Here is a 72089-nt window from a genome sequence, read left to right as displayed (position 1 = left end):
TTCCAAATGCTTGATATCGTTTTTTTATAGATTGAAAGTTGCAACAGTTTCAAATTTTAGCAGCTTTTAGACAATAAAATTAATAGTATTTTTCTTAAGGATGAGGTGGTGGTGGAAAGTCTATTTCTTGACCTCCACCTCCTCCAAAGTAATCGCCACCCAAATCTCTTATTTTCTTAATAAGTTATTAATAACAAATCGTTAAATCCAACTTTATATTAATACTCTATTGTTTTTTTCCTTTTTTTGTTCGTTTTCATGTTTACAAAACTTCTACATCCTTGAAAATAGGAAGCTGAAATTTCATATTTGCAGCTTATAGACACTATTAAATAGTAAATTTTACACAATTCCGCCTCTCGATATTTGTAGAATTTGAATTTTCGACACCATATGTTTCCGAACTTGCAAGCTTTTCCAAATTTCTAGAAATACTGAAAGCTATTAAAAAATATAACTATTTTTTTTAATACACGCAATGAACCCTAGAATTTGATTTTGATGTTAACACCTATTTGAACTTTTTTTTAGTCTTTAAAATTTTTTGTATAATATATTTTTACTTAGACAAGATGCATACTTTTTGTATAAACATCTTAAAAAAACTACTTAAGGCAACAAAAACCTAAAAAACGCTTTCAATTCTTTGAATCTAATTTTTTTACATTATTTTCCATAATGACTGCGATCATGAATTTTGTAAATCTCGGATTACTTTTGCGTGTTTCGTTGCAAAATACCTTAAAAATATAATCAATTTTACAAAACCACAGTTTTTATTTAGATTCTATTTGAACCATATAATTAGCAAGAATTATATTTGAACCACGTAGCTATATTTTTTCATAGTATGCATTCGCACATGCACATACACAGAGATATGTAAACTGAATATATAAATTCTATTGAATAATTTTAAGATACAAAATTTTATATAAAAGAAAAAAAAGGATATTGGATTTAAACTATTATTCGATTAAAAACAGAATAACAAAAAGTAAATCCAAAGAAAATGTTGAATTTTCAAAATGACTCTAGAGATCGATTTGCTTGAAGAAAGAATAAAAGAATAAAAGGATAAGATGATAAATGAAATAAAAGGACAACATTTTATTGAAATTTATGTATGTAATTTTATAAACATACACACAAATAAAAATACCTATATATGTATATATATAAATGAATATGCAGGTTCAATATACATGTATAAATAATTGAATGAAAAGTTTCATATACAAATATCAGAACATATTCAATTGACTTTAGGCTATATTATGTTTGTTGTAAATTTTCATTTTACTTTTATGTACATAATTTTATTCTTTTAAACGTTTTTAAAAAAGCATTTGAAATCTTTAATTCAATTACACCATTCAGGACTTTCATTTGTAAGTATACATATACATAAATAATTTGTGCACAATAATATTATGATATATGTATATATTTCAATGAAAGTAAAATTTCAATGTTTCTTATTTCGTAGTCTTAAATAATTTTTATTCAAAATGGAAATACTATGCATTTAATATGTGCAGACTATTTGGTTGTTGAAAGCATAAGGAAAGCGAAACTGTCGCATTGTATATTCAAGGCATTAATAACTAAACTATACTGCTGATATTGATCTTGAATTGGAAAATCCTTTCTTAGCTTATAGAATATGTTCACTACATTTTAATATGTTTAATGTAATTATACATCTAATGTATGTATGTATGTGGAAATGACTACTTCTTATTTCATATTCAGCTGCATTTATTTGTATATTTCATAACTGTTTTCATTTTTACTCTCTAAATTTGGTAAAATGTCATTTAAATTTAAAATTGAATTTTTTACTTTTGGAGTAAGTCAAAACGTGGACGTAATATTGTAAAGTCGGAATAGCAAAACAATTAATTATATTTTAACATTTTTTTTTTATGATTACATATCTAAATTTTCAATCGAATTTAAGAAAAATTTATTTATTGTAAAAAGATATTGAATTAAATAATATTATTATTAAAAAAACATTGAATTAAATAATATTATAAAACCATTTCGTTTAGTCTTTTTATTTCAAATCCCACATGTATATTGAATGTCTATCAAAAAGATTATATTATAAAAATCTTTTAACAAAATCTAGTAAAAACTTTATATGTGATGAAATTTTATAATGTGCTATAAATATACATATATTTGAGTTACTTTAAATTTGAAGTAACATAAATACAATTATAATAATATATATTAAAAATAATATACCAATATTCCATTATTCCACATAATATTTTAAACTTTCTACTTTTTGGATGTTTTTATTAACATTAGGTACTTATAAATATTACTAATGAAACCACCATTTTCGTTATTATCGCATGTATACATTTTAGTTAAAATGGAAAACTAAAAAAGAAAATTCGGAAGAGAAGTAATATACGAATTTTCATTAAAATTATTTTACTTTCCTTCTTTACTTTTTAAAAGATAATCCAAAAAATCCTCTAAGCTTACTATTTATTTACATAATATATTATACATAACTATATAAAATACTAAAGTAAGTAAAAATATAAGCAGAATAATGGTCTTGCAATATATAGATATTAAAGTATTATAATATTTAAATAAAAATAAATATATAAGCAAAATATAATATATAAGAAAAAATATATCGAGTAAAGGAAGAACAAAAGGATAATATAAATTCAAACTTTTTAGATTAACGGCTTTTTCTCATTTATACTCGTAAACGTAAAAATCTCTAAATATCATCGTCAAAGTTTTGAACAACCAAAAAGTTAAAAAAAAAATATTTATTTTTATTTATTTATTTATTTATTTTAAACAGAGATTTTAAGCCTCATAAATTACTGGACTGCAGACCGATTAGAATAAATACTAGTAAATAAAGTAGATTTTGTTTTTATTTTAAGGAAAAGAAAAGTAAGGAAAATACATAAAAACTATTGTGTGGAAATTAAATTAATTTTTGGAAAAAGTTCACATAAAATTTTCAAAACAGAAAACCTTTTGAGTAGATATTTTAATGAAATTAAATTCTTTAATAAAAGTTCGGCTCACATTAATAATTCTGTAAAATAAAATGTTATAAAATCAAACTTACTATAAAAATCATTTCATAGCCTATCTTGTACGAATAGAAATTAATTTTTCCACATTTCAAAATCAACAAAAATCAACACAATCTATGTATAAAAATTTGTAATATTGACTACAATCCTTATACAATACAAAAGATATACAAGAAAAAATATTAATATAAAAAAACAAAATTGAATTCTTAAGAATATTCAGAAAAAACCATATGTTGCCAAAATTTAAAAGCATTTAGAAAAAAAACACAAAATGAAAAAAAAAGTCAGAAATCTCAAAATGTCTTTTTTATATTTTTGAAATAAGTACAATAAAAGAAAATGTCGTTTAAGTTAACTTTAAACTACGGGCATATTGCCGATTTCTTCGAAATAACATTTTTAAAATTGGTATGATCAAATTGGCATTTGATATCGAAAAATAATCTAATACTAGAAAAAAGCGACGGCGGGCATGCGAGGATATTTTTTCTGTAATATGGAACATATATTACGTCTCCAACCTTGCAGAAGCATTAGCTAAATATTAACCATAGAAACGTATAATATATGTATATAAGTACATCACTATAAAGATTACATAAACATATTTAATTTATTCTAAAAAAAAAAAATAAAAGTTTTCTTAGGCTATTTTTCAGCACTTGAATAGAAATGAAAATAGTAAATTTTACGAATTACTTTCTAAGGAATAATTATATTTTGCATGTAATTGCTATATGAGTATTAAGTGTTTTTCATGAAGTTAACTGTTTAGTTTGCTTTAAAATTAATAGTATAGTTTCAAAAAGACCTTTAATAAAAACCGAGAAGAAAAAAGTCAACTCTGTGATATCCGTTCGAATTTGCTATCCTATGTGCGAATAAATATGTCATAGCTGACTATGGGACAGACTATAACTTTAAGTTACCATATTAATTTATGCAAAATTTCGGTACTGGGTTTTCTAAAATATGGCCAAACTACTATTGAAGTTGTATGGCATTTACCAAAAGGAGTCAAGCAATTTCAATGACTTTTATCGGACACATTGGCCCTACTAATATATTCGTTTGTGTGAAATTTCAATACCACAGCTTTTATAGTTTCTGAGACATAGCCAATTAAATTTTGAAGTTGTATGGCAGCTACCCGAACCAGTATCCCGATCATGTTCAATTTAAATAGGGTTCTGGGAATTATTACAATAAGTCATTTGTGAAAATTTGGTGAACTTAGTTCAATTAGTTTTTGAGTTATCGCTGGGACGAACGGACGGACCAATAGACAAAGAATCGACTCAGAATTCGACGCTGATCAAAAACATACACTTGAATCTATATCTAAGACCGTTATTTCTTAGCGTTACAAACGGTAAGGCAAATTTAGTATTAACATACGTTCGTACGGGTATAATAATTTTTAGGCTTATTACACTCCAAAAAACAAATGTTCGAACCACATAAAATATTTGTCACTCCATTTGTAACACTAAGAAATAGACGCCTTAATTATAGACGCAATTATTAATAGGTTTAGCTATGTCGATTAGCTTGTTCCTACGATAACTCAAAAACCTATTAAACCAGGCTATCTAAATGCTTTATTTAATTTGGATTTTACCAAAATATTCGTCCGGGTAGCTACCATACCACTCTAAGAATAATCTGGTCAAATTTTGAGAACTGAAAAATTAATATAATTTTAAAATTCCGCATTGATGTAATATGCATTGATAGCATATATTGAAGTTTGGTTGTGTTTGTATATAAATTCATATAATAGCAGCCATATAAGTCTCGAAATATTTTTGAGATATTTCGGAAAGTTCACCCGGTAATACGAGTAGTTAATTTTTTTGTGAATTATCACATAACTTTTGAAAAAAATAACTCATTAATATTTTTATATTTCAAAATTATGCATAACATGCCGGGCTATTTTTCGTAATATGGTATTGTCTAAATGAATTAAATTTATTAAATGAAGAGTAAGAAAGAAAGCTTCATTTTCTTTCTGGAGAAAATGAAATGAAAAAAATTTAAAAAAATAAAGAATTTTAAAAATCAATCCGTTGAAAGGAACCTGGTTCTTCGAACTTTTTATAATACATAATTAATAAATGTGATAATATTGAGTTTAATATGAAACCAGATTTCTATATATACTCAAAATACAAGAATATTTGAGTACAATTCTATTACGCAAATAAACACGCACGTACAGTACACGTCAATCTTATATATATATACTCGGATATATGTATGTACATTAAAAATCCAAGTCCTGCGTTCATTTTATTTAATTTTTTATTTTTGCACATTGATGTACAACACGAATAGAAATGTGCAGCATTATTTTTCGTTTTAATATTTAAATAAAGAAATTTTTTCAATAAGTACAGTAAATATAAAAATTACATACTTTTGGGATATAATTTCTTTGAATTGTCATAAACGACCAAACAAGATAATAAAATCGAACACGATTTTTAGAATTTTATATTATGCACGAATACTCGTATTAAATGAAAATAATAATTTGTTATTCCCTTGCATCCTTTATATTAAAATTTGGACAATATGCGTCTACAATTAATTGATATTACTAGAGTGTCATCCAAATAAGGATAATTTTTTTACGTTTTAAGATATTTTAAATACGAGCTCCTTTGTTTTTTATTTTTTAAAATTAAATATTGAGAAATTACAATAAATTATACAATGAATTTGACAAAATGCTTACTGATTCGATGATTTTTGGGTTTAATGTTAAAGTCCTTTGTTTTTTTTTTTTTAAATCGAATATTCAATGAAGGTTTAAGTGAAGTGATTCCAGCAAATAAAACATTTTAAATAATTTACGATTGTTATAATTTGTGACTCCGTAGGATGTGTGTCGGTTTGGTATGTGTACACAATAGGGAATGAAGAAGTTCTTTGGGTCTACCAGAGAATTTGTAAACAGGCAGTCGAACAGAGTGAAACTAAAAATTACTTTTTTTTAATTTTTTTTTGAAAAATTCCTAAAAGTAGGAAATAAAATATTACAAAAATTGAGAAGACATGTTGTTATCTTTTGATTTAAGAAACATGATTATGCCATAAAATTAGATAGAAAAATTTTATAATAATGTGGAATTTAACACATTTTATAGTAAGTTTATACTAGCATAATATTAAATTTCAAAAAGAGAAAATAATTTTTTTAAAAATTACAATCTACAGCTATAAAAGATTTGCTAATTTTATGGAAATATTATTCATTACTAAATAAGAATTTTTGTACAAAGAAGCTACTTGGAGACCTTTATTAAAAACATCTTAGTATATTTTACACACTCCGGAAAGTAATGAAAAAAAACCCTACACATAATAGGTTCAATTAAAAGACAAACAGAGTATTAACTCTCAATTAGATCTACTATTAGTTAAGTTTTTCTTACTGACATAGCTTAAGTGTATAGAGGCAATACATTTTAAAATACAGAGGCTTTCAAAAATTAACTTGGTATTCAAAATTGTAATAAAACTTTCATATATTTTTGGCTTTCATATATTTCTTTTTACCGACCGTATTGTGTAAACAATAGGTAGGTTATGTGATGGCAACAAATTTTTTACCGACCGTATTGTGTAAACAATAGGTAGGTTATGTGATGGCAACAAATTTTGCATATCGAGTTGTCGGTGGGAACGTACTTCTCCATAGTAGGGAAGTGTAAATAAACTATTTTTAGCAACCTGTCGGTCTGTCGGTCTGTCGGTCTGTCGGTCTGTCGGTCTGTCCGTCTGTCGGTCTGTGTGTGCACGCGTGTATCTCAAGTTCGGCTGAACCGATTTTGATGAAATTTTATATGTAAGTTTGTTTCCACCATAGCACGGATCGATCAACTTTTGGTATATATCAGGCCTCGGGAACTGCACTTTTTAGCGGGCCTGTTTTACATTTTTGAACATTTTAAAGAAAATATTTAACCGATTTACTTGAAATTTTACATATGAGCTTTGCTCGATCATACGCAAAAATTCCTAACTTTTGGAAGAAATCAGGCATCAGCAACTGGGCGTTTACTACGGGCCAAATATACATTTTTGTGTATATAAAGAGAAATAATCAACCGATTTCATTGAAATTTAATATATGAATTCCTCATATTAAAGCAATGAACATATAACTTTTTTGGAAAGATCAGGGCTTGAGAACTGATTTGCGGGCCGATTTTACATTTTTCACCATATCCACAGAACAAATTGATAGAATTTCTTGAAATTTGATATTTTAGTTCTGGTTGTTACCGAAACTAACTGGCGAGCATTTCAGGGAATTCGGGTAGCACAAAGCGAAACTCTACTAAGAGCCAAATTTACATTTTTCTAGTATGTTAACTATTATGTTCTAGTAAGCTTACTAATGTCCTAAAAATTGGAAAGAAGTATTTAACAGACATTTTTATAATATTCTGTAACACTTTCATTTAACTAGACAATACACAATGCGGTCGGTTATGTGCTGACCACATCAGATTTTTTTATTTGTTAGCAAATTCATCAATAAGTTGCACGCGTGATAATTGAAATTTCTTGTGGTAATGCAGGCTACATAAAGCAATAAACAATAACGTTTTTAAAAATTTTTTCATCGAAATAAAAATTAATTTTTTTTTTAATCACATTGTCATTTGCTTTTGACAATCGCGGAAAGTTATAAATAGAAGTGAAATTTTTAATTATTTAATTTAAAAGAAAATATAGAAGAGAGAAGACCATTTTTATTTTATCTAGAGAAAAGTTGAAGAAATCGAAGGACGAAAAATATAAAAATATACAATTCTTTTTAGTTTTCAATTGAATAACATTAAAATATTTTTGAAATCCTTAGGAAATTTAAATAGAAACTAAAAATGGAACAAAAACAAATAATAATTGTATTCGGAATTTTAATTTTCTTCTTTGGATTAATTATTTTGTATTATTGTTTTTGTAAATACAAAAAATATTGGAAAACTCGAAATCAATATTATAAGTTGAGGAATGTTGAAATTGATTTGTGTGATTCTATAGGTGAATGTAGTTTACGAACAAATGATTCGGTTCAAAATTCTTGTAAAACATATTCAATTAGTAGTTTGAAATCTCATAAGAGTCAGGAGAGTAATAAAAGTCTAGATAGCGATAGAAAAATTGTTTTTTTGTATAAATATGAAAAGGATTTGGTTTCAACTGATTCGGAAAATGAAGGTTTTTATAAAAACAATTTTAATTTTCAAAACTCCAATGAAACATTTGTAGTATCGGGAAAATCAAATGAAACATTTGTTGTGTCAAATGAAACTTTTATAATTTATGATTAATTTTCGGAAGTAAATTTTGAAAATTCGGTTAGTTATTTTGAAAGAAGAAAAAAATGTTTGAATAGTTTTGTGACAAATGAATTAACTTTTGTAGGAAAGTCAAAATTTGATTGAAATTCATTGTGCAGCAGATATTGATTTTAATTTCTATTTTTTTTGTTTTTAAATATATCAGTGTGTTTATTAAATTTATTATTAGTTGAAATTATATTCTTAAATATCTTTTATTAATTTAGAATAACTATGAAATTTATTAATTTTTTTCTTTTTGGATTATATCGAAAAAATCATACTTTTTAATTAAATTCTAACTTTTATTTGTTGATTATATGTTCGATTATTGTTTTGCAATTTTTTTGCGTAAACAATGAAAGATATTGCGAGATCGGCAAAAGTTAAACCTCAGGTTTACCTTTTGTTGTCGGTGCAGAATACGAACAAAATTGTTATCACATTTAAAGTTAGAATTACGATAAAAAGTATGATTTTTTTTGGTATAGTTTAAAAGAGAAAAATTAAGTAAAATTTAAAGAAAGTTATTTATTAATAAAATTGATGGTTAAAATGTATTAAGGAATATAATTTTGGTTGATAATATTAAAAATCCATTGATATATTTCGAATAGTGAAAAAATGGAAGCAAAAATCAATATCTGCTGCGCACACAATTTTATTTGAAGCACGGAACATAGCCAAATAAAATTGTTGATCATTTAATCCGTTTTATAAAATATTTCCAGTTTATTAGAAAAATTTTTCTGTATATTTTTCCTATATTTTTCGTCCTTCGATTTCTTCAACTTTTCTCTAGATAAAATAAAAATGGTCTTCTCTCTTCTATATTTTCTTTTAAATTAAATAATTAAAAATTTCACCTCTATTTATAACTTTTCGCGATTGTCAAAAGCAAATGACAATGTGATTAAAAAAAAATTAATTTTTATTTCGATGAAAAAATTTTTAAAAACGTTATTGTTTATTGAAATAAAAATTTTAAATTGTAAAAATTTATTAGAAATATGACGTGCGTTGCTTTATGTAGCCTGCATTACCACAAGAAATTTCAATTATCACGCGTGCAACTTATTGATGAATTTGTTAACAAATAAAAAAATCTGATGTGGTCAGCACATAACCGACCGCATTGTGTATTGTCTAGTTAAATGAAAGTGTTACAGAATATTATAAAAATGTCTGTTAAATACTTCTTTCCAATTTTTAGGACATTAGTAAGCTTATAGTTAACATACTAGAAAAATGTAAATTTGGCTCTTAGTAGAGTTTCGCTTTGTGCTACCCGAATTCCCTGAAATGCTCGCCAGTTAGTTTCGGTAACAACCAGAACTAAAATATCAAATTTCAAGAAATTCTATCAATTTGTTCTGTGGATATGGTGAAAAATGTAAAATCGGCCCGCAAATCCGTTTTCGAGCCCTGATCTTTCCAAAAAATTTATATGTTCATTGCTTTAATACAAGGAGTTCATATATTAAATTTCAATGAAATCGGTTGATTACTTCTCTTTATATACACAAAAATGTATATTTGGCCCGTAGTAAACGTCTAGTTGCCGATGCCTGATTTCTTCCAAAACATACGAATTTTTGCGGACGGTCGAGCTGAGCTCATATGTAAAATTTCAAGTAAATCGGTTGAATATTTTCTTTAAAATGTTCAAAAATGTAAAACAGGCCCGCTAAAAAGTGCAGTTCCCGAGGCCTGATATATACCAAAAGTTGATCGATCCGTGCTATGGTGGAAACAAACTTACATATAAAATTTCATCAAAATCGGTTCAGCCGAACTTGAGATACACGCGTGCACACACAGACCGACAGACGGACAGACCGACAGACCGACAGACCGACAGACCGACAGACCGACAGACCTACAGACCGACAGACCGACAGGTTGCTAAAAATAGTTTATTTACACTTCCCTACTATGGAGAAGTACGTTCCCACCGACAACTCGATATGCAAAATTTGTTGCCATCACATAACCTACCTATTGTTTACACAATACGGTCGGTAAAAAATTTGTTGCCATCACATAACCTACCTATTGTTTACACAATACGGTCGGTAAAAAGAAATATATGAAAGCCAAAAATATATGAAAGTTTTATTACAATTTTGAATACCAAGTTAATTTTTGAAAGCCTCTATATTTTAAAATGTATTGCCTCTATACACTTAAGCTATGTCAGTAAGAAAAGCTTAACTAATAGTAGATCTAATTGAGAGTTAATACTCTGTTTGTCTTTTAATTGAACCTATTATGTGTAGGGTGTTTTTTCATTACTTTCCGGAGTGTGTAAAATATACTAAGATGTTTTTAATAAAGGTCTCCAAGTAGCTTCTTTGTGCAAAAATTCTTATTTAGTAATGAATAATATTTCCATAAAATTAGCAAATCTTTTATAGCTGTAGATTGTAATTTTTAAAAAAATTATTTTCTCTTTTTGAAATTTAATATTATGCTAGTATAAACTTACTATAAAATGTGTTAAATTCCACATTATTACGAGTATAAAATTTTTCTATCTAATTTTATGGCATAATCATGTTTCTGAAACCAAGAGATAACAACATATCTTCTCAATTTTTGTAATATTTTATTTTCTACTTTTAGCAATTTTTAAAAGTAGAATTTTTAAAAATTAAAAAAAAGTGGATTTTAGTTTTACTCTGTTTAGAAAACTCTGTTTAGTTTGTCTGTTTAAAAAGCTTTTAGTTTAAAATTGATCTTTAATAAATTTCAGGAGTCTGAAATTTTAGCCGCTTTTAGACAATAGTAAATAATTTGTTTGGGTATAGGAAAAGGTTTTTCTTCCGCCTCCCTTTGTTTCCAAGTTATAACCTTTCCAAATTTCAAAATTTTGAATTTTTTTCGCTTTATATTTTGGTGCCGAAACTACAAACTTTTCGAAAATTTCTATAAAATGAATAGATAACGGTAAATGCTTTATCATAAAGAAATATAATTTTTTTTCCTTAACTCACGGACTTAACCCAATTCAATCATAATATTAACGCTTCTCACAAATTTTTTTTCATTTTCTCATCAGAAATATAAGCAAAAAATCGATATATTTTGGTATAAAATATAATGTCGTAGATTATTTTTAAAATGATTATTTTCGCTCGTTCAAGGGAAAAGTGCTTTACTGAATTACTAATAAAATAGTGCTTCTTTTCAAAGCATTGGTTTGACTAAATTTTTAAAATAAAAATATAATAAAGATGCATCGTGAAACTTCAGTAAAAAAAAACTAGCCACCATCTATGATATATTTCCTTATTCTTCTTTTGAAGAGACCAAGATTTTCTACCTCTTTAAGGTCCTGCGGCAACACATCATAAATTTTTAGGCAATTGTAAAGACAATTATTCTTCTGACAATTAGATCTAAACAAACTCAAGTTCGACCTATTTCTGGTGTCATGTGAATCTCAAAATTTCTACTTAGAATAAAATTATGTTTGATAGATTTATTTATCAACCTGAAAGCTAGTACATATAGCTCCTTTTTATATAAGTTATCTAAACTTAAATATCGCTCGTCATATAGTCTATCACTGAGATACCTAACATGAAGCCGCTTTATAATTTTAATTGCTTTCTTATAAACCACATTTAATTTAGCTAAAACAGTTTGGGATGCCCTACTCCATAAAGGGTTTAAGTAAACTATATTCGACAAAATAACATATACGAACAAAAAATTTAAAACAATAAATCAACAGAGAAGTATTTTCGATGTCGCCTAAGGATAAAGACGTATGGTGAAATTTTCTTGATAATATGTTCCACATGACCTACCCATTTTTGCGCACTATCAAGGACTAAACCTAAGTAATTGAATGTTTTCACCACCCCTACAGCAACACCACCATATTGAACAGAAATCTCTGTAGTTCTTCTATTACCAAACACCATCATTTTTGTTTCCTCAATATTTAACAAAAGACGATGTTTCTTGCGCCAGTTACCAACCATTAGGAGATCTTCTTCAATTGCATCCTTCAAATTTGCCTCGTTGGTTACTGCATACTTTAAAACCGCGTCGCCTGCATAAAGTTGAATAGATCCTTTCAAGTTCAATTTAGCTATATCATTTGTATATATTTTAAACAAATCGGGGCCCAAAATAGATCCCTGAGGAACTCCTTTTCTCACAACCGTCGGTACGCTACAACTTTCTCCGATTCGCACAATTTGCTGACGATCCAACAAGTAAGAGCGAAAGAATTAAATCCGACCTCTAATTCATTAAATGAAGTAAAATTAGTAAAATTCATTAAATGAAGCTTTTGGAGCAGTATTTCATGATTGATGCAATCAAAAGCTTTCTGCAAATCCAAAACGACGCAAACAACGCACCTACTACTATCCGAGTTTTTTTATATAAAATCTGTCAGACTGAGATATGCCGCAGTAGTGTTGGAGTTTGTTTCAAAGCAATATTGTTCCCCATGAAGAACATCATTGTTTCTCAAGAAATATGTTAGACGGTTTTCCACGATAATTTCAAAAATTTTCGATAGTGCAGGTAATACCGAGATTGGTCTATAGTTCGAACAAGCATTTCTTGCACCACCCTTGTGAACTGGAGTTACTATGGCCCTCTTCAGTGATTCTGGGAAACAAGATGTCTAAAAAGACCTATTTATAAATTTTACCAGCATTTCACTCAAAGGTCCGCAAAATTTCTTGATTAACTTTGCCGAAATTCCATCACATCCAGTTGCTGCTGCCGATTAAGGTGAAAGAATCACATTTTTCACCTCTTCCGCATGAGTAGGCCACATATAAAAACTAGAAAAAATTGTTGGCTTAAAGTTGTTCATATACTCGTGATCGACCGAATCTGCTGAAATATCAATTCTTTTCGTAACATGCACAAACTAATCATTAAAACATTCTGCAATTTCGCTTTGCTCGGAAACAGTGTGGTTATCAAATATTAACGGCCCGAAAGTGGAATTGTTCGTCCCTGCATTATTGTTAGTATTAAACATAGTCCTTTTATAAATACCCCAGAGAGTTCTAGTTCTACTATTATTAGGATCCCTTGAAAGTTCTTCTGAATAAAACTTTGCTTTTGAATCGTCAACCAGCTTTCTAACAGTAATTTTACATCCTCGTACAAAGCTCGAACGTGTGGATCATCCTGATATTTTTTGAAATACTTAAAATATGAATCACGAATATTTATTGCTTGTACAATCTCAATAGTTACCCATTCATGTCTCTTTTTATTTCTAACAGGTATATTTCTAGTATAACTTTCAATTATCTGTTTTAGCCACTCCACAAAAAAATGTCAAAGTTATCAAAAGATGCAAGACCTGTCCAGATGTCAGGATCCGCCAGTTTCTCATAGTCTATTATCCTCCTGTAGCATTTTTTATTCTTTATATTTGGTCTAATATCCACGCTTACAAATAACAATTGATGATCTGACATGCACGTTCCGAAACATGAAAATTGTACAAATACTTATTTAAATGCACCTTAATTGTACACATATAAAGTAAAATCGCCTTACTGCGAAAAATATTAAGTATTATTTTGTTTTTGTTGCCTTGTTGCCTTTTTTTATTAGCTCATTTAATTTAATGAAAAAATTTAATAATAATAATAAAACAAATTTTAAGTTTTAAGTTTATCATCTTAAAAAAATTTTGAACGCCCATAATATTTTTGTGTATCCTATAAACAAAAAATTAAAGGATATATGGACAAAACTTGAAAAAAAAAAATCTCCTGCTGAGTGATAAATTTAAAAATTTTTTTGTATTGAAAAATATTTCGCTTTAACAAGAAATGACTTAAATCTTAAGTTGCAATTTAAGACCCATCATATTATTATTGGAAATACATAATAACAGAAAATTACGAGTATACAACTCGACTATAGAGTCTTGTTAATACAATAGAGGAAAAATTTTAAGTTTTCATTTGTTTTTAAATTAAAATAAAATATTTTCAAGTCGCATTTTTATTAATATATAATTAATTAATTGCTCTTTAATTTGTAGGTCATTTACATATACATATGTACACGTATTTATTTACATAGAATCATAGAAAATTGAAAACCTTAAGAATTTAATATTAGTTTTTTTTTTTGTTTTCATTTTGAAAGCAATATGGCATTAGAAATACATGCAATAGGTTTGATATAATCCTAAATCGTATACACAGGGTGTTTCGCACAAGTTGGCAAATAATTTTTTGGGATGATTCTTTGATAAATTTCCAGCAAAAATTGTATGATTTGGAGGGAGGGGAAAGAGAGCTGATAGACTTGTTTTCGAGATACAAAAAGCTACTTTGCCAAGCTTTATCTCAAAAACTGTTGCTCAAATGAAATTAATTGTAAGATTGAAAACTAAGAGCAATCCATCATCTTTGAAACCACGCACCGATGGTTACTCTATTTCGATAGTTCTGCAGTTATAAGCATTTAGTTATATGCAATAAAATCTGGTACCTTTTTTTTGAATTCAACGTTGAATAAGGTTTTGTAACGTAATTATTCCATTTTTTTTTTGAAAAATGGAATTGCTTACTTTTGACTGTCACCTATACAAATAAAAAAAAGTCTGATGTGCTCAGCACATAACCGACCACAATATGTATTGTCTCGTTAAGTGAAAGTGTTACAGAATATTATAAAAATGTCTGTTAAATACTTCTTTTCCAATTTTTAGGACATACCTACAAAAATGTAAATTTGGCTTTTAGTAGAGTTTCGCTTTATGCTACCCGAATTCCCTGAAATGCTCGCCAGTTCGTTTCGGTAACAACAAGAACTCAAATATCAAATTTCAAGAAATTCCATCAATTCGTTCCGTAGAAATGGTAAATGTAAAATCGGCCCGCAGATTAGTTTTCGAGACCTGATCTTGCCAAAAAATTTATATGTTCATTTTTTTAATACGAAGAATTTAAATATTAAATTTCAATTAAATCGGTCGATTATTTCTCTTTATATACGCAAAAATGTATATTTGGCCCGTAGTAAACGTGCAGTTGCTGATACCTGATTTCTTCCAAAAGCTAGGAGGTTACGCGGACGGTTCGGCTGAGCTTATGTATGAAATTTCAAGTAAATCGGTTGAATACTTTCTTCAAAATGTTCAAAAATGTAAAACAGGCCCGATAAAAAGTGCAGTTCCCGAGGCCTAATATATCCCAAAAGCTGATCAATCCCAGCCATGCTGGAAATAAACTTACATATAAAATTTAACATTTTAAAAACAGACCGACGGACCGACAGGTTGATAAAAACAGTTTATTTACACCGAAGTTTATTTACAATAGTTTATTTACTTCTCTACTATGGAGAAGTGCATTCCCACCGAAAACTCGATATGCAAAATTTGTTTCCATCACATAACCTACCTATTGTTTACACAACACGGTCGGTTATTATACAAATACAGAATTAAATTTGTTAAACGAAATTTTTTGCAGTGTCAGAATTATTGCACAAGTATTACTCGCGCAAGAATTACATTAACTTACTCTCTACAAATTATTAAGAAGAAGTTACTTTGTACAAACTACAAAATTTAAATTTTGACTTTTATTAGCTAATATTTTAAATTTTGGATAAAACAAATTTTTCGATTTAAACAGTTTTAACGGCAGAAATAAAAAAAGTCCCTTTATGTAATAAATTCTTTAACATTTGAATTTAAGATTTTATTTTTTATACCCTTACGAACGTATGTTCGAAGGGTGTACTAAATTTGCCTCACCGTTTGTAGCGCTGTGAAATAATGGTCTCAGATATAGACTCAAGTGTATATTTTTGATCAGCGTCGAATTCTGAGTTAATTTAGCTTTGTCTGTCCTTCCTTCCGTCCGTCCGTCTGTCCGTCCTTCCAAACAATAACTCAAAAATTAATTGAGCTAAGTTCACCAAATTTTCACAAATGATTAATTGTAGTAAGTGCCAGAACCCTTTTTAAATTGGACATGATCGGGGTACCGGTTCGAGTAGCTGCCATTGCCATACAACTTCAATAGTAGTTTTGCACACACAGTATTTTGAAGAACACATTACTGAAATTTTGCATACATTAAAATGGTAATACAGCAACTTAAAGTCATAGTTTGTCCCATAGTCAGTTATGGCATCTTTATTTGCACATAGGATAACAAATTCGTACGGGTATCACAGAGTTGACAAGGTCAACTCTATTTTTTCTCGTTTTAAATAGGAGTCCATATTTTTGCTCAAACATTTAACAGGGGTTGAATGTGTGCCATTTTGCTCCATAATGTAGTAATAAAGGTATTTTAATTCTATTTAGAAATTCATGATAAAACTGAATTCAATAATTTATTTTCAGGTTGGATCAGATTTACAAATCATTTTACTGCAATGTGGAACTGAAAATTACCTTTAAGAATGTAAAATTTGCTTGATTCTGTTAGCTAGAAATTTTTGTGTCTAAGTCCTAATTCAATTAAAGTTGAAATACTTGATTTCAAGTATGTATGTATTTAGAATATTTTTTTTATATATGCATATACCTGTAGGTATGCAAATTTTCCTCATATAACAAAATATGTACATGTGAAAGTATATGATATACCACAGCGATAGTTTTACACATGTTGCTGCAAATTCGTAAAATTTTTATATTTTAAATTTTAAAAATGGTAGTAGAAATTGAAAAGTAATAATTTTTATTTTTTTTAAATTAATATTTTTTTATTACTTCTCTTCTTGTACGATAAATAATATTGTAAAAAAGAAAATAAAAAGAAAAGTTTTTCAACTTCAATTCTTACATAAATGTACGCATGTACTTACGTTCATGCATGTATTTATATACATACATACGATACGAGTTCATTACATTATTATCTTATTTTTAACATCTAAGAGTACACTAAAAAATATGATTACAGGTATGCATTTATGATTTTTGGGTTAAATCTCTTAAATCTGACGAATCTAAAAGTGTAAAAGACGTTTTGATATATGTTCAGTAAAAAGTTTTCAACATATTTGAATTAACACATTGTATGAAAATCATTTTATTTTGCAGTTGTTCTAATCAATACTTCTTCATTTCCTACCTCAATTCACTAAATTTTATAAAATGAATAAATAGGGCCTTAGCTTTTAATTTACTGAAATGATGACCTCTTTTTTGAATATCGTCAAAAGCTCTCTATTTTTAAATATAAATGTTGCCTTGAATTTAAACCTTCGGTTCTGGAAACCCTAATTTTATACAGGACAATTTTTTTTCATAATTTTGTTAAATACACCAAAGTATTTTCCTTCATTTAAACAATGAAATATTATGCTAATTATTCTTGTAATTGTTTTACCAATTAATATTTAATTTGATTTTCGTAACTTCTTTCTTTTTTTACGAAAAAAAGAGGCAAATTCATTTCAATAAAGATAATTCCGTATTTTCTTATCCTAGTACAATCTGAAAAGTTTATATACTCAAAATAATTTGAAAAGGAAGACATATTGTTTGTGTTTTGAAAAACACAAAACAGTTTTGTGGAAATACAATAATAATAAAAATGGATATTGATCTTTTTTGTTCTCTACTTTTCTTCTTTTACCAAATTTTTCCAAATTTGTTTTCTATTTTTCATTTCGATTTTCCCACATAGAAGTACAGAAGTATTGTAAATGTGTGCCTAATAAATTTATATTTCCACCGACCACATAAGGAAAGTTTTGTGAAGGTATGAATTTTCCCATGTCGAGTATTCTGTGAAACCCATTTCTCCGTGGTAGGAAAATCTAAAATATTTTTCCTGTCTGTCTCTCTGGGCTGGTATAGATCTCAAATTCGGTTGAACTGATTTTCACAAAAATTTATATCTGAATTTACTTCGGTCAATTTGACGATTTGGTTGACTTTTAGGATATCTCTGTCTTGTCTCAAGAACTGAAACTTGAGCATGGGGTGTTTTTATTTGTTTAAAAATTTTTAAGAAAATATTCAAAAGATGGATTTGAAATTTTATATATAAGCTCTGTTAACAGTGCGAGAAGCCACCTAAGCTTTGATAGAAATCAGATGTCGACAACATGATTTTTACTTCAAGCCAAATTTCCATTTTTGCCCATATGGAGAGGTTTAACAAAATTTTTTGAAATTTAATATTTAAGCTCTGTTTCCTAACTAGCTAACGGACTGACTTTTCAGGGAATTCGGATTCCATAAATTGTATCTCTACTAAAAGCCAAATTTATATTTTTCTAAGTATGTTAAGTAAAGCTTACTAGCGCTCTTAAAATTTGAAAAAAGTTTTTAAAACTTATTTTCATAACCATATGCAATATTTTTGTTAAACTTGACAATACTTTGCGGTCGTTTAGTTGCTGATCACATCAGATTTCTATAGAATTTCAATATTCTTTGACTGTATTTATTATTTCATTTAAATAAATCTAATTGAACCCCAGTCGTTTTTCTTGATTTCAATCCAATATTGTTTTCACTTACTGTACAATAATTACTGATGAATAATATACAAATGTACGTGTGTATATATAGTATATACTATTCTTCTTTTTAATTTCTACACAAACATTATGAAGAGCGATGCATTCAATAATTATACAGGGTCTTGTATAAAAACACTGTATGTACTTGTTGCTTCTTTGGTATGGTTACAATTTTACAAGGGCGAAATTTGATTACATTTAAATAATATAATTTGGGTCTGTTATCTTTGAGAACGTGCATTTAAAAATATTAACTGTTGAAAAAGACATAACACATATATGTTGCATTTTATTACAACCTCTATAAGTTTTTTTAAGTAAGTCCATGCAACATATTTTAACATACATTTAAAAGTTGAAATGAAAATTTTAAATTATCTGAAAAGCACCCTATAATTTTATCATCCCAACAGATAAATAGTAAAGGGGCATCAATAGCTAAACTACTAAAAAGACACAAGGATACTAATGTGAATTTTTATTCTAAATATTCCTTCATTTTTCATTATCCCATTTGTAAAGATATATATGTAGGTACTATACAGGGTGTCTCGTTACTTAATAACTTTAGTGCTGTATAAATTTATATAGCCCAACATCAGTCGGTAAAAGTTTGGTATTGGGACAATGTTCTCAGTTATACGGGTTTTGATATGCGGGAGCGTAAATTCAATCTTGAACGTTTTTTTAGTCTTACATATTTTTTGGGTGTAACCCCGTTCTTGTGCGGTAGACTAAGTATGATTTGGAAAGTTCAAAACAACAGATTTCTCATCAATATTTGCAACTCATGCCCAGCATTGCAGAACCTTTTAAGCTGTGACCCTATAAAGATAACATATGTATCATATTTAGCAGTGCACTAAGAAACAAAACACTCTGTATATAGAAAAAAAAGGAATTGTGTGTTATCTTGTTTCAATTTTTCCTATTTTATATATTTATGAATCAAAATATAAACTCAACAAGAAGAGTTTCCAATAGATATTTTCGTTTGTAGATATTCATAGATAAAAAAGTTGCCATTTATACCTATACAAAAGGTATTAACGTTTAGATGTAAAAATATATAGAGGGAACTTTATTTATAACAGAATGTTTATTATATTCGCATTGCGTTCAATGGAAATTCAATTAATTTTTCTTTCAATTTGCCCTAATTTTATGCTAAAGTATTTCAAGCAACACGTCCTGAAATGAAACTTTATTTTTCTACCTTTTATAATTAATTATATTTAATGGCAATTGCTTCTGTGAAATATATTAATTTTTTTATTAGTCATTCTTATTATTTGTTTTTGTTATTTCAAATTTAACATGGTATGTTATGGATATACAAATATATATAGATAGAGTAAATCTTCTAATACATCTTCTGAGGTACATCTAACCTTTAAAGTCAAAAGCCCCATTATATACCTCACTTGTTTAATGGTTAAAAACAAATTAATTAAATTTTTTTTTGTTAAATGTCTATCGGTCTGTAGACTTGCATCTAAACCTAATCTGTTTGTCCGCATGGTTTTTTTTTCCGCATGGTAGATTAACTTTTAGGTTAAATTTTCGACTATTTTTCGGATACAGGCAACTAAACCTTCATTGTATATATAGTCCGATTGTTTAGTTCGATTTTCTGTTGTGCAATTTTTTTGGTAGTAACGAAACAGCTGATCTTAGTCTTATTTTGACTCACTTTTATGGTTTGTAAAGTTAGCGCTTGTAAACTTTATTTGTTTATGTATATTTATTTATTTATACGTTTAGCGCAAACATTTTACAAAAGCTAAATTAAGAACACATACACTATGTTTATTTTTTTAAATTAATAACAAATGATTAAATGTTAATTTTAAAAATCATACAATATAAAAACTTATTACCATTTAACTCTATTGAATAAAATAAACAATGACAAACAAAAACAAGAATTAAAAGGAGCAATACTTGACGAATAATTTTTTATTCGTCAGTGATAAATCAAGCCTGTTTATAAAAAGACCAGGGGTACTAGACTTAGTAAAAATTTTAATTAAAATATCGGTAGAGACTGAAGTGAGTTTTCAAGCTGAAAAATTAATAACACACCCGCGGTATCACATTTTTTGCCCAGTTTGGGTAAGTCAATTGATTTGAGTTGCGTTTATAACTCGCAAGCTGGAAGAATGATGGGGTGGGATGAATGAAGGACGAAAGCGTAGTTTAAGAGGCCTCAAAAAATTTGTTTGAATAGACCCAAACCTGTTAATACGTATGTTATTATATGGTGACCATACTTGCAAAGCATACTCAAGGCACGCATAGAGGGAGATAAGGCACGCGTAAAGGGATTTCAAGTTATCAGGATCATTAAACTCGAAGCAAACACCCAGGTTCGTAATTGAACCGACACTACTAAGAACCCGGCCATTTAAACTGTAGTTTGTTAAAAATAAGACGGTCTAGTTTTGCCTAGAGTAACATATTTGTGCACATTTATTTAGATTGATTTTGGATCATTACTTGAACACCACCTGTAAATGGGAACAAGATCATCTTAAAGCGAGTAGAGTGGAAGCTCGGCACAACATGGAATTTTAAAAAAACTGCCACGACATATAAAGTGCATGTTATATGTCTTGGCAATATTTTACATGAAAATTCTTTAAGTAGCAATTTTATATACAGGCTTTGTTACTGTATTTACATATAAAGTAGAACATATAGATTTTTGTCCGTTTATAGGAGATAATCAACGGATTTCATTGAAATTTTTTGTTTTAGATTTAATTTGCAATAGAGCGAACAAAGAAATTCCTTAGGGCAACCAGGTCTATGAAACTAGATCCTTAATAGGAGATGTATACGTAATTTTGCATTTTTGAATACGTCTATAAGGAAAATATTACAGAGTGCCTTTTGAGTGAAATTTAATATTTTGATATTACTTCTCAGTGAAACGTTTCAGGACAATTCAACCCTAGAAAGTTGAATAAGATTGATCTAGATAAAATGATATAGAAAAAAAAATGTTTATAAAAAGCGCCGTTTTCTGGCGGAAGAAAATCATTTTTTTAGTCTAATTTGCATTAGACTATATATATTAGATACTTAAACATGCAAATATTCCTTATCATCATAAGTTAAATATTTTAAATAGAAATTGAAAACTTCGTTCACGTTTTGATGGAAAATATATTTTATTTCAATCGATTTATATAGTTTTTAAGTTTTCTATGTAATTTAATTATTAGAAGTGCTCTCCTTTAAACCGAGATCTTTCCAATGGTACTTGACCATCAAAATCTTCTTAAGAATTATTTTAGAGCTCGTACCCAAGCAGTTTTAAAATCAGACTTTTTCATGTAAAACCTATAAAAATATCAAAATCTAAAAATATCCATTCATAATATTATACAAATCAAAATATAGCTCTTAAATGTTTTTCTTGGATGGTACGCAATCATACGAACATATATGATTTTCCTAATTTTTAGAGACCTGATTTGTATTAGACTAAAACAAATCAATATTGAAACCTATAATAGTTTTTCAAAAATAAAACGTAATTTCTTTTCATTTTTAATTTTCCATTGAAATATTACTTTAATCGTGTAAAGGAAAAATTAAAAATTTAAAATAAATAGGTGAGAAAAATGGTTATCAATGCACAGTACATTGTTAAATCCTTTATTCCATCTTACCCCTTTTCTGCAAAAAAAACTCTGATAACAAGTAAAATTTAAAAAAATAAGTAAATAAATTTCCAGAACGTCAACTAAACTAAGGACAATGATAGCAACGCTTATATTGTATACATATAATTTAAACAGGTCCATATACATTAATTTCTAAAACGAATATTTTTATCTTGATCCAAATATGATACCCTTGGTCTCTATGTTAAAAGTCAATTGTGTTATATACTCTGCGGTATAAAAATAATTATACCAATGAAAAATGTTTATTCCATTAAATTGTTTGCTTATTTTTGTTTAAACTGTAAAAGTAATGATATGATGTGCATACGAAAGCACTTGAAAACAAAAGACTGAAGAACAATATTTCGTCTAACACTTTCAGTTAAGTTTATTAAATGTTACACAATATAGCTCATTACTTCTCATAGACCACTCATATTGTGCTTGTTCATACTAAAATATGCAAAAAAAATAAACAAATTATTGAGAGAAAGGATGAAATTTTCGTTTTATATTCGTAAAATTATTTTTATGAGTATAAACGATTGTAGAAGCAGAATATAAAAGTTAAGCTGTTTGAAAACGCGTATAAATTTTCCCGTTCTTTTCTATCAAAATATGAATTAGTCTCATAAATTCCATATTTAAGTTAAAATTCGTACCTTACACATACGACCTTTATTCATCCTAGTAATTGAACCTTCAAAAATTTGGAATTTTTATGCATTACGCTATTATCAAAATTAAGCATTTATCCATTTAAAAATGTTTCATTCAAACTAAACAGTGATCAAATTCAAAAAAAGAACTGATTGTGTTCTTTATCTAATGGGACAATTATAAAGTAGAGGAATAGTACCATATAATTTGACGTACAATTATTTCAAAGGACATGTAATTTCAATAAAATGTAAAATAATAAAAGCAATCTATATTTGTTGACTTTTTATTTTTCTATTGGTACATGGTTTTCTTTTTATTCAAATTTACATGTCAAGAAAACTTTCTTTATCGCTTATACTTTTTATATAAAAAATGTCAAACAAATATTTTTCGCAAAGATTATCTTTTAAAGAAGTTCAACTCTAAATTATATAAAATGTATAAAAAATTTAATGCCAATTGTTTACAGTGCACACTTTTTCTTATTTCTATTATGTCTTTATATTTTTATTGTTTATCATTTAATGCTGATGAAAATTCTGGCAATTGCTTTTTATCTAATGGAAGAGAGAGCATTGTGCAAACAATGATAAAAAATTATTTTTTGTTATCACAATTTTTGTTACTGTTATATTTTACTATTCAGCAAAAAAAAAAACGACAATAGTTAAACCGGAATCCTTTTTCTTATATGCTTTTACGTATTATATGACAAAAATGGTTAGAAAGTTTGTTTTTTAGATTTAGAGTATTTTTTTAATTAAACAAAAGGCAATAAGAGTATAAAAATAAAAAATTAAGTAAAAATGCAGAAATATACATCACATCACAAATAAATTTTAAGCAAAATAAGTGTGTTTAGCTATATGAGAATATAGATTACAAGTTATTTAAGTTTGTGATAAAAAATTTTTATTTTGTCTTATAAATATTTTTAGTGTTCTCTATTAAGAATACTTATTTTGTATTATGTTCCGTTTTCGTATTCGAATGTTCTTCTAATTAGGTTCAAAAATTATATATTTGCAAGTACATATGTATGTAAGAAAGCATATAAGAAAATAAAATGTTAGTAAAAAAAAATAACTTAAGCTGTTAGTAAAAACATATCATAAAAACTACTGCAATTCTCAAAGTAAAATAAAGTTTGATCACAAACATTTTTTCACATTTCATGAAGCATTTATTTTGCCTTTACACATTAGACAAAATAGAGGCTTGACTTAGAACTTGAACAAAAATTCATTGAAAACTTTATTTGAATTCATTCAAATCAATCTTATTTTCTAATATAAATATAATTAGCAATATTTAATATATTACTAACAATCTGTAATCCTTCCTTCTTGACTTTTAATCTGAGGAAAAAAAATATTATTAAAACAAAAAGGAACCAATAACATGATATCTATTAAACCACCAAATTTAGAGAGTAACTAAAAAATAATTTTCAAATTTGTGCGAAAATCATAAGGGTTATTGGAACTTATTTTTGTGAAGGAAATTGAAATCTGCTGACTCTATATTTGAATAATTAATATTTTAATTTAAAAAAAAACACCGTTGGCAAGTTTGCTGGAAAAATACATTTGAATCAAAAATTAATCAAAAATTTGAACGCATTTCACCCTTGTTGTCTTTGAAGTGGAAGGTTAGTGAATAATGGTGTTAAAAAATTTACTACTCGTTACCTACTAAGGTTCGAAGTAATGATTTCCATTTGGAAAAATTTATTCCTTGGTGAATGCTGATATGCACCACTGTTTCTTTTTCCTTTCGTCCTATGTATACGGAAATTCCTACAAATAATATCAGTCATTATCATAAATACTATTATGATTTTCTATATAAAATCAAATTATAAGTATGTATACATTATTATTTTCACTTTCATTTCAATTATGTTATTATATAAATTGTTATATTTTTATTTTCTTTACGAAATTGTAAGAAGTAACGAGTAACGGATCTGAAAATTTACAGCCCCAGCTCTGAATTAAAAAAATTTTAAGTCTTTTTACTAAACATACTTTAAAAACTCAGAACACTAACAAAAAAAGAAATAACAACTTAGAGAAAACAACTCAATAGTTAAAAAAAAAGATATACGTACAGATGTATATAAATGTATGTATGTATATCGATCGGAATAATAGATTCTCAATAATTCAGTTCTAACTTAGTAGATTTTAACATCTGCAAAAATAAATTAGAACCAAACTACAAAATATGCAAAAAATAGCACGTTATATTAATTCCTGCAACAAAACAAGCTTGTTTAGAAATTTATTTCGCTTATAGAAAGAAGAAATAATAAAGTTGGGTTAAACCAATGGTTTGTATTGCAGCACTTTTCTCTTCCACAAGTGAAAATACTGTTTTGAAATGCAGTCTATGTACACCTAGCACACTATTAAAATTATTTTCATTTATATACGAAACTATTTCTAGGATTGCATATATTTAGGATGACCGGTTTTTGAAATAAAGCAAAAATTAATTTTAAGAGAGGTTGACGTAATGCTCGATTTTAAGGGTAAATTGCGTGATTTAAGAAAACTAATTATATTTTTTAATGTTATGGAATTCACCGATAGCTTTTAGCGTTTTCAGAAATTTGGAAAAGCTTGTGGTTCCGGAAATATAAAGCGTCAAAAATTCAAATTTTAAAAATTTCAAGAGGCGATAACTTGAGAGGGGTTGGAGATGGAAATAAATTTTCTTGTAACAAAATGAACTATTTGTTAGTGTCTAAGAGCTGGTAAAATTCCCAAAACCTGGGGTTTAGAAGAAAAACCAGATAAAACAGATTTTATATAACAGTAAATTTTAACGGCCATTTTGTTTTTTTTTTTAGTTTAACTATAGTATAACGCGCTAGGGGAAACAAGCCACTGTCTTTTTGCGTTTGCAAAATTTCAAAAATGTTTATGGTTTCACTGCAATAAATAGTTAAAAAATGGAATTTTTAGGGTTTTGGGGTGATATGATTCCTGTTATGATGTGATAAAGGGGGGAGATAGATAATAATTTGGTTCTACGGAAATAAGTTTCTAGTAAAGATCTATGTACATATTAAATTTCAGCTTTCTATCTTTAAGGTTGTAGAAGTTTTTTAAACATGTCCACGGGCGGACGGACGGACATGACGGACAGTGCTAAAAACCAAAAATTTAGTTTACAGATGTTAATGAGAAAATTTTATGCTCTTCTCTTTTGACAAAAAGGTGTTTCAACTTGGAAACGTGCAATTTTACCTACTATGCAAATTTAAATAAAAGAGAATCAAAGTTTGTTCGTATGTATATTATCGCTGCATTCCGAAAAAATTGTAAAAACTCAAATTTCGTTAATTTCAAAAATAACGATTCAAAGTTTTTTTTTTAGTTTCTTTTCATTATAATGCACAAAGAAAATTAACATCAGGTGTAATTCAAAGTAATCCTATATTCTACAAATGAAAAGCCTTATAATATAATTAACAGCTTTAAACTACTAGATGTGTCGCATATCACATTTTAATAGCAATATTGAGCAATTTTATAATTCCAATGTAAAAGTTAATGGAAAATTAATTTTCTATTAATTATATTCTTCATGACTTTTACCTATGCTTTTACCAAAAACCAAAAAAACTTCGAAGACATCTTTCTTTCTCTAGTTTACTACGTTATTTACACTTTTTTCATTTCGCGTTTAGTACAATACCAAAAAAAATGTGACACTCATAAATCCAACGCGTCTAGTAGAAAAAGGCTAAAAAAAACCTAATTTTTCAGAAAGATGAACTCTGTATTAACGAGATTGAAAAGTAATATTTTATTAAATATCGAACTCAAATATTTTTTCCATTTATTTTACGTACATAATTCGGCGAAAAACAAGGTAAATATTACATTCATTATATTAATATCCTTACTGAAAAAATACAGTTAAAAAAATTACCATTATATAGAAAAACAAATTAAAACTTTTTAAAAACAAAGCAAATGAGATAATTTCAAAATATTTTGCTTCACTTTGATAGTTTTTGACAATAACCGACTATTTGCAATATTAAAAGTTTTAACATAGGGTATTCCTAAAAGATGTGTATATTTTTTTTACTTGCAGTTTTTTGAAGAAACATTCAAAAAAACCCTTTTATATGTTACACAACGACATTTTGAAATAATCTTTCAGTGTCATTTGTACTACATGCATACATTTGTACATGCCTACTACCTTTCTTCTTTAGTTTCTTTATAGTCAAATTCAAATAATATTTTATATAAAACTGATTTAGAAAGTATGTAGCATTTTAGAGGGTGAATATTTTGTCACATTTCAATTCTACATATGTATATAAAAATGTAGAAAAAAACTAAGGCAATCATAAAAAAACAAAACTAACAAAACAAGTGATAAATGAGTCGGAAAATCTAATCAGACTTTTCGCATATGAACGATAAAATAAGAACAAAATTTTGTTAAGAGAACGAAAAAATTTTTAAACTGCCTTACTCCAAGGTGTCTAATGTAGAAAAGATTTACGCTAATATAGTTTATTATTTTTTAATGAAATCTTGAAATTGAAGTTAAATTCAAATTGCTCAATTTATATATACAATATACATATATGTATGTATATACACGTACATGCATTTCAAATACCTCGTTAAAAAGTATTGATTATCTTCAAGGCAGGAAAACTTTCTTTATTAAGTAGATGGTGGGATGACATTGTAAATTTTGCTTATGAAAACGCATTTATTCCCTTTTGTATATATCCGCTTTATTCGAATGCAGTTGCTGGTTGATTTAATTTTACTTTTTTAATTTTCAAGTGTTATAAAATTATTCCAAAATTTGTATGTTATATAAATTAGAATTGTAACATGATATTTATAACAGAATATTGTAAAATATTTAAATCTTTGTGGCCTTGCTAGGGAACGGAGAGCATAAATTCAAATCTATTTCGTAATTAAATTTTTTAATTTTGAAATAAAAACGAGAATTAATTTTGAATAATTTTCATATCTAAAACAATTATTTTTAGTTGATCATTTTTCAATTACTGACTATCAGTAATCGTATAGTTTATAATTTCAAAAATCAGAGTTTTAGATTTGTTAATTCAAATTATAAACCCTGCTTTTTCCTTATGATACCAAACCATTTGAAATTATTAACTGTGAGTAAAAAAAATATTTCAACATTCTCCTTTATATCAAATAGATTCTTGGAAAACACACTTTTTTTTTGTATTTTTCCATTTTTGTAAAAATTTTATATTATTTTTGCGTTTTTTTTCGGTTTTAGGAATGCTAAATGGGATTTTGTTTGTCACATTATTGTGACATGTCATTCAGTTTTTTGGATGTGTTTTCTTTTTGTTTTGTATAGTGCCATAGTGCTAGGTAATTTTGATTGACAATATGACGTGCTTTTTTATATGTATGTGCATAAAAACATATGTAGCTACATATTATATAACATCCTGAAAAAGCCAGAAATTTCATTGTCTCAAATGAAAGTAAAAACATAAAAAAAGGTTAAAATGGAAAATTCAGATTTAACGAAAATGTATCACTTTAATAATATATATGTAGTATTGCAGAATAGTCACCTACATTTTTTTAAATATTTATCGTGTAAAACTGTAATACACTACAATGACATAAATCATATACTATGTATTTTATAATATACATAAATAGATAATTTTGAAGCATTTATTACATTCATCAAGGGTGTTTGTTTTGCTTAGATTGTTCGACAAATATATTTGCCTAATATAAAGGTACACATATTATGTATGTGTACCTTTAATAATTATTTATTTTTAGAGTTAGTGTCACTCTGCCGGTCCAACCCTCCGTCTCCCATTGTCTAAGTGAAATTATTATCCAAAACCAGTTTGTTTTTCCAAATTTTTGATATCGTTTTCCTAACATCGTAAGTTGAAGAAGTATGAAATTTTGGCAACTCTTAGACACAATTATTAATTTATTTTATTGGAAAAAAATTGTGCGCCTCCATTTCCTCCGAAGTTATTTCCTTCTTTTTCCAAATTTCTATGAAATTATAAAGTTAGCAGCAAATTTCGTGACATCAAATATCATAATTTATTTTAATTCACTTACTCTACAGTCAAAATCTACCATTCTGTTAACGGTTCTTTTTTATCCTAAATGCTTGCAATAATATATTTTTGCATATGCATTAATAAAAGTAATTTAAATGATTGAAGGTCACTTCCCGCAAAAATATGATTCAGCCGTTTAATTTTAATGGGCTGAATAATAACCAAAATATCATTCAGTCTTCAAAATTAAATACCAGAATCATATTTTGCGGTTAATGACCGTCAACCGAAAAAATTGTTGACGGTCCGCAAAAACATCACTCAGCCAGGGCTGTCGTTTGGCTTCGATCGGAGCCATTTGGCTCCGATTTGAAAATTTATGTCCCAGGCTCCTCCTTTTGGATTTTACCTACGATTTTGTTTTTTCTTTAGTCAGACCCAAAAACAATGTTCTTGAAAAAAATTTTCAGTTGAAAAATATAATTCCTGAATAAAAAAAAAACTTTTACATTATTTAAAAATTTTTTGACAAACCTTGGCTTACGAAATAATTTACATATACCGCTTTCTGCTAATTCAAAAGCCGCCACCTATTTTTTGTGGTCAAGTTAATCAATTAGGCAGTTAAAGTTTCAAATAATAAAACTTGGGAAAATTCGTCGACGTCAGCAGATAAAATATGTTTGTACAAAATTTTTTCAATAGATGATGATATTCCAGTTTTGAAATTTTAATTGAAGTCGAACAAGTATAATAACCGTCAACCATAAAACCGTTCAACTTAATTCTAGAAACGTACTCTAAGATCCTGTAGTGACAAGTACGAGTACACATCTTGTTATAATCATGTCTGCTTGACTCCGGGTTCTTGATGCTTTATTATACAGCTTTAAGTGATTCATCATTAATCAATATGTATATAACTGATCACAATTCTTGATCGATAACGTATGTACGTTTTTTTGATCATAATTAGATTATTACGAACCTATAAAGAAATCATCAAAAAACTTGTATTTTTGATCAGTAAGTCATAAACGAAAAAAAATTTTGATGATCCTAAAATTTGTATACATAATTGATTAGTGTATGACATTATTACATTATTTGAACAATTAATAGCTGGTACACTGTTTTTTGAGAAAGCTTTTTAAGTGCAAGTTCTACTTTACAAATGGTAGGTTTGGTTTCATTTAAATGTTTTTTTTTTTTTGTAATAATATCCACATTCTCTCAGGACTTAGACGAACTACTTGAGATGGACTTTTTTAAAACTTTGTCTAAAACAAATTTGTCACAGCTACATGTGAACGCATTTCATAAATTCATTTCAATCTCTCTTTTACAATAACGTTATAAACAATAACAGTTGTAAACAAAAACATAGCTCAGTTCCATTTCATTTAAATTAATTTTAATTTCCATTTCAAAAATAGTTTGCTTAAATACTATGGTTATTCAGAAATAAAGTTTTGCATTTTAGCAACTTTTACACAAATATCACCTTAAAATAACTAATTTTTGTTCATAACCTTATTAGTTTGAGCTAATGGTCTGTTTCCCTGCGACGACGCCCTATTTCCACCAATACCGGGCGTTCTATTGTTGAAATTACGATTTCCTTGCCGACTTCTTTGGTTAGGATTTCCAGTATTTCCACCTCCAGAACGATTGGTTTTCATATCCGTTCGATTTCTTGATTTTACTTGAGCATCCTCTTTTACCATATCAATAACTTCATCTGGTATACGAAGATACTTAATAGTGCTACCTCGAATATAACATTCTGGCATACGCCAAAATCTATCACCGTCCTAAAAAAAAATTAAGAAACATTCCAGATCTTTCCATTCCAAAATTAAAACTTCTTACTTTTGATGTACAAATTACGTCACGCAAATTGATATTCATCCATGTATCGCAACTTACTAAATGCCCATTATAAGTTTCTCCATTTTTTAATTCAACTAACTAAAATGTAAACAAAACGAACACTAAACTTTTAATAAAACAAAACTTTCTATATTTACCATCGGATGACTTTGTGCCGTTTTGAGCAAGGATAACGGAAGCTAAAAAATAAATGCTTTTTAAATAGCCCTTTTTGGAAGTCTTTAAACTCACCATTTTTATTTAATTTCTGAAATAAATACAGATCCAAATTGTTTTAAATTCTGCCCTCACTTATTTATTTACTATAAAATTATTAAAAAAACGTTTGCAAACTGACATTTTCCTGTTACTTAAATGACAAGGCCAGTGCTGCCATAATAGTGTTTTACAGAACCAAAGGTTTCTATCCAAGGGTTTATATGTGCAAGGTTAGTTTTAATTGTAGCAGTTTTTTCTGTTAAGAATATTAGAACAACAAAAAAGCTTGACACTAACCCAAAGATAATAATTATAAAATAAATTTTATTGTTTTTTTTTTGTTTGTAATTTTATTTCTAAACTTTTTTAGTTATTTACGCACTTTAAAAATATGGGCGCAAACTATGATATTTATTATACGATACAAAATTACTTTTCGTATAATAAATATATACATAAATTTAATTTTATTATCAACATAATTACATAACATTATGTATGTTTAAATTACAATTTTTATTTTGGTTTCTACTTTACTATTGCTTTACTATACTCGGCTTAAAAGTGCTTAAAAGTTTTGTAATTTTAATATTTTTAGTCTTGAAAGGTTTAAAAAATAAAGAAAATGTTCTCAAGTAGATAAATTTTTTATTTCATATTTTGTGGCAAAATAACTGATTTATTTTTCAATTAAGTTATTTTGAAATATTACCTAGGTTAATAATTTTTTAATGGAAAAACATTAAAAAATAATTGAAACATATGAACGGAATATGGAACGAAAGATGATTTGATTGGCAGGAATTAAAACACCTGTCTCATATAAAAAAGAGAAAAAAAAACTTTAAAAATAGAAAACAGTGAGGTAATTTCTCAAAATAAAATTTCTTATATCAAACAGACGGAAACTTTTAAAAACTTTATAGAAGAGGTGATAAACGTCAAATTTAAAAAAGTTTTGAAAAAAAATTATTGTTGAAAAAAAATTTTTTTTTGAAAAATAAAACCTTCTAATCTAACATAACCAAGAAAACATACATATGTTTTGAGAGCTTTAAGATTTTGAAAGTTTTTGAAACACTCTATTTTATTTAAATTGAGAAAATGAAAAAGTCATCTTTTTCTACCGTTTTTGTTCAAAAAATATTATACCGGAAACGCATACAAAAACTTTATAAAGTTTTTTCCAAGTTTTATAAAGTTTTTAAAAACTTTCTTATACAACACAGACCTAAAATATAATTAAGTTATTTATTTATTCAGTGAAAGCGGGGTTTTAATTATTATCACAAAGCGCATAACTCACAAGTAGCATTTTGGTATTATTATGATTTGATAGTGACAAAAATCAACTTTTAACAAATGCACAATGGCAGCACTGTTTTCAGAATGTCATTAATTTGGCTGGCGCTTGGCAAACACAAAAATAAAAAATAAAAAAAAGCCAAGTGAAACGTCACCTGTGTCTAAATAAAAATATTTTTTATTTTAAAATAAAATATTTTTGCCATATTTTGCAATTTGTACAACATTTATTGCGGTTTTCACGAGTATTTGAGAAATACAATTCCTATTCATAATGGCCAGCACATCAAGGTAAATTAATATTTGCTACATTTGCTAAAAAACTGCGTCTATTATACTTGGTGTGTGCATTTTGCATTATGAAATAATGGATGAAATATCGGAAAAGAACTTAAAACAAATTATATTTTATTGACTTACAGGCCAGACATGTCAAATAAAGTAGTTTGCTATGCTCACCCAGAGGCACCCCTTATAGAGGACTACAGGTAAAAAAATTCTCATTTTAAAGAACTAAAGTAATAGAATAAAAAATTCAAGAGCTGGTGATATGATTTGTTCTGAATGTGGCTTAGTTGTCGGTGATCGAGTGATTGACGTAGGCTCAGAATGGCGTACGTTCAGTAATGAAAAGAGTGGCGTCGACCCCAGTCGTGTTGGTGGACCTGAAAATCCTCTGTTAAGCGGAGGAGATTTATCGACTATGATTGGTCCAGGGACTGGTGCTGCATCTTTTGATTCTTTCGGAACTCCAAAGTACCAGAACCGTCGTACAATGAATAGTTCAGATCGAGCTTTGATTTCAGCTTTTAAAGAGATATCTATGATGGCTGATAGAATTAACCTTCCAAAGACAATTGTTGATCGAGCTAATAATTTATTTAAACAGGTAACGCAAAGTTACATAATTGCAATCTTACCTTCCATGCTTAATTTAAGGTTCACGATGGCAAAAATTTGAAAGGTAGATCAAACGATGCAAAAGCTTCTGCATGTCTATATATTGCATGCCGGCAGGAAGGAGTTCCAAGAACTTTTAAAGAAATATGTGCAGTTAGCAAAATTAGCAAAAAAGAAATTGGTCGATGTTTCAAACTCACACTTAAAGCATTAGAAACTAGCGTGGATCTTATTACAACCGCTGATTTCATGTCACGTTTTTGCGCTAATTTAGGTACGTACAACAGTTTCGCTTTTGGCCAATGGATATTTTTTGTTAATATTAAAGATTTAATATTTTCAAAACAATTTATAATATTTCAGGTCTTCCTAATATGGTTCAAAGAGCCGCAACGCATATAGCTAAAAAAGCAGTTGAAATGGATATTGTACCTGGACGTTCTCCTATTTCGGTAGCAGCTGCCGCCATATATATGGCATCTCAGGTATTTTAAATCAGTTTCATAAATTTTTTAAGTCTTACACTTTATTTGTAGGCGTCAGAACACAAAAGAAGCCAGAAAGAAATTGGTGACATTGCTGGTGTGGCTGATGTTACAATTCGTCAATCGTATAAATTGATGTACCCGCATGCAAATAAATTATTTCCAGAAGATTTTGTTTTCACTACATCGATTGAAGACCTTCCTCAGATGTAATATATATTTAATTATAATTTTCTTTTTTTAATATTAAGACTGTAGATTTACATACATATATTAATTTGTTTATAAAATCTTTGATGCTAATTTTTTCATTGAAACTTTTAATAAAAGTAAAAAAGTTAATATTAAAATTAATAGTATGACTTTTTAAATTACCAACATTCTAATCAATAGTTTACGGTAACAACATTAGTAATTTCTAGTACTTTTTCAATTACTACATTATTAAGCTGAATGTATTTATGTCTGAAGCTTTTTTATTCCCAAATCTGATGTTCTATTTTATCTTATTTTTCGGAACTGTTTTTTACAAGTTTTAATGCGAACACTGTCATGTTTAAAGGCGAAAGGAAAGTACATACCAAAGCTTAATTTTGATATCACAAATTTAACAATATTAAAGAATTTCGTTTCTTTTAACACCTTGACGAAAATTCTAATATTTTTGGTTAAGGAAACAAATTTCAATTACGGTCATTAATATTTAATTTATTTTATTGTATATTATTTTTTAATATAAATTTTTCAATTTTATAATAATATATGATTTATAATAATAAAACAAAAATTTATTGTATAATTTATTATCATTTTGATATACATGCGTTAATACCTCCATATTTTATAAATACATAATGATAATAATAATAGTAATAATTAAGGAGATTACGTAAAAGTTTTGTCACTTAAAATATACTGTATAATAGAATTTGTTAGTATTCACTTTTAATTTTTTTTTTAAATTATATTTCTACAATTAGAATTAGTTTCTATTTTTTCATAGTTTAAATTTTGCAATTTTGATATTTTATTTTTGATTTTTTCCAAATTGATATTTTGCTTAAAATATAAAATAAATATTTTTTAAAGAATTGAAAATTTCATCGCAAATTATGTATAAATCCTAAGTTTAAAAATTGTTTCGCTAGTAAAAATTGTATAAAAATGTAAAATTGTTGCTTGTTTTTTCTGGGCAGTTCTCGCAAGTTTCGTTTGTATAAAATTTTTATTTTTATTAAAAAGAGTTTAACCAAGAACTTATAAAGTTTGATGATAATTAAAAATATAATTGTTTTATATTCGAAAAAATATAAAAAAAAATTAAAAATTATTTGAGAAAAAACTTAAAATTTGCAACGTTGGAATTATTCGATCTTGACATTACAACAATGTAATAATATTAAATTTATGAAAACCCAAGTGCTAAATCAATTTTAAAGAACTTAGAATGCAATAGAACTGTAATGCAAAATATAAACTTCGTGTCATCTAATAACTATAATAATGACGTCGATAATATGAATAATAAATTAAATCGAAAACTTAATTTCGAATATACACACGTAATGTGAAAACTTTTTACAACAAGATATGATTTTTTATTTAAATTATACGAATAATTTCTAAAAAACGAGTTAATTAATTTATTCATGTAAATACAATCTAAATTTAAAATAAATAAAAGCTCAACAGTTATACATAGCTAAAATTTGCTAACATAGTAAAATGGTAATACAAAAAAAAATTTTTTTTACAACCTTTGATAAAATGACTAGATAGTCTGTATAGGAAATTCATCAAAAATAATCTTTTTAAAAAAATAGATTACATTTAGCACTATTTTTACAATACAAAATTAAGTTTTCCTTCTTAACCCGCATTCCCAATTATTTCTGTTTTACAAAACTTATCAGCCATTATTCCTATAACATGCTCTAATTTAGAGTGACGTTCCTCAGATGAAACTAATGCACCTTTGCTGCCCCAAAGAAATTTAATATGAAATTCGGTCCTGAAAATATTTTGATCATGTGAAAAAAAATTTATGTACATATTATGTACTTTAAAAAATGGAGAAGCATATAATACCTAAACGCATCACTTAATAAATCATCAAGACGACTTTTTGCACTTTCTAAGACTATTTGAGCATTTCTTCGGTATAACGAAATATTTTTAGTAAAATTTCGAGCTGCATCTAAGTGAGAAAATAGTATTGAAATACCAAAATCATCAGCATTTGACTCCCAGTTTGTAACACATGGAATTACAAGAGACGATTTTTGTTGCGGTGACTTCATCGTTTGGGTATTTGACGCTGTTTTCGAGTTTGTTGTTGTTGCCATTAAAATGTCATCAACGGTCCTGTCCCGCAATAATATATATGGTAGTAAATGAGGAACAGTTGTGTTAGGTGCTTGAGGGTTTGAGCAGTCATTCATGCTCTTTAATGTTGGTCGTAATTTCGCTTCGAATGTAAACGCACTGTCTGTAAATTTTTGTCTTAGTATATGCCAAGTTTGCTCAAGTTTTTGTATCTGAAAGTATTTGAAATTGTCGAGATTTGCATTCGATGTTTTAAAAACACACAAAACTACTTACTTGTGGCATGCAAAGTCCTAACATTATTGCACAGAAACCAAATAAGTTTCCAAGGGCCGTCTTTGTTTCGATAGCTATTTGAATCCATTTATCTAATATTTCAGCTCTTTCTAAATCATTTTGGCAAGTCATTATGGTAATTGCAACTAATAGCTTAATGCATTGAGTTCTTTCAATTAAATCGTTCCTAAAAGTCTCTCCGTGGGGAAGTGTAATTAATTCAATGCCACTGCAGTTAAATAAAATATTGTCTTTTTCGCTGGATGTAAACTCTGAAGTGCAAATGTCATCCCCAGAAGTAAATGATTTTAAGTCATCGAATTCACCTAAAATCAAAAGCACGTCTATGCGTGTTAAATGTTGGGCTATTATCCTTGGTCCCGTCTCAGATAGCATGATTCGAAATGTGTTTAAAGCATCACTGTCTAAAGGGTTATTTTCAACAGCCGGTAACAAGAGTGTATTAAAGTTTTCTAAATCAAATTTTGATAACTGAAAATAAAGCAAATAAATTTTTTGAAATATTTAAATAATAAAACCGAATTGATATAATTTGTTTTACTTGCTGATATATAGGAATATCCATGCTAGCCAGTTCTTGTTCAGCAGCTATAATGTCAAATTCATTAAAGCTTTTTAAAGTCATTGATGATAACGAGTTAGTCATGAATCGAGGATTTTTAATTATAACACCCCGGTGTGGCACATGACCTTCAACAAGAAGATCTCCTGGGGCTGAACTCTGAGCCGAATCACCAGACCCATTGCCAGAATCTGACCCACTAGCATGATAAGAAGCGACACGATTTAATGGATTTTGTTGTTCTAATGGTAGTTCTTTTATAGATTCACGTTTTTCCCTTTGAGTCGGAGTAATTTGGCTATTGTTTATATTATTGATGCTTGTACCAATTGGCCTTGTCGGCTTTGGAGGAGGACTAGGGGCTTTTTCATCCTTGTGCTTATTTTGCTCTGCGCAGGGAGTTAATGAAGAGTTACTTGTTTCACGATTTAAACTAGATGTCCTCGAACTATTCATTTTTAATCTACTTGAGGTCATTGGTCTAGGTAAAGAATGTGAGTGAGCTCTTTGGCCGTTACAATGTCTAATAACACCATCTGCGCTGGAAGATTTTTCATTAGTTGATTTTTGAATATTGCTGACGACCGTTCCATTAGTTTGAATTATCCCGTCTGCGCTAGAACTTCTTTCATTTTGTGATGCTATTTTTTTAATTTCTGTATTCAACTGCCCTTGTTGCTGTTTATCTAGAGAAATACCATCGACGCTGCAATATTTGTCGCCATTTTGAGAATGGATTGATTGTAGTGGAGTTAAAGACTGAGATCTTTGTTTTTTTGATGGCAGACGTGGTGGTGTATCTCGTTTTGTTCTTGGTGGAGAGGACATTGGACTGCGGTGAGTTGATACGGTATTGTTATAGCTGCCTTGCTGATTATATGGATTAAAACGAAGATTTGCGATTGAAGGTGAATTAACTGGGCTTATTCCTCGTATACCTGTCAGAATTTGATTATGCAGTTGGTTACCTATAAACTTATTGCCGTAAAAGGATAATGGGTGACTTCGATTACAAGGATATTGAATTCTGGCTCCTGATGCTGCAGATATAGGTTTACCTAAGTCAGAGAAAAGAAAATATTTTCATTGCATAATGGTACAATAACAAGACAAAATACAATTACCTGATCCTACATAGAAAGTAATAAGATCTGGGACAGTATCATAAGCGTCTTCCTCGAATTGATATTGAACTCTTTCATACACAGTTTCCGGTTGAATTAAAATCTATACATATTTAAATAAACGGTGTTTTTCAATACTTATAAGAACAAAATTTCTTAATCTTTAATCCTATACCTTATGAATTACAAAATGTAAAGTGACTGATTTCGATTTACAAGTTAAAACATAATTTCCGGGCTGAGATGCACAATCTCTCACTAGAAAATCTCCATCTTTTTGTACAATTTCTTCGGATCTTTGACGTGGTATTGCGCCATGATACCATGCATGTGATCTTAAATCTCGTGAGTCTAAACTTAATTCCCATTCCAGTGCCTTCTTTAAAACCAAAGCTTCGTGACCGATTTCCAATGTTGGTGTTGTTGTTGTCGAATCCATGTCCACAAGATCTCCACAACTTTTACTCTGCTTAGTATTTTCTGGGTTTAAAATTTCATATCTTATACATTGGCATATTTTTTTCAAAAAAGAAAGAAAAAAAAAATAAAAATTATTAAAATTTAGTGTTTTTTTTTTATTAGAAAATTTATATAATATTTTGTATAAAAAAAAGTTTCAAATCAAAGTAATAGAAAAATCAAAAGCTCTATTGGTGATTATTAAACTCTTTCTGTATTTTTTTATTTTCCTTTTCTACTTTCATTCACTCATTTTTAAATTACTTTTTGAATAAAAAAACTTATTCTTTCACAAAGCCAATGTGCTTTCATAATGTACAAAAAATGCAATGAGATGAGCATGGAAATGTCATCATCACATAGTACACAAAAGAAATTGTAACCGATAAGGAGGAAAAATACGAAAAAAGAATGTGGATGGAACAAAAGTTTTTTAAACAGAATAAAATAAATATAAAACTTCCACAAGGATATAATGAAAAAGGCTTTAAAAAAATGTTATTTAAAAAACTTATTCATAAAATAATGGATGAACTCCAAAATATCACTTCAAAAAGTAATTTGTTGTTTAAGAGTCGTAGACACACTAAATATTTTGAGAAGAACAGTAGTGTCATACGATAATGTGTTTCAGTTTTTACTGCAATGGTTATACATAGTTCAAAAGCCTGTAACCACATTTAAATGATTTCAAAAGACAAAAATAAATACATATTTATTTTATAATTTGAGTTAATATTTTAAATAAAGGTTACAAGTAATTTGTTAAATTTAAAGAAATGATAGAATAACTTTACCGTTGATTAAATAAATTCCATCTACTTAAGCTAACATTAGTTTGGAAATATTTAGTCGTCTATTTATGGTATGTTTTCAATGTACCTACTACGAAGTACTAACGTAAATATGAAGTTGTACGAATACATGCATAGATACTTTATACTTTGAATGAACTAAACTGAACCCTATGAAAAAAATTTATGTTTGAATCTGCGTCTATATTTTTTGGGAGTGCAGTACAAATTCTTTACATGTTTTGTATTATTTACATTACACATAAAATATATACATATAAATTGTTAATTGAACCCGCATATTTTAAAAATTTTATATATGTACTTATACAACGCAAAGGTCGTTTTGACCTTTACTCACATCATATATACATACACTGGCTATAGTTCTTATTAAAAATTAATTATTCAATGAATAAATATGGAATTTCATTCTATGAAAACCTTTAGTAGATATATATACATATATATATATATATTTATATATATATATATTTATTCTAGGCTTATAATGCCTTATCAGCTTGATTTAATTACTTAACTTGTAAAAATTCTTTGTCCATACAAGAAAATTACTAAAACAATAACATGCTTACATTGTGCACTTAAAACTGCTTCATTTTTTTGTATCTTATACATGAAAAATTTATAATAATTTCTTGTTAATGAATGTCTATTAAAGTTATACGAAAACTGCTATGGCCATATAGTATATATGTATGTAACTATAAAATATCACTTGAATTAAAAATTTGATTCTCCTTTGCTTTGAGAAATAATAAAGAAAAACACTTTGCTCATTGCATTTTATTGTTTTTTGGGTTTTTTTTTTTTTTTTTTTGGTTTAAATAAAGGTTTATAGTCATAAAAGAGCTCAACTGGTGCCATTATTATTTCTTCATTATGTTTTTATTTTTTAAAAATATATTGAAGTTATGTATAACATGCGTGCGTACAATTTTATATAATATATAAGTGCTTACATGATATTATATAATAATTGTAATTCACCTGTACATTAGTCAAATAAACAAAAATAATAATAAAGTACAAAAGGTACATTTATGTATTGTTCTTATGTGTATGATATACATAGGTCCTTTATACCTTTTACATATTTTTAATGTTTTTGTTGTTTTATTAATATTCCGTTTTTATATAGGTATCCATACCTCCAACATAATTACATACACATAATAAGTTCAGAATTTAGGCAAGTATATATTTATAGCATAAATTACTGGAAAATTTCATGACGATAAGAAACTTTTAAGGTGCACCCAAATACAATATAAAATTTTTTCCTTTGAGTCATGTTTGTGTTGTTTTACATAAAATTATATTAAAGAATAATAACACTTAGTTTTTGCATATTAAACAAAACAAATTGAATTATTTGAGCTCCCAAATTGTGAAAAAACAAATAAATTAAGTATCTATATACTTGTACAAGGCAAAACTAAAGTAGAATAAAGTATATCTACAAAATATTATTAATATTTATTTGCAAAAAAATTTTGTCATTTTAAATTGTTCTGGTTTTTATGCTTTTTTTTCGAATATTTAAAAGCTATTTACCGTCTTACTATTACATATTATAAGAATATTTATTGAGCCACAAAATGTAGGAAATCATTTCTCATCGTTTACAAGGAGTTATAAAAGAAAAAAAGCACACTCTCTAAAAATCTTCCATTATCCTATGTATAAAAAAAAGATAATTTTGTAGCTGTTGTTTAAGGACTTTCTAATATTTAAAAAGATTTTTGATTTTTATTTGCTTTCATATAGAAAATAAGATAATAATATAAATTCTGCATTCTATGTACGATTTATAAGAGCCTTTATAATGTTATGGACGAATATATGTGTTTGTTTATATAATATAAACTGATACATAAATATATTATTCAGAGATATGTATTTAATATATTACTATACACTAATACTTACAAAAAATAACACTACCATAAAGAACAACAATAAAAACAAATAATAAATATTTGAAATGATAATGACAGGATGTAACAACATTAAAGTTATAACAAAATTAATATTATAGCAAAATAATGGCCCAGAATATAATTAACCGTACAATTTCCTTAGTTTCTTTTATCGTAGAGTTTCTTTAAATCTATCATTAAAGTTTAGCTTTTAACAAGGACCCAAAATTAAAACTGAGATATGATCATTTCTTTTAAGAATACTTCGATAAATTCGATAAACAACTAAATCCTATTCATTTTTGTATGGTAACGTATATATAAAAATTAAGTTGTTTACATTGAGTTTTGTCGTTGCACAGACAATATTTATAAGAGAGACGTAATTTATTTTAATTTTATTATAGTATTACTATACTTAATATGATTGTATAGTACACCCAAACATGACTTTATGTTGAATTTCACATACATATTAGTTTTTAATAAATTTTTGATAAGTTCTTTTGAGACATAAACATTTTTACATATTACAAATATTTGTTAGGGGGTACAAAATCTGTATTGATTTTACAGATTTTATTATATTGCATCTTGTTGAAAGTTTTTTCAAAATTATTACTTTTTTCTAAAATTAATGCATACTTCATATATATATGTAAAAATAAATGAAATGCGCAACATGTAATTGAATTACTTTCTTAACAATAATTAATTGTAACAGTGCCATTTTCAATAACTTTTTTTTAATTTCTATTTTAAAATGATTGCCAAACAAAAACCAAGAGCCATTGCATAATGACATGCTATGACATTACATTAAGGATTAATAAAGTATTTTATGATAAACGCTTCTATGTCATGGGTTTATTATAGATGATTGTTATTTATGGAAAATGTCTTATATTTAGATAACTTGTTCATTATTAGCTTTATTAATTTAAGTAATGTACAAGTACATATATTTTGCCTTTGTGCATAATTTTTTTAATGATTGCCAAAATAATTGAGTAACTTTTGTTCGTTATTATTTCAGTTGCACGAAAAATATCATACTTGTTTTTTTTTTTTTTTATTCATTAAAATTTAAATATTTATATAAGAATTTGTGAAAATTTAATTTTATACGTTGAATTTTATACGTTAAAATGAATAAGTTGGCTATGTCACTTTTATTAGCTTACACTCTAGCTAGACTGAAGCATCCATATTTACATTAAATTCATCTCATATACATAATATATATATGTAATTATTATAATATGTGTGTGGGTATATATAATGTTATGTTATTATTGTGGGGCATATATGTACATATATATTATTATAATATTATATTTTGTATTTATACATACCCATACTTGTAAAGAACTTATGAAACTTTTTGTTATTGTTCTCTAGTTAATATTATATTCGCGTAGAATCCTATATACATATATTGCTACACATTTATATACAAATGCATGCATATATACATACATATATACTTTTTGCATTTGCTTTATTCTACAATTTCTACGATATTTATTTTTACGCCCATTTTCATGCAATTATTATACCTGTAGTTAAAATATAGAATATAGATAAATCTGGGATTTCAAAATGATTTTTCATATATTCCAATTTCGTATAGGTACTTTTAAATAAAATTATATTACATTAATTAGATTTAATATGAATTATTTTATTGTTTTCTCAATGCTAATTTAATAAGCATTGATTAAGTATTAATTTCTCAATGCACATTAAATTTAATTGTGGATTTAAAAATTTTTTCTTTATATTTGAATATAAATTTTTCCAATACAAAAAAAGGAACCACCCGCTTTTACTTAGTTAAATATATGGAATATTTTACTTTTTTTTAAATAATAAATGAAGAAAAACATTTAGTTTTAATTTTTTAATCACTTTTTTCGGTATTAATTCTTTTTATGATAATTTGGAGGAAAAAATTATTCACATTTTTTATTTAAATATTCCCAATTAAATTAAGTATACACATTATAGATGAAACAGTATAGAGAGCGAAAGGGAGAGTATGAGTAAAAAAGGTACTAAAAAAAAACTTTGAAACGATATGCCGAAAAACTTCTTATTTCTATATGATGAATGGTGACTTTTCTACCAAACAAACCAACTCGAACTGAAAATCTTCAAATTTAATTGAGTATCGAACCCCTTTTTTCTCTGTTTGCCATTTTTTATTCACAGAATATAACAATAACAAAATATAAAAAATTTATGAAAAGGGACTAAAAACAAAAAAAAAAATTTTGTATACATATGTACGGATGTATGTATCTAAATGAAAATGAATATGTATTACCGGCTGATTTTACAGTTATAGAACCCTCTCTCTTTATAATAGAGTACGAAAAATAAGTATGCAAAAATTCACTGAGAAAATTTCCCCATGTTATTATCACATGGAAATAATTATGTTTCATTATTATTATAACGGTTTACGTTGTATAAAACATTAAATCATACGCATGCATATGCATGTATGTACATTTGTAAGTATATGTGATTGTAACATACACTTGTATTATAAATTTTTTTAACGTAATTATGCACGTGTATTTTTTTACGATACCATACGCAACAGAAAACAAAAATGTCGTTATATTACCACAAGGACAATTGTACGAGAGTTCTAGAAAATAGAGTTCTTGGTATAACGTGTGTGATATTTTTCTCTTATATTTTGTACCTATTTTTGATTAGAGGCCAGGGGTACTCACTATCTTAGGAAAGAAATATTATTTTATGTTTTAATTTTATATTTTTTTGCTATTTTAATTTTTTCTTTAAGTCTTCATTGCGTTAGCAACGAGTGGTTTTTTATGCGATATTATGTAATTACGATTAACATTGTAGAAAATAAAATAAATTATCTGTTTTTATAGATTTACGTTATAAAAAAAGTACGATATTAACGTAACATTGAACAAATTGTTCTATTAGTAAAGTATTGAAAATAGTTTAAAGGAAAAGGAGGAAATTATTAATGATTTGATAGTATGTTACAACAAAATAATATTATGATGGTATATTGATATTTATGTATGCATGTGTAATGTGTTTATATAGTTTTCTTTTGTTAGGAAAAAAATTGTAAAATTATGAATTATACGGTATAAATGAAAACATATAGAGTAGTAAAACAACACACAAAAAAAAAATGGAAACTATACGTTAAAGAATGAAATATTGTTGTTGTTATGCATGATTTATTTGTACTTTTTTTAGTACTCAATTAACATATTATCTGCAAGGACAAAAATATTTTATTGAAAGGGAAAATAAGTTTCGTTGCAATAAATAAATTAAACCGTATAGAACAGAAACAACTTCTTATGTACCAAATTCATTTAATTTGTACTACTGTAAAATAACAATTAAATCAAAAGCAGTAATTTGCATAGTATTTCAAAAAGAACTTAATACTTAATATCGTAGTAAGCTACTTGTCTAATTTTTGAAAACCAAGATTAAAAATAAAATTCAAAGTGTTTTTGACTTTGTTGTAATCTCTTCAAAATTAATATACATACAATTATCGGAAAATTTTAGCAAAAATATGAAAAATTATCGATTTAAATTTTTAAGGAGTTCGATGATGGGTAATGATAAGCACAAAATATACGAAGAAAAAAAAATGTTCTCTTTTTGTTTGTAAACCCCAACGCAAAATATAAAAAATATAAAACAAAATAATGTTAAATTAGGTCTTTTTGATAAAGAAAAAAAAAAACCAAAGAAAGTTCTAGTGCGCAAAATCAAAACAACGAAATGGATATAAAAGGCATGAATATTTTTTGTGAGGATTGAAAAATACAACAACCCAAAGGAAAAAGGATAACACAATAAAAAATATTAACAATATTTGCAAACATTATACGGGAATTTTTTATAGAGTAGTTACCAGAAAAAATAGAAAATGATTTCCAAATTCAATACATTTAATATTCAAATTGAATGGAATACTGTTAGTTTTTTTTCGTTTTTGAATATTTTGGAAAGTATTATAAGCCTTAAAAATAAGACATTCTTTATTTATAATATTTTTTATTTGAGAGTTTTCTTTATATGTATGACTTACATTGATTCTGTTTTAAATGTTTCTTCTTTAACATCATTAGATATATTCGCTGTGCTATCCTTAGTTTTAATACTAGTTTCACTATTTTGTCTCTTTGGTGACGATAATCCATTTTTTACATTATTTTTATTGTTTGCTCCAATTTCTGCTATACTATGTCTACCATTATCCGATTCAGATTTTTTTGATCTAGGAAAGGTTAATTTTCCTAAATGTGTAAAATATATGAAAGAGTAAGAAAATTCCCGATTTTTTAAAATTATAAAAATTTATATAGTTTGTAATTGTTATTAAATAAAAATTATATTTAAATTAACTTCAAGTAAAAAGCATTTAAATAAAAAATTATTTTAAATTTGATATTCTATAATAGAATTTTATTTTAAATGTTTTAGAATTTTGTATAATTTATTAACATTATTCAAATTTTATTAAAATGTAAAATAGTTTGTTAATGTTTAAATTCTTGTAAATCAGAAATGTAATATAAGAAATTTTTATTTAAATACTTAAAGTATTGCACAAAAATAAGCAAATGTCCTTTTTCTAAACAACAAACAAATATCCTTTTTCAAAAGGTTTAAGAATGGAATATTATACTTTATGAAAATAAATAAGTTGTTATCTAAGATATTTACCATCTTCTACTGTCCTCTTTTGAAAAATATCACGTAACTCAACCAAACTTGTTATGATTCGTGTCCTATGAGTAGAATTTTTTATTCCTAAGCTTTTTACATCATTCTCGGTTAATTTTAAAAGCTTTTCAATTTTTGTAAATTTCTTGAAATTTCCTGCAAAAAAATTAAACAGTATTGTTATATTGTATTGTCTAGTAATGAAAGTAGCATAGCACTTGTGTATATACGTATAAAATGAAGCAAAATTACGTTTAGGATTCTGTAACTTGAAAATTATTGGGAAAGACAGTCGAAAGATTTATTTAAATTTTAATAATGGAACTTACTCTCATATTCGCTTAATTCCAAGCTTTTTAACCATTCTGATACCTCAAATTTACTTTTATTTTCATCTTGCTTTTCTTCATCTGACACTATAATTGCAGCATTTTTCCGCCGCATAGTTGAATATCGAAAATTCCATGTTATACCTGTAATAAAAAAAATTTATAAATTAAACTTTAAATAAATGACGAAGGAAAATATAAATATGTTATTAATGAAAATATATGTTATTATGAAAATATAAGGGGAAAATGGTGCAGATACTCGTATACTCGTTTGACTTTTGTTGTGACACCTTTTCGAATATTAAAATAATCTAATTAAACAGTTAAAAAAAACTTATTACACAATCCATTAATGAAATGGAAATCAAAATTATTTATTATAATAATTGTCCAATGTTGTATGCTAGTTTGTTTGTTGGTCGATTTCACTCTTAATGACATTTTTTAATGGCTCTAACATGAAAACGGCTTAACGTAGAAAGCTGAGGTCTGGGGTGTTTGACATAAATCTTTGCCGAGAAGGCTTGAGCGACTTTTTGAGTGACTTCTTCAAGTGAATTTTTGAGTGACTTTTTTGAGTGATTTTCTTGACATTTTTGACTGATTTTTTGGTAATGTTCTCATGGTAGAAAGCTGGGAATTGGAAGTGATTTTTCAAGTGATTTTGTTGAGTAACTTTCTTGATGTTGATTAATTGGTAATTATTCTTATAAGTTTAATTTTTTTCAACACTTCCGTCAAAAAAAAATTATTTAATAAAAATAGAAAAAAAAAAATAACAAGTAAGTGTCATAATACAACCCGGTGCCATATAATTTTTGTTTTCTTGGTCGCTGAAAACCAAATTTTTTTGTGGCTTTAAATGGCTTTTGAATTTTTTTATTAAAAAAACTTAAAAAAGTAACTGAGATAATTTCATTTAAAATTCCTGATTCACAAAATCACTCAAAAAAATTCCTCAAATAAGAAATATTCAAAGAGAAATTAAATATTTAAAAAATTTTTTTCCGTTATATCGTCCCGAAGAACAACTGCGTCCAAACAGTACACCAAAAAAAACGTTAAAAAATTTAAAAAAGCCACTCGAAAAATTACACTGAAAATATTGTTATTGTAGCTATAAGAAGTCATCATAAAAAAATGTTCCAAAAAATCAAATCTCTCAAAGAACACTAAAAATACTCAAAGAAAATTACTAATAAATAGCACTACTTAAGCGTTTCCATCGAAAGGTGAGCAGAGGTGTAGGGGAGAAACGTTTGTTGTAAGTCATTGTTTGAACGTTTCTAAGTCATTGAACAAAAACATTTGGTATAAAACAAAATTTTACTCTATTTTTCCAAAGTCCTAAACGAGAATAGGTACGAACCATATACCAAATTAAAACTGTGCTGAAATTGGGGAATTGATTAAGGTTGGCAGCTTTGCTAAAATTTGGGAAAGCTCCCATGTTATTTAACTTAGAAAATTAAATTTTTTTAAAAAATGAAAAATTGAAATTTTCAAATGAAAAATTCAAATTATTTTACCTTTAAGTCATATGATTCAGAAATATGAACAGATTATAACTAATGTAGTTAATAAAATGTAACAGATTATAACTAATCTAATTCATAAGAAGGCCTTATTCTAACGTTTCTGAATCATATTTAATAATGCTGAATCATATTCAATTGACTTTAAGCCCCTGTAACTGTATATATCAGTGCACTTTAATTCGAGACACCCTTTATATTTGATATAATATTAATATACATATGTATATACATTTTAAAATTTTTTTTGTATTGTGCAACAAAACTGCAAATTGCTGCAACGTGTTACCAAAATTGCTCAATATTTTAATAACTTAATTACACCTACTTGTAGTTATGTTTGCAAAATGCAGTTTAGGCAATTATATTGATATTGTAATTAAATACAATAATGATGAATTGCTATAATGTTGAAATGTCTCGTATGATGAAATGTCTTGTCATCAGGGCTGCCTAAAATTGAATTTCAAAAAATGGTACATGAAACTTACAATCATTGTACCACAGAAAAAACAACATTTTTTTGTTATTAATTTTGAGTACTCCGAAAAATCAAGTAATTCTCAATATTAAAATAAATAAACAAAATATACTTCTCTAGTAATAAATAAAATCAAACTTTTGAATATGTAAAAAGTTTATTCAAAAACAGGTGTCTAATGTTTAACAAAAAATCCACGAAATTTCCAAATAAAATCTTTTAAAAAGTTTAAATAACAGTTTAAATCAAACCATAATAAAGTTGGGTCAAACCAATGGTTTTGTAATGTAGCATTTACAAAGCCCTTGCTTCAATGGTTCACCCTTCATCAAATGATGATACTACATTATATCTACGAGAATGTACCTACTACATTATGAATATTACTTTCATCATATATGAAACTATTTCAAAAAATACCTAATTTGGGGTGAACAATGAAATAGAGAAATAGAGATCAATAATTTCCTTTGAAATAGAGCATCAATAATTGCGTAAATAAAGGAAAATAATAAATTACATAGTTTATTAAATATTTTTACGGTAAATGCCATGCCATTATATTTATTTGTATATACTATAGATAATTTGGGAAAGCTTTTGGTTTCAGAAATATAAGGTGACGAAAATTTTCTTCTAACGAAATAAACTATTTATTAGTGTTTAAAAGATGTTAAACTTTCAGTATTCTGCAACCTGAGGTTTAGAAAAACGACACCAAAAATTTGGAAAAACCGGACTTTAGATAACATTAAATTTTGAAGGCCATTTTGGTTTTTCAAAGTTCAAATATGGTATGCAACGCTAGAAGAAATGAGTCACTACTTTTTTGCGTTTTCAAAATTTGAAAAATGCTTATGGTTTCCCTGCAATAAATAGTTGAAAACTAGTATTTTTAGGGTTTGGTGGGGTATAATTTTTAAAAGGGGGAAGATATGAAATATTTTTATTCTACGGAAATAAGTTTCTACTAAGGATCTATGTGCATATAAAAGTCCAGCTTTCTATCCTTAAGGTCGTAGAAGTTCTTTAAACATGTCCACGGACGGACGAATGGACAGGTTGAAGCTTTTTTTTTTCAAATTGTTTTGGAAAAGTGTTAAAAAAGGAAAAGAATTCGATAAAAAATGAAAATGTTTGAACAATTTGTTTGGACTCTTAGAACAAAATAAAAAAACAAAGCGTTAACAAATTTAAATGAATTGTTGACGTTGGCCAATCTGAAAAACCAATGAATGGTTGTGTAAGCCGTAGCCTTTAAAGAATTTTATTTGATTTTAGTCTATTACCATTAAAATTGTGAAAACAGCATTATAATGAAATCTGTTCAAGATCGAAATGTGACAGCAAAAAATTGAGAGGTATTAGCAATTTTATTCAGGAGAAAAATATACCATGACAAAAATTTACAGGAAATTGTGTCTTGGACAAGACTTAATATAATTCTAACTTGTAGCAATTTTATTATCTCGTAACAACATGTACCAGAAAATAAAATTCGAAACACAAATTGAGTGTTTTTGGTAATTGCCATATAATATTATATAATTTGATGCTTGAAGTCTTATATGTTGTTAACTGATTGATTTTTTCGTGTGTGCATATTTTTCTTGCACTAAAAAGAGTAAATTAGGTGTTAATAAAATTACAAATTAAAAAAAAAAGTTTATTTAAAATTCAGATTTGAAAAAAAAATATAAAAAAAGTAATCAATTTTTTATTTTTTTTAATTATTAATCGGCCCTTTTTGAAATTATTAAACGACGTCGTTTTTTATAGACTCTGGGTGCAAGTGCACATTTTGCATATATAACAGAACCAGCCTTGACTATTATAATTGCTTTGATTTTGTTATAATCGCTTTTACTACTATAATTACTTTGTATTTTGTTATAATTATTTTGAAATTGATAACAGTTATCTATTCATTTAGAGTTTTTAATAACAATGTATACGTTAACCTATAACATTAGATAAAAACACCTATAATAATGCCAGCGCCAGTATTTACAGTAGGTATTTAATGGCGTTTCCAGAGCCATAAACGAAATGGATTGTATGTTTGAAATAATTAATGTAGATATGGTATTTTGAAAATAACGTATAGGTTTTTTAATTTTTTTTATAAATTTGATAACAGTTTTGTTTTCATACTCTGACGTATGCGATGGCATTTATTATTGTGAATGAATGGAATTAAATTTTAAAATAATTACACATACGTATCACACTTATTCCATAAATATGTCGCGCAAGCTTTACTTTACCTACCATATTTATTTATAGTATTTATAAGTACATGTATCTATTCAAAAACGTGTTTAATTTATACCAGTATTTCACAAATGTGAAAAAAATTATTATTTACATATTTTTTATTCGTTATATTTTAAAAGTATTCATTATGAAATTCTTTGTTTATGATTTTGCATATTGATTTAGATTATCTCAGGTCAGTGACCAAAGATACCCACTAAAAAAAAAAGAAATGTTCTGTTAGAAGAAAAAATGGTCAATTTAAGTTTAAATTTAATATATGTATACAGTTTTAGTTATGGCTTTTTGGTACTAAATTTTTGTCATTAAATAAACCTCGACGAGTTTTCAATTAGATAGTTTTCTTATTTACTGTATTCTAAAAAAAAATGCTAAAATAATAACACCAATTTAACTTGTGAAACTTCAACAAGCATTTAAATAAAAATATCTTATTTATTTATTGGACAAATATTCACACGAATAAATTATAGAAAATAATAAAAAAAATTAACATAAAACTACTGATCAGATTTAATTGCTGAAATGTTTACTAAAGCTTTGATAAGTAACGCGTATATGACAATATGACGTAATATTTTTGTTTTTGAAAGAAAAAGTTCGTTTTAACTCATTTTCAAAACAAAAATTAAAAAATGCGCCAATTAATTTCTTTTTGACCAAACGTTCGTCTGTCCGATTTTTCCCCGGAATTATAATCAAACAACTTTTTCAAATCGACCATTATTAATAAATTTTTTATCTAATTTACGATATAATTTTTATTATAAAACGTAAGTCAAAAGCTTTAAAATTTTAACAGGTTATATCTAAAAACAACTAATATTTTACTTTACTTTCTGTCTTCTCCTTTAATCACAAAATATATTTAAATTCTATTAAAAAAGAATGGTAAGGGAAAATTTTTCTATCGAAAATATATATGTATCTTATTTTTTAACTAAAATATATTTAATTTAATTCTTACTGCCCGAATTGCATTTTACAAGGAGGTTATTTACTTATTATTACAGCACCAAATTTCAGATATCGTGTTTTCGGTAGAAACGGATTAGTCCCCATAGTAGTAAGCCTAAATAAACTATTTTTATAGAGATCGGTCTCTCTGTCTGTCTGACATTAACATTTTTGTTTGAAAAAAATAAAAGTATTAGTCAGATAAAACACAAAAACAGCTTTATTCTTCAAGCTTTTTATGACAAACAAAAAAACCTGATGTAGTCAGTACAGAATCCGCAATCCCGCAATCGAAATCGGTTCAGCCGAACTTAAGATATACGCGTTCACACACAGACCAATAGACAGATAGGCAGACAGACTGACATCTCTCAAAAAATTATTTATTTAGAAGTGAGTTCCATTGACAATTGAGTTCCCACCGAAAACTCCACATTCGAAATTTGGTGCCATCACATAACCTCCCTTATAACATAATAGCAAACAACCATAGCAGTTTCAGTTAATCGGAAAAACTTAAAAGTATTAAATATTAAGTAAATTGAGATCCACTGGAAATAGCACAGATGTCTCGTTGTCGGCTATAGTTAATTTGCAGCGTCTCAGTTAATCGGAAAAACTTAAAAGTATTAAATATTAAGTAGATTGAGATCCACTGGAAATAACACAGATGTCTCGTTGTCGGCTATAGTTAATTTGCAGCGTCTCGGTTTCGGCAGTAATTATTTAGTACTCCCTTATATGTGTAAAGAAAAAGGTATTTTAATTAAAGTATGAGGCTAAAAAAACCATTGTATAAAATGCGTCACTGTATAACAGATTCTATATGGAATAAAATGGGTTTCTAAGTAAATCATTTAATTAATTTCTCCTTTTTAAACTTTCACTACTAAAATTTTAGTATAAAAGCATTTGTTTTCCACATAAATATTGAAGTAAAATGTGCTCTCTTACGAATCATTTGCTGGGCCCTTTTTTTTATTCATTTCGTTTTCTAATTGTAAATTTGTCAACTTTTAAATTGTGTTTGTCGTTTAACAATTAATACGCTTGTTTTTTATTGTTAGAGCAAAAATACATATACGTTACAGTAATAATTATCAGATATCAGTATATTTTAAGTATAATACTGAAGTGTAAGTATTTATCAATCTTTCTGTGAAGTAAATAAATATTCTTTATAAAATTTTCGATGGTGACAGTGACAACATCATAAACCTTCTAGTATAGTAATAAGTTTTATTTTGTGTAGTACAATAAGTATAGTATAGCACATGTAATGGAAATTAAGCTACTACTAAATTTTGACATTAGATTTGATGTAAGTAACAATGCTACTCATACAACACGTTTTCATTACATTTTTAAGCACTTCAATCTCAAAATTCTTTAATAAATAAACAAAAAAAATTTTTTTTTTTGATTCTTGGCAATATGCCTTACTAAATCAATTGAATTACTATAAAAATGGCGATTACTTAATATTGTGGCATTCCAAAATTCAAAAAGGATTATACTTATTATCGTATAATAAATTATTATCATACTATCACAGCAATATCGTTTAATTTTTTTATTAAGCAAATATGTACACGTATTTTGGGCGCGAACGTTGTTCTAGCATGTCAGGTGTAAAAGTATTCGAAGTAGTCATCGACAATATTTTATTATATGATATGCTGGTTTTATATACATACAGTAAACAAAAAATTAAAGCAAAACTTGTTTAGTAAACAAAAATTTAAATAATTTCGTTGTATGCTTTTTATTTGTCGTAATTGAGTTTAAAAAAAAAGCAATTTTTTAATAAAATTCTTATCTTAATTTTTTATTTTTTTTCCATATACATATTTCATTTTTGTTTAAACATATTAAAAATATAATACACAATCAAATATTAATTTAGATGTATTAGTGAAATTAATGAAGTGGCATAAGTATGTATTTAAATATTTAAAGTTTGAAATATTTATTGTATGATTTTCAAAATAAAGAAGGAAATATCGGAAATATTGCTGTTATAAGTCTTTTATTTATAATATTGAGCTATATGTACATACATTCTTTAAAATATTTGAGAGAAAAGCATGTCATGCATCAAATCTGAGAAGATTTTTACTTTCATTCGTTCTGATTTTGATTTTTCTGCGAATTTCGCTATATTTTTCTAATCAGCAATATTGTAAGTTGCTATATACTTTTATGAATAAAAGAAAAGGAAAGAATGAGAGTTCTTTTCACTAAATTTTTACGTCTATTTTTTATTTGTATTGAAGTATGTGTTAATATAAAGTCAAATAACAATTTAATTGCAGAATAAAATGTTTATTTTTGGCACATTTGGTCAGAAAATTAATGCATGCAGCTCACGATTCCTATACTCGTTGATCTTGCATACTCGTATGAATGATATCATAACTTTCAATACGTCTTACCGTAACTATTTTATTATTTAATTTTATTAGGAATTATTGTTATTGGAATATATGTAAATTATTTTATTAAATGTAACTGATCATTTATTAAAGTCTATTGAAATGATCAGCTCCAATTACTAATGTCTTTTACATCGATAATTACACTTACTTTGAGTTCTTCGCTTTTTCAATTTACTTCCAGGATTTTGTTTTGCAAATTTATTTCCCATATTTGCAAATGAACATGCATACAAATTTATTTATAAGTTTGTTGATCTTTTAATATAACAAAAAACATCAAACGAGTGGAATTCGATTTATATTTAATTTGAATAAATTTTACATTAAAAGAATTTTTACTTAATTAACATTTTAAATACTAAAGCATAATATTTGTAAAAATAAACTTATAACTTTGATTCATTTTGTATGTGTATGCATACATGTATTTGTATCTTATGGTTACTTAATTTAATTAATTAATATAATTTTAAAATAAAAATTTTTTAAACCAAACTTTTGTTTTTAAATGAAACCTTTTTGTAATATTTATGTTAATTTAATTTATTTTTGAACTTTAATTAGCATTTTATCACTAAACACAGATAATTTATTTTTATTATACACATTATTTTTATTATTTTCACATGAAGGACAGCCGAACCTAGTAAAAACAATGAAATGTGTAAAAGTTAATTTTTTATTTTATTTTCATTTATTGTAGAGCGAATAATCGCAATTTAATGATTTTCTGTAATAACGATCAAATTTCATTTACTGTTATAGTATAAATGAAAAAAATTTTATTGTGGAATTTTTCCCAATCTTATTTTTCTTGAAATATTTAAAGTACCCAAATTGCTTTAAAACGAGAAATTTTTTTTTTTCTTAATTTTTTTTGTAAATAAATACTAATGTGATTACTTAAGCAGATATTTGTAAGTATAGCTACATATGTATTTAAAAAAAGTAATTCTTAACCTTGCTGGTGCTACATGAAAAAAGACAAAAAAAAAAACGAATAACTATACCGGAATTATTGGTAATACACCGCAAAACCTAATGAATATTAATAATGCACTCAAAAACTTGTGAATAATAAAATCGTCTTTAAAAGATTATAAATGAAAAAAAAATCGCTTATTATTTTGCTGTGAGAGACACAAGATTGCGCAAATAACTGAGTTAGTATTATAATAGAATGGAAAAAATTATATGTACATAAATTCTTCGCTTTTTTTAAAAGTTCGTTAATTAAACGTCATATCAGCGCGATATTAATTTTTTTTCTCTTTTAGTAAATTTTTTGCTTATTTTGAACTTAGTTGAGATAAGACAGCCAAAAGGTGTAATTTGATGTCAACTTATAAGAATAAACATGCGATTATAATAGTGTACATAATAATTTTCAACACACGCACGTATAAGTATTAATAAATATACTTACATATGAACATATGTATATTGTTGTGAATATACTGATCGCAAGCATTGAAATTAGATGTGTTTTGTGCGGATAACGATTATCGTTTTAAGTAGTTTTTAGTTATTTAAGTTAAAAGAGCTAATTCAGTTATTCAAATATATTTTCTTAAATGTGTATATACATACATATTTATAGTTAAATATATTTTTGTTTACATTTTGTTGTTTACATAAAAGTAAAAAATAACAATAAATAAGTGACGCGGAATTATTAATTTTCGAAATCAGGGGAGTTATGTATACACGGATACATTTATGATTGTTGTTATTATTACATATTATATTATTAGCTTAGTAATTAGTATTACTAAAATAATAATGAAAATATATCGTAAATGAAGTATTAGTAAATGTTGTGTATTGAAAATAAAAGAATAAGAAGAATAAGAAAATTGTAGTAATTAGTAATTTAGATTTGATTTTATTTATTTAATAGTTAAGCTTTTTAATATAATGAAGTAGGGCGTATGATTATGTCACGATTTATGATGGATAAAGATATGATTAAATTATTACGATTGTCAGTAATTAATATTAATGTAGTCAGATTTAAGTATATAATAAAACAAGAAGGTGTATATGAGTATTTTGATTTAAAATTTTGTTAACAAAATCTGATGCGATCAGCAACAAAAGCACTTGTTTTGGCGAACAACATTATGAAAATACTTCTTTCAAATTTTAAGGGTGTTATTCATTTTATAGTTAACATACAAAATTTCAAGTTACCCTTTTCAATATTTTCTTTAGAATAATTAAAATTTAAAAGTTTGCCCATAATAACCATGGCATATCCGTGTCGTGGCTAAAGTAAAAATTGTTTGCAATATGTGGTCGGTAAAAAGATAGACAATAAAAATCAGAGTAAACTTAGGTTCGAGTTCCCTGTCAATTAAAGATTACTTGTAAATTGGAAATAATCAATTGACTTATAAAGGTTTAGGTTCAGAAAATTTGAAAATTTTTACTCTATATCACAAGCAGTTCTTACTATTTTATTTTTATATTATTTTGTATTCTAAAATATATTTAACACTATCTGAAATTGGAATTTATTAACAGCAGTAAAACTTTTTACTGTTTCAAAACTCAACTCTCTGACACTAGTTCAAATGTTTTTTAAGTGTTATATGAAGGCTAAGAATATTTGTCATGCAACTACAAACAACTGTTTACATTTGAATAAAATTTTTGTTGTGCTATAGAGAAATAGGAGATATGAAATAGCACCACTCTATTGCTTTTAAAACTTTTGCAGCATGAGTAAGTTATTTGCCAAATTTTTTTAGAATAGTTGCACTATTACAAAATATGTTATGCGACAATTGATATTGTAGTTCTTTTGGGTTTGTATGGTATAGGAGTTGTATGGCAGCTGTTGGGTTAGCTTATACAAATGCAACAATTTTATTGGAATTATATCGGAATTTAATCGGAAGTAGTATAAATTATATTTTAATTATAGTCTGGATAAGTTTACCAGACTTAGTATAAGTAACATCTAAATTATTTTAAAAATATTTTTGGAGTTGTTAATTATATAAATCTGACTACATCTTATTGAACCAAGATCACCGAATCCATAACTTAAATAGAATTCTTAAAGTAACAACTTTAATAAGAGTAATGTGTAAAAACTATGTTGCAGAGACAGATTGACGGAAGGACATAAAGTAAAAAACAAGGGTACAAAATTCAATGCTTAACTGGAAAATTTACATATGCCTATATTTCAGATGTCTATTTCTTAGGTTACAAAAAGTGTGGTGAACTTATTATATCCATCGAACATTTGTTCGTACGGGTATAGAATATGAAAAAAAATCTATTTCATACTCTTGGGAGAAAAAAAGAAATTTCAAAGTGGTCAAATTGGTGAGATAAATAAATAATCATTATTTTAATGAAAAGACATTTACTTTGAGATGTGATACTTTGAAAGGGGAAAAAGTTTATTGCACTTTCTTCTGATGAAGTAACCTAAGGGAAAAATGATTTTAAACGAACTTACGGTAGCCGACAACTTCAGCAGATATTTTGTCAACGTAATGTTAGGCTATTTTGTTTCGCATTGAAAGGAACATTGAAGAGTGGCAAGCAGGATCCATTTTTAATAATTTCAGCTTTCTATCTCAAAGGATTTAGAAGTTTCGTCAGCAGACAAATTAACAGAAGGGCAAATAAACGAAGTGAAACTAACAAGAACTTTTTTTCAAGTTTGTTGGGAAAGGGCTAGAAAGGAACCATTGAAATGCATATAGTTTTCTTTTTTTTTAATAATCTTGCATAAATTTAGGAAAATACAAAATAATGTTTTCAAAAAATTTAGGCTTATATAAAATTTGAATTGTGTTACCAATTAATTTAATTAAGGCATAATGGTATAATTTTGGATAAGAAGACGATCATTATTACATATTTGATTTCATAGAAGTTCAACAAAGCTTATAGTGTCGATGAAATATAGCTGATTGAAAATGGTTTTTTTTTTCAAACTTTGAGAGAGGAATTGCAAAAAAAACTCGTTCTAGTAAAACAACATATTTATTGAAATCTATAAACAGTTAATCTATAATAGTTAACTTTGACGGATTTTTCAATGACTTAAATTTTTTTTTTGTAAAATAAACAATTTTTGACAAAAAATTGTAAAAAAACATACAAAAAATAATAAAATTTACAAAAATATTGAAATGAAATTATTAATTTACAACAATATGTAGACAGATAGACGAACAAAAATATAATGTAGAAGATTTTCATGTGCTGCTTCAAAACTTTAACTATTGCTACTTGAAATTTTTACCAATTATATTAAGTCTATATTTTTTTTTTATTATTCCAGGCAACGTAATATACAATATGTGCATTATGTAAATTATTCTTGATTCATGAAAAGTGGAAAACTCTATTTACTAATTTCGGGATAGAAGTTCCTTTTCATGCAAAATTACTTTCACATTCATATAAAATATGTATATAGTACATTAAATGAAAAGAAACAGTTTTAAAAAACAATAAAAGGTTTGATATTGTTACTTTAAATACAATATTTTCGTTTAATTTTTATATATCTTTTGTTTTTACGAAAACTTTTAATTTTAATAATGGACTAAAAATTATTTTCACATACATATGTATGTATATTATGCACATATATTATGTATATACAATATGAAATTGAAATTTAATTGAATTTCGCTGTTTATTTTATTGAAATAGGTCAATTTTAAATTTTACAATCTGTATGTGCAATATAATGTTGCCTTTGAACTTGCATACATATAGATACAGCTTATAATATTGTATAATGGTATATATATGTGAATATTATATATATTTAATAAATATAATACAAAATATTCATATTTTATTTTTAAATATAAAAGAAAAATGAAAAAAATGAGAGGTTATGACGATAAATCCTTGGAAAAATGGAAGTATACGAATGCGCTACATTTAAATAATTCAAATAGTGTAATTAAATGTGTATATATGTATGCATATAGATATATTTACATAATCATTTATAGTGGTATTAACAGCAAAATATTGAAAAACGTTCTGGTAATTTTACTCACTTGTATTCGCTTGTTCTCCTGAAACTAATAATAGTTACGATATTGTATGTAATTTTATGTGTTTCAATACATGTTTTAATATGATTAATCATTTTTAAAGATTTTTCATGACGTGTTTTATCCCTTCGCAATGCTTAGCATTTGACTTAGTTTAAGAATGCTTAATTACAAAATCAGGTGTAAAACCGGTGTTTACTTGGAATAAATGGCGGTCAAATAATTTAAACATATTGCGATATAAACTAAATATTATTGGCATTTATAACATTTATTTAAACATTTTATGCTTGTATTTTTGCGTTACCTATACAAAATTTTTATACTTTAAGCTTTTGTCTGATTTGATTAATTATTTTAGTTAACGTTGCATAAATTTAGGCGAATCATAGTTTTAACATTTTTCGTCTTCCGAATGCAACGATTTTTTTTTATTTTATTTAAAAATCTTTTTACTTTTCATACAACTAAAACTTAAATTATAATAAAATGCTATGAATTTTGTGCAGCGAGCAATTCTGTTTTTTTCTTGTTGTTTTCTTCACTGTAAGATTTTTGAATAAATATTCTTCTAAATAAAAGGCTTATCATTACATAGATTCAACAGAAAACGCAACTTTTCAGAGTGAAATTTTGTAACAGAAAACAAAAACTTTTATTCAAAGAAATTACAAAAAGTATACATGCACATACATAAATATTTAAAAACAAAAAATAAAAAAATAATAAATACATTTTCCTCATTTTTCCTCACTCAAAGGTAATGAATGAACGTTTCCAACATTCAACAACTAAAATATAGAGAAAAACTTAAATGAGGAATCAACGAAAATTTCTGGGTTTCATGTGTAGATAATGAAAGTAGCTTTTATAGACTAAAAAATTAAAACGGAAAAAACCAAAATTAAACAGAAAAAAATTGTCTTTTGATATTTTTTTTTGTGCACTAAAAGAAATTTTATATAAAAAAAAAGTTGCTGAATTTTTGAAGGATGTTAAAAAAGATTCATAATATTTTTCCTCTATATGTCAAAGGAAATATTATTCAAATAAACGTCATATATGTTATCACTCAAATAAATTTTTTTGTAAGAATAAAAATTTATTATGTAAATAAATATTTTTTTTTATATAAACAAAGTTTAATCATTAAAAGCGTTGAAATTATTAATGTCAATTTTAGCTAGACTTCAAATATTAATTAAGGATTTTATGTTTATTCTATCTTTAATGCATCACATACGAAAACAAAAAAAAAACAAGTTTGTAATAGAATGATAAACTTGAGAGAAACTCAATAAGTTGTTAAACTAAAGTTGTATAAAATTATTTGGTTCCATCTGAAGAGATTTCTGAAGGTGGTTTCTTAAATGTGTCCAATGAATTGCTAACTGAAAATAAATTTTTGACAAGTTTTTCATTTTTCAATCCCTATAAAATTAAGTACGAATTATGAAAATAAGATAGATTTTGATCAATTATACAATGAGTTACAATTTTTAAATTATTTTTTAGATAGTAAGATTACTAATTGTAATTTTAGCAATTATTTCTATTTATTACTATTGTAGGTAACTATTATAACTACATATTATTAGATAGTAATAATAGTTACCTACAGAATTAATTTAAGTGGCTGTTAAAATTTGTGTCATGATTTATGTGCAATTTATATATGAAGATGTATGTAAATATAGTTCAAATAGCGTTATGTTATGGGGATTAAACCACTAAATTGTAAAATAGCACATCTTTTCGGAATTAATTCTCTCTTTCGGAATTAATTGCAAGTCTTCCTCTAAAAATACAGAAAGACTTGTAACTGCGGAAAAATGAAAAGATTAAAATTAGAATTTTCATAATTACAAAAGGTGATAACTTGAATAGGAGAAAAATTGAAAAATTATGGATTAAAAATAAACAAAAATGATTGATTTCAACTTATTTTTAAAATCATACAAGATTTTCCTTATAACTTTTATTTAATGTGATATATATCTATCAGGCTTCCAAGCTGGAAAATTTCTCCGAAATCTTGAATCGGAAAAAAATACAAAAATAATTCTTAATGTTTTATGTTTTCAAAGTATGCCAATTGAAATATTTTTTATTTGTTTTTGTGAAATTTTTTAGTATTCTTTGTAATTCTCATTTTATTTAGTATGATTTTAAAAGCCAACTAGATTACAATTATTATTCTTTAGCTTTTTTCTTCAATTTATTTTAAAATTCAATTTCTTATTAAAAAATTTTATTCTGTAATTTAGTACCCCTTCATTTGGAAGACAAGAAAGGTCTGCGGTAAAAATTGCACTTTTTTTTTAAATACATTTTTCAGATAGAATTTACTAACCGATTTTTTTGAAATTTTAATTTCAAATTTAAAAAAATATGTTGAATCAGTAGAGTCAAAAATATTGATCAATTTCCTTCACGCAAATAAATTCCGACAAATTCCATAGAATTCTCCAGAGAGCAATCAAAAATAAATTCCATACAAATTTGGAATTTATTTTTGATTGCTCTCTGAGTTTGATGGCCTGATAGATATATATGGCATTAATTTTATTCTAATTTTGCTTTTCATAATAAACATATACAGTGTGGTTTAATATTTAAATAAAAAAAGAGCTGCATTCTCTTCGAATATTATTAACTGATAATTAAAATAATGTACTATATTCAATAATTTCATAAATTTAATTGAAGCATAAATTAGATTTTCATTTGACAGAGTTATACAAAAAATAAATCTATTCAATTGAAAAAGAATTTAATTTAAAAAGTTTTTGGTGAATAGTCCCAACGACTATTCTACTAAGTATTGTAGAAGAAATAAAACTTATTTGTTTCGTAACAAAAAATATATGTATGTATTAATATGAGTATATATGCGTATATAATTTGTATATATAAATCGTTCTTATTAAATAAAATTTTATTAAGAATTAAAAAGAAAAAGTAAAATATTTTACCAAGGCACATAAAAACAAAATAAACAAAAAAAAATTCATTTGTACAACCGTATTTTATGTTTTATATGTATGTTTGTATATTATCTATGCATGTATGCTAAATATTATTTTATATGTTAATGTATTGTGCACGCGTTAAAAGTTTGAAAGCATATTTCAATCATGATGAAACTAACCAAAAAATGTCTACGCCGGTTAATATTTATCCTTTTTCTTGTATAATAGATATATGGACTTTAATATTTTGCTTGTATATGTGTACATAAATTGGACATATGCACATACTTACAATATCCTTTCAAATACGATTTTATTGAATGAACGTTAAATTCAGTTGAGTCAGTAGGTCTTTTTATTTAATATTATGAACATACGACATCAGCATAACCTCTTTATATACAGTTAATTTAGTTCAAAAATCCTTTTTGGTATTTTTGGTTATTTGGATACGACATTCCATATCGTATAATATAATATTCTTTTGTATATATTCCATAATAAGTGATAAAGGACAAGTACTTCATATATGTATAAGACATGTTATATAATTTTGTTCATCTGTAAATACAAATTATATAATATGTATTTTGTGTATACATATATTATATAGATTTATCATTTTTAACAATAATGAACGATGTGGTCAAGTCCATTAGTTAGGACATAAGAGATTAATTTGGTCAACAAAAGCCAAAGTGTTTTTAACATGTTGAAAACATAAGTCTTATCATACATTTTTTGTATAAATACATATATGAACATGTGTGTATGTTTGTATATGTTTATACATAAACGAAGTATAAGTATGTGAATTCATATATGTGTTTAAAAATGAAATTGTTAAAAAAAAGGAAAAATATTTGTGTATTCACAATTTAATATGAAAATGGGGGTTAATTTTGTCGTTCTTTATAAAATATAAAATACTAAATTTAAGGAATAAAAGAAAATATATTTCAGAGAAAAAAGTGAAGAAAAAAGTAAAGAAAAAAAAGCAGATGAAAATTAACACATAATAATAAGAAAATAAAAAGAAAAAGCATTTACACCTTTCTCCTGTGTGTATGAAAATTAAATGAAAATTATCACCTGCAGATATAATTTTTTTTATTCTTGTTTTTTGTTCACACAATACGATTACAATATAAATAATATGTAAGGATATTTAATGTTATTTAGTTGATTATGAAAAGGATAATATTAAGAGATTTAATTCAAAATATAAAAAAGAAAATTTTTTTATTGTTAACATATTGTTGTTGCTGTCACTGTTGTTGTTTTTCTCTTATATATAAAAGGATAATTTTCATATTATTTCAAGTAAATTGGAGATAAAAATTTTATTTTTATATTATTGTTAATATTTTTCTTTTGCTATTCACAGTATTTACAGGGGACCTGTAACTCTAAAATTTGGATTTTTAGAAGTATATGGACAAAAGAACAATAGTGTGCAAAACCAAGATGAAAAGATGAAGAAAACAAAAGTGTCTAAGAGTGACAAAATAGTTTTTGGATTGAAGAAGTAAATTATATTGTGTAGATTACGGCTATAGTTGTAGATAAGTTGGTCTATAACTATTGAATAGGATTTAAATTTAATTATTTTTTGTTACAATATGTACCTTTTGTATTTAAAAAATATTAAAGCAATAAATAACTTAAATCATCAGATATGTTCTAATCAAATTATGTATAGAGAATAATTTCAATAAAGCAATCAATGCAGTTTAAAAACAAAAAAGATTTTATTTAAGCATATTTAAATTTTGTATCTTTCTATATAAAATTACGCTCTTAAAATAATGATAACTCAACGATTTGCTTTAAGAAAATTTTCATTTTCTGTATACATATTTAAACAGTATAGCGTTGTTATGATAGTATTTTGTATTTTGTTTTACAAATACCCTTATTGAAAATACTAAAAACAAGAAATTTATTTTCATTTAATTGAAAAATTATTTGGACTTTTTCAAAACTGAAACGACCCTGTATACCCAGCATATATTTTTAATATGATAATTGAATTATGTGGTCTATGCATATTCCCTTTGTATATATTTTAGAAAAATTGTGATCTGAAAAACAAATGAGATTATTTAAGAAAAATATATTCGAATATTTCTTTATTCATTATATTATTTTTTAATGAATTTTTAAAAATCATTTTATAGAAAATTTGAAATACGAGTACATACGAGGGTCACTATTTATATTTCGGGTCCTGGCAATACTAGTGCTGCCAGGTGCAATCTGACACTTCCATTGGAAAGTTTGACATTTTTTAGGACAACTTCACTCAGAACGTTTTGTCATTCGAGCGCGAATTGTTTTGTTTACAGTGACTTGAAAAATTCATCTCGGTCAAAAAATGGAATTGTCCCGTGAAAATTTTCGTGCTATGATTTTTTACGATTTTCCGCGCGGATTATCGAGACAAGAGTGTCTCGATCAACTTGTTTCGACTTTTGGTGATGAAGCACCATCAAAAACCACTGTAAATCGCTGGTACCAAGAGTTTGGTTTCGGACGCCGTTCGCTCCAGGATGAATTTCGTGAAGGTCGGCCAATTTCGGTCGTTTTGCCGGAAACCATCGATGCTGTGCGCGAAATGATAATGATGGACCGGCATGTGACATACTGTGAGATTGAGGCATCCTTGGTCATTAGTTCCACCAGCGTACATAAGATATTGCATGAACATCTTGCCGTGAAAAAGGTGTGTTGTCGATGGATCCCAAAAAATTTGACGATTGCACAAAAGAAGGCTCGTGTCGATTGGAGCAAAGAAATGTTGAAAAAATTCAATCGCGGTGCGTCAAAAGACGTTTATAAGATAGTCACAGGTGATGAATCATGGATCTATGCATATGAGTCCGAAACGAAACAGCAATCGACCGTATGGGTTTTCCAAGACGAGCCAAATCCAACAAAAGTTGTTCGTGGAAGAAGCATATCGATCGCGTTTTTTTTTGGTATAACCGGTCATGTGGCCACAGTACCTTTAGTGGAACGTAGGACGGTCAATTCTGAATGGTACACCACCATCTGTTTGCCGAAAGTTCACCTCAAAAACCATGTTTTGGAGGTGTCTCAATCGGAGTGGAAAAAGTGCTACGAAAATTGGTTTCAACGCATGCAAAAGTGTATTGATCTTCATGGGGAATATTTTGAAAAACAATAAAACCATTTCCAATGATAAATGTTTATTTTTTATTGCTAGACCCGAAATATAAATAGTGACCCTCGTACTTTAAATTACAAACTTTAAAATGTGTTTATACAGACATTTCGCCCACTATAAATGTTTTAAATTTTTTCTTTCTTTATACATATTTACTATTTATATATTTATACATTTATTTCAAGTTCTTCTGTTTTCTTAAAACTGAAGCCGTAAAAGTCCTAGTGAAATATAACTAAAATGATTTAACTTGAAAACTAAAATTACTTCTACATTAATTTGGAATAGTCATTCATAAACTGAAAAACATTACGACTTCACCCTTCATTCCCTGGAATACGAAATGTGAAGAAAATAAAATTACTCGCCATAATACTGGAATTAGTTTTAAAACATATAAAGCAAGTAGAAAATTTTATCTGCATTGTTGAAAGACTTAAGATTCACAAAAATAAAAAATTCCACACTTAAAATTGTAACAAATTTAAACTTTTAATGTTATGAATAGAAAATTACCATCAACATTAAATAAAATATTGTGTTTATAGTACACACAATTCTATTGCAAGAAATATTATAATATTTTAATAAACCTTATTAAAGAGTCAACTTTCTTAATTTTCTTATGTGGAATATTTAATATCAGAAACTTGTCTGTATATTATCATAGCTGGATATGCTGTTTCATCTGTAAAAGCATCATTTGGTCCTCATAGCTCATTTTATTATGTTCAATGTTAATTTTTAAACGTTGCCGAAATTCTTTCAAATTCTTTAACATCAAAATTTTACAAGAAAAAAAGGGATGAAACAAAAATCTTTATGGTTTTCGTATTTTTTTTTTATTTTGTGGGTGGAAAAAACAAAAATACAGTTTTCTAACTGTAATTAATTCTTATTTAATTACAGAGAAACTTCATTCAAAATATTCAAGGTTTCTCTAAATCGTTACTTCAGAAGGTGAATGTATAAGAAAATGTTATATGAATTTTTTTTAAAAAATTCCCTTTTAAATAATTTTAATATACTAATTTTAGTAAAAATCATTACGGAATGAGTAACACAATTTATAAATATTTTAAAAATTAAATTTTTTTTTAAATGTGGAGCTTTGAACACTTCAGAAAATCAGACTTTGAATAATTCTAGATCTAGACTGTTCAAAATAAAATAATAAATTTTGTACACAAATAGATTTTAGTAAAACGATGATTTTCTCGAATAAAATTCATAAGTAACTCCAATTTCTCCAAGTTGTCGTTTAGTAAAGTCAGAAATTATTTTTCTATGATTTATGAAAAACTATAAACAATAACTTAGTTAAATTTATTTTTTAAATAAAGCGTTATCTTAACCAACTTTCTCACTGATTTTCAATTAATTTTATTATTCTTAATTATCAATTCCTTATGAAAGGAAGAATTATTTTAAAAAAAAATTTCATTTAAAAATTTTGTAATCTAAAACGTGCATCTTGCGTCAATAAAAATTAACTTGAGGGTTTGCAAAAACAAAACCTATACTAAGCTCTTGCTTAGAAACAATTGACAATGTTATTAATTTATATGGTCCATCTATAAAATATATTTCTAGTAAATATTTTTTGTTAAGTTTATGACTTTCTATTCTTAAATACGTAATAAATAACTTATTTCAACTAAATGTAATCAATGTTAAGGTACATTTATATGCGTATAAATGAATTATAGAATGCAATGATTATTGAAAATATAATTTATTTAAAAATCTTATTTTTCCTATAAAACCAGGTAAATATACAGAAGTAGAACTAAAACAGACAACAAACAAAAAATAGATATGTAAATTTAATGGAAAAACAAACTTTTAATTTAATATTCACCTTTCCTAAAAGATTGTATCGCATATGTATATACAAAATTTGATATGATAAAAGTTATTTTTCACTTAAAAATAATTTTATATGAAAAACTTCTCCATTTTTATTGTAAAATTCGTATTTATAAATATAATAATGCCTCACATTACGAGTATAAATGAAAAAGTAAAATTTATGTAATATATTTAGTATTTTTCAAATACAATTAAACCTTTAATGGAAAATACCAGCTTCTTTGTGATATTTGGGTTAAGTTTTAAAAATTTTAATCACTGGGAAATTTGCTACGAGTATCAATGTGCAAACATTAGCTAATTACTTGAGGAATCTTATTAGAACATTAAATAAAATAACTCACTATATTAAAAAAATTAAATGGAAACTTAAAATGGAATTTTTAGTCAAACTTGCAGCAAGATTTTTTCCTAAAAATCCTAATTGAAAACTTTTAAAGGTATCGTGATTTTAATCATTAGAATTAAATATTGTTAGAGTTATGTAATAACAGAAATTCTTATTTTAAATCATGTTGAAAGTTTTGTTTATAAAACCCGATCTTAGTTCACACAAATGCTATTGAGAATAAAATGCTACTTTCTTAAAAATATTTTTGTCTAATCCTTGTACTTTCCCGAAATTATCAATTGCAAATATGTACACATATATTTTAGGGTTATATACATACTAATACAACTTACACAAGTATGTGTTCATATAAGAATATGCATGTTTTATTGGGAAGAAAAGAAAAAATTACAATTTTTTCTTTACGAGTATTTATTTTTTATTGAATGTTGTGCATTGTACACAAATTTAATTCCTACCTTAATTTTATTTTTTAAACACATGTATATTAAAATATTTAGCTATTATATGTATAGATTTGTAAAAAAGATATATAGACTTTATAAAAGTATTTAATATTGTATTCCGGTAGCATATACTTCTGTGGAAGAAAAAAAAAGAATCAAAATTTGTTTTCAATTTGTTGGAATGTGCATAAAGGATAAATTTTAATTTTTATTTGAATATTTCTTGCAATAGAAACAGGCTACATATGTATATATGGAAAGGAAGTTGCATTTATATAGTTTACATTTAAAAAACAAATCTATTATGTATTCAATTGGTATGTATTTATAATGTATATATAATATAATATACACATAAGTCTTATGTATATACTTGTATGTTCTAAAAATTCCCCTAAAGTTATTTTTATAAAACCATATTTACGAGCATTATTATTAAGAATTTTGAAATAAATTTGTATGACGATTATATGCTTTTATATAGCATTTATGTACATAAATTTTTAGATATACACATATAGATATGTGTCACTAAATTAATATTACATTTTCACATTGATTTCATTATTTAAATTTTAAAAATGAATATGTAAGTATTTATTGTTTAATAATTTATTAGCATATTTTTTTTCTGACCGAAAGAAAACAGAAATACTAAATTTTTATATTTATTTTGAAGGTTAAGTTTTAGATACATATTTAGTTTTTTTTAATTCGTGTACAAGAAGGTATTACTGAATACAAGATTAATAAGTTTTAAGTTTTAAATAACTTATGTAAAAAAAAAAGAGTTTAATTTTTCTTCTGGAGACAGATATACGAGTTAAAACAATTAATTTTTTAAATAAGCTCAATATTTGCTTTTGAATTAATTGAGTACACATTTCAATTAATGTACAGCACATTTTCAATATAATAGAAAAAAGTGTGCCTAGTAGCTTCACTCTGTTTGCTTTTTATGCAAATCTTCTACAGTAAGCCACGATTTTATACATTAACAAATATGTAAAAAATATATTTTTAACCCTTGAGACAATTTAATTAAATTGTTTTTTCAAAATAATTTGATATCCGTACGAGCGTACGTTCGAAGGATGTTATAAATATTTATACATTTCCTGTTACGTCTGAGTTAGACGTCTGAATCAATTAGCTATGTCCATATCCGCCTGTGTATGTTAAGTATACTAGTTTTGCACATGGTTTATAATAATAAATGATAGAGTGTGATCGGGACAGTGTTTCGACAAGTTCTCATACAGCTTCTAAAATTATTTAAGGTCACATCAAAAACTATTGAAGCTATATTATGTGCCCTTATGGTTGTTATCATACAACTTTAATAGTTTTAATTAAATTTCAAATATTTCCTATACCAACATGTTAAATTTAAAAATTAAAAAATTGTTAATCCAAAATTTTGTAACAAAACTATATGATTTATTAGATAAGAGCTGACATGGCTAAAACTAAGCAAAAATTAATAATGTAAAAGTTTCTATAATTGTAGATCAAAACAAGTGAAAATAAAGTTTTATTTAATTTAAATTTCAAATATACTGGCTGCAGAGTATACAATACAATATTTTCAATACATGAATAACAATGCATTATATTGAAAAAACAAACGGTAGTATCAAAATGCAATACATTTCTTACTTGCATTTACATGTATGGGTATTACAGAGTTTACATGGCCAGCTCTGCCTATTCCCGTTAGGCGAGAGATAGTAGAAATTTAAAATGTTGTCAATATTTGGAAAATATATTCAGATAAAACCAACAGTTTGTAAGTTCGCATAACTTTCCCACAATAAGTAAAAATATTTTACAAACAACGATATTTAATTTAAATTTTCTTCATTAACACATTTTGTTATGTCAATGGAATATTTAAAATAAGTCATTCATATTGCATAAGTTCAGGATGAGAACGGAAATTAATATGTAATTTAAATAACATAGTGGTCGAATTCGTCGGCGTTAAGATGAGTTAAGGATGGAAAAGATTTTTATGTGTAGATGCATATAATTTTGTGTGAGTTTTAATTATTTTCATTGATCTTTAATTAATAAAAGCCTATTTGTTATTTTTTCTAAAAGATAAAAAAATTTATATTTTCATAAAAAAAATATTCATTTTCAAGAAATATTCATTTTCTTAAAAAAAATACAATGATATAAATTTTTTGATGCTATTTGTATTTCAATATCAATATAATAATAATGACATTATTATTACAAACATGAAGTTGTTGAATTAATTTCTTCTTTTCGTATAATATTTTTATGTCGCATTTCCATATCGTTTTTGTAATAAAAAACGCGGGCATCCACAATGTTGTTTTGATTTTATAGAAATTTGCAGTTGCAGAAAACTAAGATGCTGAAATTAAAATTTTGCCAATAGAAAGGGACAATTTACAAGACGGTGACAATTTGGAAGAGAAAGGAGGTAGAAAACAACATTGTTTTAACAAAATAATCTATTTACTATAATTTTTCGGACTCACTAAAATTTCAAGTTCCTAAAAATAGAGCAGAAATTTATTATATTTTGATTTAATAATAATATTTGAAATTATTCAAGAATAAAAGCGGCAACTTATATTCATTTCTGGTTGCAAATACTCGTATGCATAAACATTTTTTATTCAAACTATTTCAGTCACACTGTTATATACAAAGTGTAATAAGGAAAATTCAAATAAATGATAAAAATTTATGCATGTAGTCAAAAAAAAAAAGAAACTATATTTTAAAATTTATATAATCATATCTGTATAGGGCCTTATATAACACCTACTTAATTACTTTACTGTTCATAAAATTCTAATTTTTGATATTTTTACATCTATTTAGGTTGTCTATTTTTTCTTAATTAAATAAAATCTGAATGTAATTATATTATAATTTTAACATAATATTTCTTTATATCATTTGCAACAAAAAAGAAAACATAATTCTGACCTACATTTTTTTTTTCATTGAGAATTATGTGAATTTTCTTTCAAATTAAAAACTCAATTTCAATAATTACAAAATTATCACCTTTATTTATTTATCCTGTTTGAAGTTGAATACATTTGAATTTTTTTTCAAATCAACTTGAATGCAATAATCAGCTTATTTCAATGAAATTTCAGCATACAAAACGAAAAAAAAACATTCAAGTGGAGCATCCAATGTGTTAGAAAATAGGTAGTTAACTCATACATCCACAAATTAATTAACGTGAAAAACAGAAAACAAAAATGACGACGTAAAGAATGTTACACATTTTGAGATAGTTAATATAGTTAGGGTTTTTAATTAAAAAAACGAAAGACATGTATGCATAAATAAAATTTGCACAATACATTTTACCTTGTGATATAAAACGTTCAAATGTATAGTATATTTTATGTATGAATGTATAAATAGGTTTGAGGTTATATGGAGAATGAATCTTTAGTATATAAACAAATATATGTACATATGTATAAATGTGCATAATAACCATATTATAGTGAAGCATATTGACATATAACTTTCTAGATAAGTGTATTATGTTTACACCTATTTATATATATATGTTCAAATAAAATATCAAAAACACATATATAGAAATGAATGAATATATAAAATTTATTGCAAATTTTTTTTGTTTTATTTTTAACTTAAAATACAAAAATAATGAAATAACCTGAAATTCTTATTAATTTAATTAAATTGTGGTTGTTCACGTGCACTATGTTATATTATATGTATATTTGATTTTTAGTGTAATATAGTTGAATATTATTTAATATACCATAATACATTA

The 72089-nt window shown here is 26.2% G+C and overlaps 3 protein-coding genes across 4 annotated transcripts; 1 reads left to right on the top strand and 2 right to left on the bottom strand.

Moving 5' to 3' along the window:
• Positions 1 to 30758: 30758 nt before the first annotated feature.
• On the bottom strand, positions 30759 to 31642 carry LOC129612471 (uncharacterized). The gene is made up of 4 exons (XM_055526078.1): positions 31484 to 31642; positions 31390 to 31431; positions 31232 to 31330; positions 30759 to 31173 (listed from the first exon to the last, which is right to left on the bottom strand). Exons 1-4 carry the CDS (start codon positions 31484 to 31486, stop codon positions 30874 to 30876), a joined length of 444 nt encoding a protein of 147 aa, XP_055382053.1. The 5' UTR covers positions 31487 to 31642; the 3' UTR covers positions 30759 to 30873.
• Positions 31643 to 32861: 1219 nt separating this feature from the next.
• On the top strand, positions 32862 to 34484 carry LOC129612464 (transcription initiation factor IIB). The gene is made up of 6 exons (XM_055526068.1): positions 32862 to 33046; positions 33178 to 33243; positions 33296 to 33644; positions 33695 to 33929; positions 34019 to 34140; positions 34192 to 34484. Exons 1-6 carry the CDS (start codon positions 33030 to 33032, stop codon positions 34351 to 34353), a joined length of 951 nt encoding a protein of 316 aa, XP_055382043.1. The 5' UTR covers positions 32862 to 33029; the 3' UTR covers positions 34354 to 34484.
• Positions 34485 to 34689: 205 nt separating this feature from the next.
• On the bottom strand, positions 34690 to 54705 carry LOC129612364 (breast cancer anti-estrogen resistance protein 3 homolog). Of its 2 annotated transcripts, XM_055525922.1 has the most exons (10): positions 54559 to 54705; positions 46720 to 46863; positions 46391 to 46546; positions 45753 to 45960; positions 38624 to 38948; positions 38449 to 38551; positions 37304 to 38382; positions 36742 to 37233; positions 36229 to 36677; positions 34690 to 36151 (listed from the first exon to the last, which is right to left on the bottom strand). In XM_055525922.1, the coding sequence occupies exons 1-10, from the start codon at positions 54617 to 54619 to the stop codon at positions 36010 to 36012; spliced, it is 3159 nt and encodes a 1052-aa protein (XP_055381897.1). In that variant the 5' UTR covers positions 54620 to 54705; the 3' UTR covers positions 34690 to 36009. The 2 variants fall into 2 exon arrangements, with proteins under 2 accessions (XP_055381897.1, XP_055381898.1); XM_055525923.1 differs by lacking the exons at positions 45753 to 45960; positions 46391 to 46546; positions 46720 to 46863; positions 54559 to 54705 and adding an exon at positions 43000 to 43309.
• Between the last annotated feature and the right edge of the window lie 17384 nt (positions 54706 to 72089).

The sequence above is a fragment of the Condylostylus longicornis genome, unplaced genomic scaffold (genome assembly GCF_029603195.1).
Source record: "Condylostylus longicornis isolate FDR11 unplaced genomic scaffold, ASM2960319v2 ptg000072l, whole genome shotgun sequence".
NCBI lineage: Eukaryota > Metazoa > Arthropoda > Insecta > Diptera > Dolichopodidae > Condylostylus > Condylostylus longicornis.
This window is presented reverse-complemented; position numbering and strand designations above follow the sequence as displayed.

Coding starts and splice junctions, on each gene's coding strand:
- LOC129612471 (XM_055526078.1), bottom strand. Junction 31,331..31,389: donor CGGCACAAAGTCATCCGATG/GTAAATATAGAA, acceptor TTTACATTTTAG/TTAGTTGAATTAAAAAATGG. Junction 31,174..31,231: donor ACGTAATTTGTACATCAAAA/GTAAGAAGTTTT, acceptor ATTTTTTTTTAG/GACGGTGATAGATTTTGGCG.
- LOC129612464 (XM_055526068.1), top strand. Junction 33,244..33,295: donor CCCCTTATAGAGGACTACAG/GTAAAAAAATTC, acceptor AAAAAATTCAAG/AGCTGGTGATATGATTTGTT. Junction 33,645..33,694: donor CTAATAATTTATTTAAACAG/GTAACGCAAAGT, acceptor GCTTAATTTAAG/GTTCACGATGGCAAAAATTT.
- LOC129612364 (XM_055525922.1), bottom strand. CDS start 54,619: ATGGGAAATAAATTTGCAAAACAAAATCCTGGAAGTAAATTGAAAAAG. Junction 46,864..54,558: donor GAAAAAGCGAAGAACTCAAA/GTAAGTGTAATT, acceptor TTTTTATTACAG/GTATAACATGGAATTTTCGA. Junction 37,234..37,303: donor ATATTCCTATATATCAGCAA/GTAAAACAAATT, acceptor CTTTATTTTCAG/TTATCAAAATTTGATTTAGA.